At 40.8% G+C, this 62130-nt stretch overlaps 1 protein-coding gene across 1 annotated transcript; it reads right to left on the reverse strand.

The window, feature by feature from the left end:
- Positions 1-2188: 2188 nt before the first annotated feature.
- Positions 2189-46072, reverse strand: TRANK1 (tetratricopeptide repeat and ankyrin repeat containing 1; the record flags this gene model as incomplete). The annotated part of the gene is made up of 23 exons (XM_080339698.1): positions 2189-2298; positions 3296-3397; positions 5024-8082; positions 9831-9976; positions 10864-10996; positions 13117-13220; positions 17449-17537; positions 18691-18847; positions 19525-19665; positions 20997-21134; positions 21612-21811; positions 22406-25285; positions 26830-27006; positions 27867-28118; positions 28485-28643; positions 31272-31439; positions 33582-33713; positions 34294-34432; positions 38876-38959; positions 41436-41554; positions 42581-42731; positions 44093-44216; positions 45939-46072. The coding sequence occupies 23 exons, from the start codon at positions 46070-46072 to the stop codon at positions 2189-2191; spliced, it is 8898 nt and encodes a 2965-aa protein (XP_080195824.1).
- Positions 46073-62130: the final 16058 nt, after the last annotated feature.

Genomic DNA, 62130 nt, shown 5'->3' on the forward strand with positions numbered 1-62130 from the left:
CAAGGCACCTGTCATGGCTCTTAAGCCCTTTGAGTCAAAGGCATTAGCTGGTGCCAGAACACTGGAGCTTCCACCAGTGGTGAGAAAGATTTTAAAATAAACAAATAAAAAACGCAAGGGTATATCTGGACAACCCTTTTTTTGCTAATTAAACACTCAAATAGGATTAATGCACACAGATCATTATTATCTGAAGAGACCGCCATGGAAAAGAAAGGTTTATGTTTATCTACGTGTGTTATCACAAGGGAAAAAAACCTTTAAGCACTGATATTGGACTGGAGATCAAACTAGATTTCCCATCTCTATTTGAACATTACTGAAATCTTAGCCTAATATAGTCCTGAAACCATGAACCGTGAAATTTGAACTGCCATTAATTTTGGCTAGCAGTCATTCTTTCACATGCTATTGAAATAAGTTCCATCTGGGAGTGCTGATTCAGAGTCAGATAATGATTAGCGTTGTACTGAACCACACCAAGGATGACAGGTTCCTGCACCAAGGAAATGTACCCGAGACGAAGTTCTTTATGCAATGTAACTTCTGTTCTTAATTCTCCTTTGGTTGGCATTTTGCAATAATTTTGTTAAAGCTCCATTTTTCCCATAAAAAGAAAGTATGATCACTAGATCTTTGAACTGTGGCCAGCAAGGATTTTAAAACTGTAATTGTCCTTAAAAAGCTTAGGTAGCATTTACTGCCACAAACGTAAATACTCAAGCTGAGAAAGTAATCAGGAAAATTTCTTGGAGTAATTTCAAATGCAAAACACACACCATTATAGAAGAAAAGGCAAGGAAGTTACATTAATGATCCAACTTTCTTAATTCTTGATTTCTATACAGTGCAAGCAACTAGCATTACATTTCATCAGTGTATGTTTTTAAACTATCTACTAGACGCTTGCTTAAGCAACAAGGCTTCTTTAAAACGAAGCACTTGGTAAAGAGTCTTCTGGCAGACAACGGCAATTACAATGCAATAGATAACTATTACTGCTGCCCACGCTGCTCCATTCTACAGTGACATTTCATTTTTACCCATGTAAAATGTCCCACTCCACGACACTGAGCATAATAACAAGTTATTAAGCTTTTGGCAAAAGGTAATTATTGGAACAATTTGTTATGTATACAAAGTGGCTGCCTTTTCAAGACAAAAATATTTTAACAACTAAATAATAGTCTAATTAATTATGTTTAACATTCAAATGCATTAATTTAAAATGTTTCCAAAGGAGACTACAGTATGTTGGAGACATTGAAATCACGGAAGTAAAACAGAATCAGTATGAACTGATACTCTGGACCCAACCTGTAAATCTCATTCATGCAGTCAAGCCACATACGGCATTCAGAACGCATTCAAAAAATAAGACAAGATCAAGTGATTTTCATTATCTTACAGAATTTATAAAAACATTATTATACATTACAAAAAGCCTTTTGTCAATTAAAATTACAAAACACTTAAAATGTGTAATACTCTTTTAAAGAAAGATTATATCTATTTCAATATGTACAGGTAACAGTTTATATCAAAACCTGATCAAATAGAAGACATACAATATATAACTTTCATATCTAATTAGAAGTATTCACACTGTCAAAAATATGAATGTGTTTAGAAATTACTGTTCTTGTATATAAAAATAGAAAAGAGAGATATTGCAAGTACCTCACCCAAAGACTCAACATTTTCCAAACATAGGAAGACTCAGAACACAGCAGATTTACAATGGTAACCTAAAAACACCGATTAAAACCTCTTTAAATCAGAGAAACTATCCTTCTATTATTCTGAGTATTCCAACTCAGAAGAATGATGATGTAATTTAACAGGGAAGAAGACAAATTAGAAGACTGAGTAGAAAAATACCCCTAATAGGAGGCAGAAACATTATTTTTTCCTACTTGTTTTTTTCTTTGGCTTTTTGTTACTTTCAAGCTACCACATAGATTTGAAAGGAAATTCATCTTGTCACAGGTTTTAACAACTACATCACCAGCACATAGGTAATTATTCTGACACAAGTGATTAAAAACTGAACAGCATAATTTGCTTTTTCTCTTCAGACTCTTCTCATTTCTGACCCCATCCCTCTCTTCTTCTTTTTAACATTTTTTAAAATTCTAAAATTACATTGTTGAGGATAGAATAGCCATCTGCATATTTTTTCTAATTATCATTTCCCGCATCTTCCTTTTTTTCTTGAGAGTTTTTTATTGACGAGTTCTTCAAAAGCCATGCTTTCATCTTCCACTTCATTTTCCAAGTCTCTATCATGGACAAAGCCTATATTAAAAACAAGAAATTAATGCAGAATGGAAAACCCCAGGACCTTTTCCTTTTGATAGTATGACAAGCTATGTCATTGTTATTTTATATGCCAGCAATATACCTTCATATAATTACGTTTAAGAAGTACTGGGCTTAATATTATAATGTCCTTCATAGCTCTGCTAGGAACCAGAGACTGCTAAGCCACTTGCTCCACTAGTAATTAATTTTTACACTGAAAATCCATTTCTATTGTTATTGTTTTTGACTTTAAGAAGTATGTCTCTCTTCCTTCAAAGTTCAGTTTCAGCAGACAATATATTTGGTTACTGACTTAAAAGACAGACTACAATATTGCTTGTGAGACACTGAGAGCACTTCCATGTAGTCTTAATAACTAGATCTTTCTTGGAATAGGAAAGTCTAACACAAGGCTTTATCACAATCACATTTTCTAAAATACAGCTACTTTAATGCTTTACTTGTAGCACAATTTGTAAGCCTGATCACTTCATTGCTGCCTTTTAATGCAATTGCTGCAATCCCACCACCTAAGTATGTTCTTAAACCTAAACAGACAAGGAGGAACAATGAAGTCTTAAATTTGTCCTCAGAGGTCTGTGATGCAATAGACTGTATCAGTGTATGTTTCTTTTGGTGCAAAACCAAGTGAAATGTAAGTGAGAACAAAAGAAAACCAACCACGTATAATATTTTTCCACAGAACCCTTAAAAGCAAGCTAAGGATTAGATTTGTTAGGAAGCTGGTTTCCAAGAACTCGGATCCATGCTGCCCATAGATGCACTGCTGCACTAGAGTTAAGGAACAGCACTGCCTTGCTGGTGAAGATGAAGATGGCTCCCTGCCCTACAGAGGTGCCCCCTTCTTGTTGCCTAGAGGGCAAGTGAATATCCTCAACACTGCTGACTTTGAGACTGAAGTGATGCTAAGAGACCATCACAGAACAGTGTCCTCTAGGGGCACAAAAACATCTATAATTTGAAAACATACCTTCTTCTTTTATCCTATGAGAGTCCATTTTCTTCAGCCACTTACGAGCCTCGTCAACAGTGGCAACCAATTTGTTGGCTTGTTTGGTTATTATTTCTTCAGCTGAAATGGAGCACAATTAACATTCTGTAAAAACACTAGCTAAGAAATGGACAGCAGCTAAGAGCCAAGCACAAAATGAAGTTACTCAGAGCTGTGCTCTATGATGATACTGCAAAGCAAGAAGTGTCAGTCACCAGTCATCTCATGTGCAGGCAAATGGGGATGAACATGCCGTATGGGTTACTCCCCATTCCAGTCAACATTTCTAGCACTATCAGAGAGGCTCTCCATCCTTGTGCTGTCCCTTTTAAGGTATACCTGAAACTTCTGAAAACATTCTGGTTTATTTAGGTGAACCTGCTTTAGCAAGTGGGGTGGACTAGACGATCTCCAGAGGTCCCTTCCAACCCCAGCCATTCTGTGATCTATTTTTGGGCATTTGAGTTCCTGGCTTTCATTATCCCTCTGAAATTAAACAAGTCAAAGTAAAACATAGACCCAAGATGTTGCAGTCCTTGCTTAACTGCACCATTAAGGACTGGAAAAATGCTTGTTACAAAGTGAGGGAAAACAAATCTCAAAGGCAAATAATTTCTGTAAATATAGTTTCACTGAGTGGAAGAACAAGATAACATTTATCAAACAATTGTCATAAGAAAATAAACTATTACCTAATTAAGTCTATGACATATATAATATTCATCAGTATCATGGTTCATTGAACAGAAAGCCAACTAAGTAATAAGCAAAACTTTATGGACCTCATCCATATGTAAAAGCTTTCCACAAGGAGTAAATATAAAGCTTACACATGAAGACCACAACCTAACTCTTAGTTAGGTTAAATTTAATGCATTTCACTGATCAGAGCTGATGAACATATCAAATATCACAGTTTTTCATTACTGTCAGACATCACAGGCAAAGTGACAACTTGACAGGGTTGGTGGATTTCTACAACTAAAGCCAATAACAGTGTTTTGATTTAAGATGTCACTTTCCCACATCAAGTACCCCAAACAATTTTGCTCCTAGGCTACTCATACAGCAATTCAATTTTGCTTTCAAAAATCAGCATAGAATAATGTTTTATACATACGAGTTAAAAATAAATCAAATATCAAAATACGTACCTCTTAAGTACCATAATTTAGTGAACTTTATAAAACCAAGGTTGACTTTGAGTGCCTGACACCCTATAGATTTGTAGTTAAGTATTCACTTTTGTTCAGCCCTAGCAAAATTACAAGTTCAGGGATATCCTTAACCAAAGATTCCAAGTGCTCTTAACACTCTGCTCCTGCATATCCAAATTACTACAGCTGGCAGAACTAAGTAAGTAGGAAATAGTAGAAAAATTAGGAAATATTATCTGGTCTAATGTAACAGGCTACCGTAAGATGGTATAAATTCAGAGAACACTGCACATCTGACCATGTAGTTAAAATTCACCACTATTCACTTCACCTGTACTACCTGATGTTTACTTTGTGTTTGGAAGAGGTGAGAATATATTTTTTAATATTTTCAGCTGTCTCAGTTCCTCTTTTCCCCAGCTACCTGAAATACCTGCAAATACCCTTCTATTGACAACATCAAGATTTTCAAATGGAGCTTTGTCAGGTGGAGAAGTTTGGCCACAAATAACTTATTAAATTGTTTGAAGTAAAAGTAGAAAGGTCCTACCTTTAGCCCAGTCTTTTCTCTCATAGATTTCCTCTACTGCATCTGAAATCTTCTTAATATTCTCTTTGATTTTTCTCTGGCATAAGTTGGAACCCTCTTTATATGCTAAGCCATCTTGGGTGTAGGTCTTCTCTGTAACAGCTTCCACGACTTCCAGTCCATCATATATTATTGGATCGATCTTTCTTCTGAAGAAGTCGGCATAGTGTTTGTAGGCAGCATTATTCTTTCTGTGTTCATCTGTGTTTCTGTGCTCTGTGTAAGCCTCACTGGCCACAGAAGTTGCATTCCCTTCTGCATGCAACTTTTCTTCCCCACTGATCTCCATTGGTGTCACAGCTTCAGAAGCGTCTGGCTCCACGTTTTCTGACCGGCTGAAATAGTTCTCAGAGCTCTGGATGAACCTGACTCCACAGAGGTCACACTGTGTTTGGTCAATATCTGCTTTTTTGAAGATGTCTGATAAAAATTCCTCTCCTTCCATTGCAACAGGTTCAGCTTTGGAGCAAGCCTTCCTTTTCCACTTCATGCACAGAGAAACGAAATGGAAGACACGACGCAGCTGGCGTTGAGCAGACGCTTTCTGTTCTTGCTTCTGTTGCTTGCTGAGTGCAATGACTTCCAGGGGATCCTTCTGGTCTTCTAAGCAATGAACCCCTTCAAGTTCCTTTTCTAGCTCATCAGCATATTCTGTCTTATCCAAAGAGGTCACAAACCTGTCAAGGTTTATGGTTTCATACAGGATGCCCCGTATGGGTGGGTGCCCCTGAGTGTACGCAGAGTCCCACTTCCATCGGCAGTCCACCAAGTACTCTGCATCTCGCTCTTTCAGAAGCTCTTGCAGGCCTACAGCAATTTCTCTTACATGTGTAGCATTACTCACTTGTTCCACAACCCTTAGCAATCTTTCAGGCACTTTAGAGGGAGAGTCTTTTCTCATTGCGTTCAGCATTTCCTTGATTTCAGGAAAGTAGCGACATAAGTGGGATCTATATTTAGAATCCTGCACCTGGTCGGCGTTCAGTAACATCACTAAGCACAGCACTACAGTCCGCTCAGCCTCCCCTGAAGTTATGCAGTCAGGATCCTGGAAAGCATCCAGAAGGACATTGAACATTCCATTAACTCCACATAAAACTTTTGCTAGATAACAGAGATGAAACATGAAATTCTGCACAGCCACATATGGGTCCTTTGGTCTGTACTCCTGTATGATAGAAAATGTGTCTCGAAGTTCTTTGTTATGGTCCTTGCTTCTGAACAAAAACTCCCAGTAATGAAGAAGAGCAATGTAACTCTTTGGAAAGCAGAGAGTAAGGTTCTTGGACAGACGCATCAGGACAGCACAGCAAAGAATATACTGGAATTCCAACAACATCACCGTGTTTCCTATGCTTGGAATCAGGTACCTTGTGCATTTCTTGACCAGGACATTCATAAAACGGAAAAAAAACCTTTTACAGTTTTCCGGGTTCTTATGAACATAGAATTGCTCAAGTGAATTTTCTAGAAGTCGAAAGAAGCACAAGTGTGTTTTCCCTGCATTTTCATCATTTTTGTCAGGTAGCAACATACCATGTCTGCCCTCTATTCCTTTGGCCTTTCCTCCTCGGCCTTTACTCTTTACTAGAACAAAGTTAAGTTCTTTGCTATAATCATCCTCTTCCTTAGAAAGAAGTTTCTCAAGCTCTTCAGGATATCCTGAAGATAAGATGAAAACCTGCATGACACTTAGCCACAAGTCAGTTGATTCTCTTCTGGCTACAGCATCTTCCTTTTTAAACTTAAATGTGATGTACTCCTTCAACAGCGTTCTACAGGGTTTGGAAATAATGTTACTAAATTCCAGTGTTTCTTCGCACGCCTTTGGGTTCTCAGACAGGATTCTCAAATGAAAATGATTAGGAAAAAACATTTGTAGGAGGGCTTTACATGATGCATATTTATCAGCAGTCAAAATGTCATCAAAGCTTTTGCACTGATTCAGTAGCTCTTTAGGGAGAGTGCGTGTAGCTTCCAACAGCAGTCCATTTATTGCCACCAGATGCATTTTACACTGAAATATCGTCTTTGCTTCACGACGCAACAAGGGCCTATGGTAATTCTCACAGGTTTTATCTTCACAGTTCAAGCCAGCAATGAACTTCATACAAATATCAGGGTAATGCTTGTTCAGTAACTCATGGGTGATAGAGCACAATCTGCTTAACAAGTGCTGAGTCAAAGCTGATTTTACCTCCTCTGTGCTTACTGAGAAATCACCTTTTGTCTTCTTCTCTTTTAGACTTGGCTTGTCTGATAAAAACTTGAGAATGGGTTCAGCTTCATTTTGAGACACCTGGCAACTGTCACCTGTTGGGACAATCCCAAAATAGGCAAAGCATGACTTCACCATATCTTTCTCCACATTGGTGGCTGCTTTCTTCAAACCCCTAACTAGGCTCAGAAGAGCCATTAAGCCGCGTGGTGCCATGAAGAGGATGTTGTGGCTAGCAGTGCTGCAACGACACAATGCAAAGAGAGCTTCCACTGCACCAGCAGAATGATTCAGAGATAGGAACTGATAGTACGCGTTGCGCAGCCTGTCGAAGTCTCGCTTCAGAGCTCCCTGCAAGAACACAGCCTCAGCAATGCCAGACTTGTGCCCAGTTTGTTCACAAAGTTCCAGGGCTTCTCTTAGGATAACCTCCATGTCTGCCAGGGCTGGTTCCGAACAGCAAGTCACAGCGGCACGTGCTGCAGCAAGCAAACACGACGCACGAAACTCTTTTATAGCTGTGAGGTTGGCTGCTTCCAGAGCAAACCCATGTTGTTTCATTAACTTGGCCGCTTCTTCCTCTCGACCTTCCCTTTTCAATAAGTCTGCTGTTTGGCGCAAGCATCCACGAGACTTCAGAAACTCAAGCTGATCGTCTATATCGAGTTTCGAGAGGACTCGCATCATCTCCTCAGTTCTGTTCATACTCAGGTACTTTGCAGCTGCTTCCAAATACAACTGATTCGCGGTACATGAGAGTTTGGAAACCGTTTGTCCTTTTGTATTTAACATCTCTTCATATCTGAAATAATAGATGCACCAACTTACTACCACAGGTGAGCAATCTAGACAAAAAAATACTGCGTTTTTCAAAAGCCTCCAAAAAATTAAACAAATAGCTGCCTCCAGAAGCCCTTCCTTCAAAAAGACCAACTATTTCAAGTGATTTGTCTATCATGTGAAAAAACAATCACATCATCTTAAAAGATCTACGGAAAGAGTTTAGTTACAACATAAGGCAAGATCATTAGAACTTCTGATACAAACAAGGCACAAGGTTTACAGCATTAGTGAATCTTTCTCCATGCTGTCAAATCACTCTACAAATTATTTAATCACATTTTGCCAGTGATAATCTTTATTTATTAAAGTAAGCCTCAATGTGGAATCGTTGTTTACATGAACAGAAGCCAGAATGAAATAAATCAGAATTTCAATGAATTATCAACAGGCTGAGATAAATAATATTATGTAAAAATTTCCATAAACCAATCAGTTTAGAGAACTCTATCATTTCTCTTGTATGTACCAACACATACTTGGCTGCTTAATAAGTGCCTGAGCAAAGTACCTTGTTGCATCTCTCAAAACATGCACTTTAAACCACTCAATTATTAATTACTATTTTAATAATTTCTTATCAGCCAATATCTAAGCCAGTCTTGTAAAAGTATTTTCTCCTGCATGCTGAGAATAGATTTTTTTTTTTCCTGATGGGTGAGTAAATTATCATAGCCTTTCATTATCATCTTTTTCATGATAAACGTGGGAGTACAGATTTTTGTACCTAGGCTGATGAATTTGCATGAATGATTTGGGGAGGCTGATTTTAAAAAATCATTAGTTGGTAAGGTGACTTTAATGCTTGAACTTTTTCATCAGACTACCTCTACATATTAAACAAGCTTTAGTCCTTAAAAAAAGTTGCCATTTTTAAAGGTACCTCACAAAGGATTTCAGTGAGGCTATGTGACTGTAGGCCTTGCTAGAATTCTAATTGTTATATGTATTTCTTTAAAAGCCATCAATTGATTTAGGTACAAAGAAAGGTATGGCAAATAAATGAACTGGGTATGCAAGAATGTGCTGAGGATGCCACAGGGATGGTGCCAGATGCAAAGTTCTGTCAAAATGATACTAATAAAATCAGTTTATCATGCACAGTGCAAGGCAGCGCTTAACTGCCCCAGCCAGGACAGGGGAGATGGAAAAGTTCATCTTGGGGACTGGGACCAAGAATCTGTTAAGAGAGGCAGCACAAGCTGGTCATTCAAATCACTATTCTTTACTCTAAGTTAGAAATTTCGGGAGACAAATAATTAATTTGCTACAACAACTGCTGCGTTATATACCACACATCTAATGGTTATACAGTTATAGAACTCAGTGACTAAGTGGTTAAGTCCATCACTATTTCATGCTTTAAAAAAGAAGTATTTAATACTTCTATTAAATGTTTTTGTCATATTTACCATCAGAATCTAGTTCAGAGGACTGGCTGAAGGAGAACCTACATGACAGGTAATAAAGACTGGAAAAAATTCTGAGGAAAATGAAGCTAGCCACTGCTCCAGCTGTGAATGTGGTAGGATAGCTTCCACCATGTTATCATTACCCAAGTGAGAATTTTGACAAAGTTAATTTAACTTCATATAAAACAAAGTCAAGAAGCAAAACTCTAGTGAAAATTTTATGGTGAACTAGCTGTATTATATTGAATTTGGAAATGGAAAAGATAATTATACTTCAGTACCATCTTGGAAGACATACCTTTCAACTGCCTTTGCTGCTTCTTCATAGAGTTCTTCCTGACAGTACATTTTAATTGCCAGATCAAACTCCTCAATTTGTTCATAACATTCAGATGCTTCTTTATAGCACTGGCTTTTCTGATAGTAAACTGCAGCGTCTTTCATCTGCAATGCAGAAGTCAGTAATGAAACTGAAGTGCTCCAAACAGTCAAATCTACATGGATAGAATAAATTTAGTAATTCCATCAAGTGTCTCATAGAGAAGAACACTTTAGTAAAATGTAATCAAAATATCTGAATGTAATCAAATACATACTAATGCCACCATCATTAAAACCGAACATATTATTTAAAAAACTTCAAAATATTTGTGTTTGAAAAACTACAATGTAAAATTAAAGGTATTATAATGGATTTCCAATGCACTTTTTATTTGCCCAGTTCTGCCTGCTATGAAAAAACACCACACAGACTACTGTTGACTTGCAAATTTCTCAGAGTCGACAGGATTAAATTAAAACAGTTATGGATGCAGAATGGGAAGTTGTAACTTAAACTTAGAATATTTGGGAACAATTACTTTACATTCTTCTAGTGGAAATGCACTGCAAATAAAAAATGTTAAACATCCTCATATGCTTAGAAAATTGTTAGTACATTACTTAATCCTTGCAAGTGTCAAGGTTCCATTTAAATGCCTGTAATCAGTGAAGTTTCAGTATCAGAGTATTGAATGAAGTAACAGCTTAATTTTCATTAAATGAGTCATTAATTAATTTTTGACTGCAAAGCAAAAATGACTGATGGTGACATTTGAGGAAAGACAACGAAATAAACCTAGACTGCATAACTGCATCATTATCCCCTTCATCCTCTTCTGGCTACTCTGTGACAAATGCTTCCTCTTAAATGGCCCAGCTTAAAGGGCTGGTTTAGTTCAGCTAGTACAATTTCAGAGAAAAATACTATTACCTTATGACTAATATGAGGGGAAAAATAGCTGTAGGAAAAGGAAAGTGACAAGGAGAGGACAGTTTAGAGGATTTAATACCTTTCCTAACTTTTTACACAATTCTGCACAAAGCCGGAGCTCCTTTGATTGAAACAGACATTTTAGTGACAGTATTGGTTCTCCACATTCCAAGTAAGTTTTAGCCAATGTCATATATTCCATCTGTTTTTCCCTGTAGAAAGTAGGAGAAAATAACAAACGACACCCAAATTAAGTTTAGGATCACATGATCTGTCACTGAATCCAACCAATGCTGACATCCTGTGTTTTTCTTCATAAATAGCCTTATGAGGTATTACCTTACAATTAGTCATATTTTGGGCTGACACTGTTCTGTCCAAAGTCTGTTCCAGAACCTCACTGCCATGGCAGTAAAAAGTTGGGTTTTTTTTAATTTAAATTCTTAAACTAAATACACTAGTGTAGTTTTGTGCTCCTTCTCTCTTCTAGCTTAACTTGCTCCTTCCTTTCTGGTATTTAGCCCAAATGCCATTAAAGACAACAATCCAATTTGTTCTCAGCCTTTGTTCTGTACAAATAAACAAGTCCAGCCTTTCTGACATCATCACAGCATGCCTATCTTCCTCCTAGACCTAGTCTGAATTCATCATTCCTGAGCCAGGAGAATCAGAACCATACAGAGAATTTCATATTATAGACCACACAGGAATCTTACTTATGCTTTGTACACCAGCATTAATAACTCTACTAAAAAAATCTGCCACTTTCACAGTTTCATTATTACATATGTTCTGTCAACTTAACGTATCTTAATATATCCAATTTCTTCTCAAATTTTATCCAGTTGACAAGCAGTCCAGCTTACAGCCAACTGAAAAAAAAAGATTTTTCAGTCCCATCAGCTACTTCTCTATGATCACAAAATTTTATGAGTAACCTTATACTTCTAGCCAGAGCCACTAATATAAAAAAGGTACTTAAAAAAGGTAAAATCTTGATTAAATCCTTTCATTTCTCCAGACCTTCCCCCTTCTCCCTTCAGTGTTAGCTTCCTCTGCTCTAGTCATTCCTTACCCACTCTGGTATCTCTGCTAGTTTTCAGCCTCCCCAGAATGAACAGGAATTAATTCACTTAGTTCTAAAGTCCTCCCCGTGACATTTTATCTTGTTTTATTTGAGACAAGTCCCAAACAATTTTCCAGCCTCTTCAGGAAACTCCAAACTTTCTCCCCTGAGCTATTTTGCCCAGCTGACAGCATGAAGTAAATGAGTCATCTCAAAATCTGTCCCTTTAAAACTTCCCTTCAGTTCAGACCCAATTCTGCTTATTTAGTTTAGATTGATTCTAATACTAATTTCACCTCAGAGCACACTTTTTGTTAGTGGCTTTTCTCCCCAACCGTACAGCACCATTTCTTCTTCTTTGTTAAGTGAATATGCAGTGGGGTTAACTGAAGTTGAGCACTGCTGATGCTGCACCTTGAATACTGTGTTCAGTTTTGAGCCCCTCATCAGAAGAAGGACATTGAGGTGCTGGAGACAGTGCAGAGGAGGAGACAAAGCTAGTGAGGATTCTGGAGCACAAGTCTGATCAGGAGCGGTTGAGGCAACTGGGGCTGTTTAGTCTGGAGAAAAGGAGGCTGAGGGGAGACCTTATCACTGTCTACAACTACTTGAAAGGAGGTTGTAGCATGGAGGGTGTTGGTCTTGTCTCCAAGTAGCAAGTGATAGGATGAGAGGAAATGTCCTCAAGTTGTGCAAGGGGAGATTTACATTGGATACTATCAAAAAATTATTCACGGAAAGGGTTGTCAGGCATTGGAACAGGCTGCCCAGGGGGGTGGTGGTGTTACTACCCCTGCAGGTATTTAAAAGACATGTAGACGAGGTTCTTAGGGACATGGTTTAGTGCTAGAGTTAGGTTAGGTTATGGTTGGAGTCGATGATCCCGAGGGTCTCTTCCTGCTGAAATGATTCTATGATTCTATATGCTCTTCTATCTATAAGAATATAAAGCCTCTTGAGGTAACACACATACTGTTGCTTTTCTCTCACATAACCAGTAAACCCTTTCAAAGGCCATGTGTTTTGACAGCCCATGGTGTATAACTGCTTTCACTACTCCCCAAAGGGAGCAGTGCCCCAGATCCTGCTGGAGCTGTGCCAGACTTCCCAATTTCTTAAATCTTTTGCCACCCCCAGATGTATCACCCATGTGGTTCTCTGATGTCTCCAGTCCGGTTCCACAACTGTGGTGGGAAACTCTCCCTACACACACACATGAGGTCTGGTGCTGCAGAATGACATTTGCTCCTTTGCATTTACACTTACCTGGGACTGCTTTTCTTTGAGTGCACCTTGAGAACAGCATCGTGTGCCAGGGCCAGTTTTGACTTCTCAGCTGCTCCTCCCTTTTGGTAACATTTGGCTGCCACCTGAAGTGAAATCACACACAGCATTCACAAATGTGCACACAGCCCATGGCTTATCACATAAAAGCAATACTTAATTTTACAGTCACTGTAATGGAAAACAGAAAGACTGGCAGGGTGCCTGGAAGAAGGAAAAGGTAAAACATTACAGTGTTTTTTTTAGGACAAAATGAATAGCTATGAAGTCAGTCCACATGTGTCTAGCACAATTAGAATTTTAATTACAATGTTTTTACATGGAAGTAGTGAAAGTAAAATTCCTGCTACACGGATGGAACAAATAGCACATGCAATTTGAATGATGGCCTAAACCATTAATTGATAAGTCACCAGGCATCTACCACATAAATTCTATTAATGAGGAAAACCAATGTGTGCAAAGTTAAAACCTAAATGCATGGAATATTTATTCATGCATTTACCATAACAGGCCCTTTCTGTGATAAGCTAAAGAGAAACAACAGGAGTCACTATGTTCCTAGCAAGGTTTGCTTCATTGTCACCCCACTTATTCTGCAACACCATTATTATTTCTTTATTCTATCTACTAATGTAGTGTTTGCTTGTGTTCGGAAATTGCACATTAGTAGCCATTCTTAGAACTGCCAAATTCACCAGACAATTTCTTCTTAATGTAGCAATGATAAGCAAAGATCAGGGTTATAAAGAAAGAAGAAGAACAGATAATACAGCTAATACATTCCAGATTTCAAGATAAAATTCTTTCAGCTGTGTGGTTTTTATCTAAATACTTTTCTGTCTATTTAGAAAATTGCCTATTTTTTTTTCAAGGGAAGATAAAGACTGTACGTATAGTGGCAACTAATTATTTTGATTTTTGCGTTGTTCTAAATATCTATTTACCCTATAAAAATTATATGTTGCTGGCAACAAAAAAATGGAAGCTTTCCTTCTTCATCATCAAAAAGGTATCCCAAAATTTTATTCATAGAATATCTCAAGTTGGAAGGGACTTATAAGGATCATCATGTTCAAATCCCTGCTTCTCACAGGACTACCTAAAACTAAAGCATTTGACTAGGTGCTCCTTGAACTATCAGGCTTGGTGCTGTGACCACTGCCCTGGGGAGCCTGTTCAGTGACCGACGACCCTTTCAGTGAAAAACCTTTTCCTAATATTGAATTTGAACTTCCTCTGACACAGTTTAATTTCATTTGCTCATGTCCTATTGCTGGTCACCCCTTCCGCTCTCCTCCTTGAGGAAGCTGTAGACTGCCATGAGGTCAACCCTCAGCCTTCTCCAAGCTCAACAAGCCAAGTGACCTCAGCTGCTCCTCATAAGTCATGCCTTTGAGACCTTTCACCATGGTGGTCACCCTCCTCTGGACCCTCTCTAATAGTCTGATGTCCTTACACTGAGGCACCCAAAAGTGCACACAGTGTTCCAGGTGAGGTTCCACCAGTGCAGTGTAGAGTTGGGCAACCACCTCCCTCAAACAGCTGGCAATGCTGTGCTTGATGCACCCCAGCGCATGGTCGGCCCTTTTTGCTGCCAGGGCACACTAGTGGCTCATGTCCAAATTGCTATCAACCCAGACCCCCAGATCTCTTTCCACTGCGCTGCTCTCCAGCCTCTTGTGCCCCAATTTGTACCTATAATCAAGATTACTCTGCCCTAGGTGCAGAATCTGGTACTTGCTTTGGTTACATTTCATATGGTTAGTGATTGCCCAGATCTCTAGTCCATCCAGGTCTCTCTGTAAGTCTGCTCTACCCTCGACGGACTCCACAGCTTCTCCTAGTTGAGTATTGTTGGCAAACTCATTTAATGTACACTCAATTCCTGCGTCCAGATCATTTATAAAAACATTAAAGAGCAGTGGCCCTGAAACTGAGCCCTGAGTGGGGAACCCCACTGGTGACTGGCCTCATATAACCCCATTCACTATAACTCTTGAGCCTGACCCCTCAGCTAACTGCTCACCCAACGTACTGTGGACATGTTTAGTTGTGTGCTGGACATTTTGTCTGGAAGGATACTGTGGAGACATTATCAAAAGCTTTGCTAAAGTCCAAAACCACCACATCTACTGACTTCCTTTGATCAACTATATGGGTGATCTTGTCATAAAAGGAAATTAAGTTTGTTAGGCAGGACTCTCCCCTTGTGAATCCATGCTGGCTGTGACCAATGACTGCACTGACTCTCAGGTGATTTTCAGTAACTCCCAGAATAACCTTCTCCACAATTTTATCAGGCACTAAAGTGAGACTGACAGGTCTGTAATTACCAGGATCTTCCTTCTTACCCTTCTTGAAAATTGGGACATTTGCCAGCTTCCAGTCAACTGGGACCTCTACAGACTCCCAACACCACTGAAAAACAATGGAGAAGTCCTGCAATAAAATCGGCCAGCTCTTTCAGTACACTGGAATGAATCACATCGGGCCCCATAGACTTAGGCACATCCAGCTAGAGCAGGAAGTGTTAAACAAGTTCAAAGTTGGCTGGGAGTGTGTCATCCCCCCAGTCACAGTCTTCCAACACAGGGCTCTGGGGTTCCAGGGCCCATAATCAGTGTTAAAGACAGAGGTGAAGAAGACATTAAAGGTCTCTGCTTTGTCTATGTCCCAATTTGTGAGATGACTGACCTCATCAACTAATGGACTGATGTTATCTCTGATCCTCCTTTCATTGTTAAAAAAATCCCTTTTTGTTGTCCTTCACAGTGCTGGCAAGCTTGAATTCTAATCGAGCTTTGGCTGCACGAATTTTCTCCCTACAATGGCAAATGGCGTCTCTGTTGTTGTCCTCTGTTGCCTGTCCTTGCTTCCAATGTTCATACACTTTCTTTTTCTGCCCAGGTTCTAGAACAAGACCACTGGGTCAGCCAAGCCAGCTTTCTGCCCCATTTGCTTGACTTCTAATGCTTTGGAATTGCCTGCTCCTACACTCTGAAGAGATGGCTCTTAAAAAGTGACCAGTATTCATGGACCCCAAGACCTTCAAAGATTTCCAGGGGACTTGACTAACTGGCTTCTTCAGAAGCCCAAAGTCTGCTCTCCCCATACCCAGGGTTAAAGTTTTGCTGGCAGTCTTTCTCCTACCCTGTTTCGTCCAAAATAAGACCTATCCCAAAAATAAGCCCTAGCATGATTTTTCAGGATTTTTGAGGATGCTTGAAATACAAGCCTTACTCCAAAAATAAGCCCTAGTTACAGTTCTTTAAAAAGTCAATTTAAATAGTGTCCAGGCAGCAATACATGTAAAAGACTAAGCATCTTTTGGAGCAAAAAATAGTATAAGACTCTGTCTTATTTTCAGGGAAACAGGGTATCACCAACAATCTGAAACAACTACTACATGGTCACTGTGACCAAGACAGCCAGCAATCACCACTTTGCCCATGAGTCCCTCTCTGTTTACAAACAACAAATCTAGATGGGTATCTGCACCAAGAAGTTATTTTCAATATGCTCCAGAAATTTCCTGGACTTTTTTATCTGTTCTATGATATTCCCAGTTTATGTCTGGGAAGTTAAAATCACCCATAAGGACAAGGGCAGTTGATCTAGAGATTTCCCATAATTCCCTGTAGAATAATTGGTGGTGTTGTCCTGGCTGGGTTTTGCTTCCATCCCATTACCTGTCATCCCATATCTGGACTGCATTAACAATCAATTTAGGAAATAAAAGACTGTAAAATCTCCATGTTCTTTAAATAGTAGGGGAACAAAATCATCATTTTGCTACTTTTTCTGCAGTTTTCTTAGTGCTCCCTTGGTTCTCACATGCTGCTCCCTAATGTGTATTTTGTATCCATCCCTAATTACTATCAAAAAACAACATTAAAAGGCTCTGAGATCATCACCCAAATCAATATACTTCCAAGAAATGTTTTCATTTTCCTACAGTAATGTGTAATCATCAAGCACGTGGTTTCGATTCACAAATTATGGTCAATTCCAGTTGTTGCTAATAATAATTTTTTTGAATAATCTTTCATTTGTGTGCATTAAAATGTTTTTCCCTCATTGGACTGCAAATTTATGAGTAGGGAATTGAAGATTACAGACCAAAGGCTTGCTCTCCCTGCTTACTTCTTGCAAGCTGTTTACAAGTAGTCTGTAGACACCTACACAACTACAAACCACAAAGTAAGATAAACTGCTACAGAGCAACTGAAGATTTACAGATAATTATGCAAAGAAAAAGTAATAGTTCAGAATAGACAAGAATCCTTATTTCAGATAAACAGATGTTCCTACCTCCCAGAACTGATGTTTAGCATAGTAGTCTCCCTGTGCAATCCATTCTTCTGGAGTTGAAGTTTTAGCAAACATGCTGTCATCTAACTCTAGAAGGTTGGGGTAATCATTTTATGTTAGAAACCATTTATCAAGTACCAAAAACTAAGCATTAACATCTCATAATGTTCCTAACTCTTTATGATTTGAGTTCACACCAGTAATGGTAACTATGAGTTAATACATTTTATCCCTCTCAATCAGCACTGAAAATCAACAAGCTTGGTTTGTTTTTGAAAGACCTTTAAAAATCATGCTTGTTTTTTAGACAAACCTTTGAGGAAATAAACTGTTTTTATAGAAACTGTATTCTTTCATTTGATAAAATGTTTTTATCTGGGATGGCTTTCTGTCAACTGCCTTCATTACTGTGCAGGTGTGACAGATGCACTCCTCCTGTTTGAACTAACTAAACTTTGGTCCGAGCAGAAGCTCATCAAGGAGGCCTAACCCAAGTAAATCCTACTGTGTGAGGCTACCAGTGAGAACACAGCACCAAAACAAAAAAAAAAACAGTTTGGCTGGAGACTGGTCTGATAAGCAGCTGAAACTCTAGACACACAGCAGAAAATGTGACTACAAATCAAGCACTCCACGCTATAAATATCTGCAGCCATCAGGGTCCATTGAGTAATCCCTCCCACAGCGGCTGGCTGAGGAGCCGTGATCTCCCCTTGAGTTGGGACATTTCTCAGGGTTAACCCTTGAGGCTGAGAAATTGCCCTTACCTGACACCAGGTATCAACGGGACGGTGACATTTTTTGCATGCATGTAACATGGGAGATATGTCTAGTAAGCCTATGTGATAATCCGCATATCCCATACTAATTTTAAGTGTAGTAAATAGCATTGACTGCCAATCCGTCATTTAGGTATGTAAAATACATACCTAAATCTACTTGTTAGAATTCAATTAACTACTAGATCAGATCTGAGTGATCTCTGACTCTTCTGCAGCACCAGGAAAACTTATACTAATGAATTAATAATGAAGTTATGTATTAACATATACAACTGGCCTTTGGAGGCAAAAGAAATAAGACCCAATGAAATCAGTGGAAATTTGCAAGGGCAGTTATCAAGGCATACTGTTAGAGGGAACAAGAAATTTAACCAGCTTTATTACACAGCCTAAAAGCAAGAAAGCGTAAGTAGGCTGTCCTGTCTGAAAGTCTTTTAAGAAAGTTTTAGGATAACTTTACCTTTCTTTTCATCTGCTTTGACAACCTGAACAAATTCTCTTTTAATGAAATACTTAAAAGCTGGGGCCCGTTTATCGCTGTCTTCATCAAAGATCCAAAGGTTTACTCTGGCTCTTGTAATGGCAGTATACAATTGCTTTAGTTCTCCATTTAGCATCTGAAGCAGAAGCCAAAAACAAAAAGCAACACATCAAAATAAAATAAAACGCCAGATGAGCTAGATTGTTAGAAAGATACGTACTTTGCAACTATAAGAAAACAGTGTACATATGCAGAATTAAAAATAAATAAGAAACTACCTTTAAGTAAGCAAATCTAAATATTAAATATGTGATTTTCAATTACATAAGCCGTTATACAGCTAATTCGCATGCAACTACTGCTACAGCAAATCTAGCAGCTCCAGGTGTGATGGTCTATTTTCCTTCTAATCACTTGCACATACAATTATTCATTTTTTACAATACAATCCTGAAAATATCTGACTCACTGGATTCTAAAAAGTTTCCTTAATTTTAAGGCAGTGACACTGATCTGAAACCAGACTGAAGTAACAAATATCACCACGCTGATTTGCTTTAACCACAGCTGTTCTGCAAATACACATAAAAGTCTATTACACATAGTTTTTGTTCTCTTATCAAATTACATTTGCAAAAAACTTCTTATGTTTCAAAATCAAGATTATATTAATACAAATGTGAACAACCAAAAAGATAAAGTAAGCTAAATAAACACGGAACTAAAGTATCAAAGGATTTCTTCAAGTAATTTCCCTACTCCTAAGACTTAAGAATTTAGTTTATCCTATTCCCAATGCCAAGAAAAACTCACCTTGTACATTTCTACACTAAAAGGAGTTCTTTTCTGCACACCAGTAGCATCCTCTAAAGGCACTTCGACTAGCAATTTTCTTCCTACTTCCACATCTGAATCAGGAGTATAAGAAGAAATTATCTTCCATTCTTTACTAGCCTAAAAAGTCATGAGAATGAGGTTTACTTGTAAGGAGCAACCACTACTATCCACATATGCAAAAGATAAGGTTCTACATTGTGACTGACCAATGCACCCCCCCAGCTGAAGAATGCTCAGAAAAGACGAGTGGAGATAAACAACAACAATCTCAGAGAAGAATTTACAGAATAACCATCAATTTTCACCAAGAAAGCTGAAGTCCATCTCGGCACTAGTTGGATTAGAGGGTAATCTTTGAGATACATGTCTGTAGCAGGTGGCCATCAAGTCAAATAAACAACTTTCTCTAAAATACCTAGTACAGAGCAATGTCCTCCTGAGCCATCGAGACCAACATGAGGGAAAGTAAATATATGGTACAGCAAAAAGTGAGCAACGAGCAAAACAAACCTGGAAGAGTACAACTGGCTTGAGCCAGCTTCAGACTATGTATTACTTCCTGGGGACACCCAGCACCATGATGGTGGAGCATACAGGGACTGCTAATAGAAATCACATTTGTATTGTGATTCTGCTGTATATGGCCACTGTTATATTATGCTTGTCTTGTGATTTCAGGATACTGCTGTATCACTGTGCCAAGGCTAAATCATATGCAACACCTAATGCATCAAATAAGTAAATTTGATATTAAACTCAAAAACCTCCTTGGGTGGACTATACGTTTTCAGCTAAAAATCACATGAGAAATTGTTTTGAGGGCTAGAGGCAGAGGGTATCTGCAACAGAGACATTCACTCTGAATATTTAACTGCAGAACAGCTCAGTCATGGGCATTCCTCAGTCTCTGCAGGCATGTTCACTAGGGATGCTGCCTCGCTGGGGGAAGTAGGAGAGTTCACTGATGTTCAGCAACAACAGAGAAGCTGCTGTGGTCAATATCTCTTTGCAAGGAGCCTTGAGGACAACAGCCTTCCCAGGTCTGGAGTTACAGGAAACCCTGGAAAGACAAGGTCTCTCATTCTGTTTCATTTTGTTTGGGGCTGAGACATGACTTTAAGTCCATGAGCTAGCACACCAAAAGAACTGGCAAGATGTAAGCTAGCAGAGTAGTCTCAGTACGCAGCAGAAATGTGCATGTGCACCTGCTTGCACTATTGTGTGAACCCCAAAAGCTCTCCCTTAAATTGCAACAGCCAGTCTGAAGGAAAACGCAGCACAAGGGGAAGACAGTCTCAATTCATAAAGCTATTAGCCCTGTCTTCTACTGTGATGAAACCACCCATTTCCAGAGGAAACAGAGAATCCTTCCCCAGCTGGAAACCAATTAGACCACATGTCAAATCAAGACAAGGAAAAAATGCAGGAAATGGATAAGAATTAAATACCTCCGAGTCTGTGAAAAAGTTGTAAAGGAGTACATCATCAAATTCCAAGCCCTTTGCTTCATAAACTGTCAGTACAAGTGCTAGACTGAGTTCCTCAGGTATCTTCTCCTTTGCAGTTTCATTTGCCACTAATACCACCTGTCACAAAATACATTAATAAAAATAACATATATATTAGCAAGCGGGAAAAAATGGTAATAGCTGCATAGAGAAGGCATACAAACATGTCACAAAAATGTCAGAGCCTTCTCAAAACCAGGTAACATTTAACACAGACATACCAGTACACTCTGCAAAAAAGGTCACAAAGCTGTCACTAGAAGACTGACAAATGCGTGGTATGTGCAGACAGTTGCAGATCTGGTGTAAGAAATTTTGGACTTAGAAAGGGATGGGACAGGCAACACCTGATGCAAAAAAGAACAGAAAGAGCCAGACATGTACTAAGAAGAACCAGAAACCAACTCAATAAAGATTTCTAAGTTTAAAAAGCGTAATTTATCAGAGAGATAGAAGGGCTTCAAAAAGAAGGTTGTGGGCAGTCCGTATAAAATGTTGATTTAGCAACAGAGCTGAAAGAATCTGGAAAAAGCTGTATAAGTAAGAAAAGCAAACCTGATGTGCTCCAAATTCAATGGGTTGCGTTTTCCTTTTGTTGCCCCTCAGCAGAATTGCTAGGTCACTAACACTGCAGGACTCCAAGACCGTAGGTTTTGGCCCATCAAAGAGACCACAGTCCTTAGGAAGACGATCAAAAGATTCTGGGAAGTAATGCTGAAGCAAATCAACCACTCCAGATGCTAAACGGAGAATACCTGTAATAAGCAGAATACAGATTTTAAATTTCAGTCTGTCTCGTACTCTCTCACAAACGTACTCTTCAAGGATTTTTTTTAGAATTTTGAAATTAAGAAATAACATGGCAAAAAACACCAGTCAGAGAAGAAAAGCTGTAAGGCCCACTTCATATTTCTGCCATTTTGAATGCACCTTATTCTTGGGCGTAATAAAGATCAGAACAGATGTTACAAAGACTTAGCAGCACCCTCACAAAATGAAGGTCCTAAATGAGAAACAAGTAAGAAAAGCAAAAGTAGTGCACCAATGCTGCAAAGTCTAGGAATTTGGGGATGAGACAACAGAAATGGTTATGATTAATCATATTTGTTAAGTTTTCCTTCAAATAAATACAGTCAAAACATGCAGTAAGCATGAGTGTTCAAAAAAAGTTAGTTCTTGGTTTTCCAGTTCAGGTGTCAAAACACAGAATTTGCATGTCAGAAAAAGGTGACCATCTGATCTCTTAAAAAAACAGGCTGCTTAAAGATGCTTTGCATTCACCAGTAGAAAACTTCAATCATTAGTGACATCTGCACAGGTTCAGATCATAAATAAATTTGTTACTCTACCTGAATGGGACCTGTAGTTCTGGTACAACTGATATATCCTTTTTGGCTTTCGAATACGCTGCTTCTTGCTCATGGAATTCTTGCTTGCATAATGAAACAGTGACCTCAAATCACTAAAACGAAAAGCAACTCCTTTCATTATGCTCTGGGCCGTGTCACCAGTTAGAAACATGGTATTAGGGTCATTGACACATTTCATTAGCAGTGCTAGCTCAGCTTGGGTGAAATCCTGTATCTCATCACCATAAAACTCATGGATGGACCATGGCAGCACCCTGAGCTTTGAGAGTCTTTGAGATAAATTATATAGCAAATCTTCTTCATCAAAGTAACCTCTCTGCGATCGTATCTGCTGATAAAGACAAAAGAGATGATAAATTTCACTTCTGTCTTCTGTGAAGTTTGGTGCTCTCTTTCGGCCTAGCTTTTTGTACTGCTCCTCAGTAAGTTTACCCCCAGAGCAACTGAGTGCCTCAAAAGAGCCTTTCAGAAATGACTTTATTTCTTTCCAAACCAGTGCTGGATTGTACAAGCTTTTACCTTTTATCATTTTTGGCCATATTTCATTTGCAAATACATCGTAAGTCACAAAAGTCCGAGGATCACTTTCCCTAGAGTACCCATCTGCAGCTCTTTCATCATCATCGTGTTCTGCTTCAACATTACCTTCTTCATCTTCATCTTGCCAATTTGGTACCACCAAGTCTTCCTGAGGACTCCAACCCACAATGACTCTTTTAAGGCTTCCATCTTCATTTCTTGGAAAAAATGGATCAGGCATGGATGCATCCAGTAAAAGCAACAACTGCTTGGAGGTGACAAAGAGTGGAAAATTTTCATCTTTAATGTCCTGTAGCTTGTGAACATTTGGCTCCAGGGGCTTGAAGTGACTGGTTACCTTGGAAGACTTGCTAAGTTCAATAAAATTCTTCTGAACTTCTTGGCACAGGACAGGATTTTTTGTCACAAAGATCTGGTGCAGGTGCTCCAGCCTGTTGGATGCTTCTGCACCACACATTTGGACTTCTTCATGGTCATCACACGAATTCATTTCTGCACCACCTGTGCTTGCAGGAACCTTTTCATCCTCACTGTCCTCGTCTTGCTCATCGCTCACTTGCTCCTCACTGGAATCATCACTGTCTTGATTCAGTTCACTCTCTTCCTTCTGTAACTGAGCTTCTTCAACGCCACTGTACTGCCTTTGCTGCCATGTTTGCCTCTCCAGCAGAGGACCATTTGCCAAGGTGGATTTTTCCCAGTATGAATAGAATTTCTTCCAAAGCCTATACAAGCAGCAAGTCGTCTTCCCCGTCCCACTTCGTCCAATTAAAATGATTGGTTCCATGGGCTTTGGATTGAGGTCAATTACTGCATACTCCAACTCCCCAACTCGGAAGGGGTATTCAACAGAAGAATGTACATCGTTTATAATGTTAAGTGCCATGTTAGTACTGAAGCTGTGAAATTTCATTATGTTGTATTCCAATTCTGCTGCACTAGCTGGAGGGAAATACTCAGGTATGGTATGTTCTTTTGATTTTTCTGCCTCTAGGTCTTCAATGTAACAACGTGGAACACGCTTCTGTGTTGTCACGTTGTGGTTCTGATGTCCTTCATTTATGCCCTTGAGCTTTTTCCTCAAGATGCAGGATAAACCACGATTGTAGGAAATACATATATTATCTAAGACACGGTTCAGCTTGCAGTGGTCGAGAACAATGGCCCAAATTCTGATTATTTCTGTGTAAACTCTACCTGATTTTTCTGGAAGACTTTCTGTCTGTTCTGCCTCCATAATCTTTTCTGCACTCTCGCTGCAACGAGGAGAAAAGTCGATGGCAAGTTCCCACAGCATTCTTGCACCTTTGCCCAACTTCGCTTCATAAAGCTGGATATCAGCTTTCAAATGTTTCAGCGGCTTCTGAAGACCCCTAGTCCATTCCCCATTGCCAAGCTGCTTAATTGTCTTTATAGTTTTAGTTTTCAGATAATGAGGCACCGCTTTGCTGCCCAACGTCTTCAGCATTTCAGGAGTGCACTCTATTTCCCAGGTCATGTTATCGAACTCCTGCACATATGCCTCAATATCCAGAATCGTCCCCTCTTCTTCCTCTGGTTCTTTCTTCTCTCCACTAGGCAGGTCCATACTAAATTCCCCTGCTCCCTTCTTTTTCTCCCAGTCATCCCCTTTTCCTTCAGGATAAGCTATGCTTCCAGAAGGTTGTGAGGACTCACTTCTTTCCTCCTCCAAATTAGTCTGGGCTGAAGATGGCTTTTGTACCAGAGGATGATCCTTTCTCAGGGTGTCACCCAGTTTCAATTGCTGAATTAAAGCTGTGATTGCCTGCACTAAACTTTCCCGCAGCGTTAACGGGCTATTTATTCTTTCTGTTTCCTGCTTTACCAATTGATCTTTCTTTGTCTTTACAGAACATGGGGCTTTTAAAACATTATGCAATGTGTTGCCAGATGGTGCCTTTAATGAGGATCCAGATGAAGAACGCCCTGTGCTCTTTGGCTGTGAAATCTCAGAGGCTGGAACGGGCTTAGATGTTTTAACTGACTGCCCTGCTATATCCTGCCGGTGCTTCTTCTTCTCCAATGTGGCATTATTCCAAGCAAGTAGCAGTGGGTCATTTTTTTTAATTCTATACCTCACATCTCTTCCCAATTTGTTTTTTATATTAAAGTTAACATCAAATTTTGCCAATGACTCCATTATTCTCTTAGCCTGTTTTGAAAATCCTCTCTGAAAAATAACATGCATCACTGTATTTCCATTCTCATCTTGTATGTTTGGATTAAGAAATGGAAAATCAGAAGGTCTTGAAGCAAAGAGATCAAGTAGATAGTTCAGGATGTTAAAACCAGTGTTATCTGAAAGAAAGAACACAAAAAATAATCACTTGCTTTACAAGGCTGCTTTGTAGGTCAACAATTTTTAATACCATTTTTTTTTCTTGCAGCTATTAAATTAAAATCAACTTGCTTTCAAAATAAAAAAAAAAATCTACATTTCATGCTTGTAAAATATGCTTACTTGAAATGGCTCAAAAGTGAGCTTTTCTAATATCCAGGAAAAAACAATGCAATGGCAGCAAAGCTTTAAAAATCCCTAGTGCTGCAATTGTTCCTGCAGCACCAGTCAGTTTCATTCCTTTTTTAACCTCCAGGTGCAGACACATTTGTTCACCTTCCAACATCAGCCCCGGCTGCTACCCAGTGTGGGCTGGTGACTCGGGTCATGTGCACACGCAGCAGCTCTGGGTACCGCTCTGGGGTCATTTGCTTCATTTTAATATGCCATCCAGAAGTAATCTGCTGCAGATAACTTTGGTTTACTAAAGTAACCTGTGGCAAATACAAATTATTTCCAGATATCTGAGGTCCCTAGAACAATTTCCTACAAAAGAAGATTAGCACAATACCTCCCCAGGAAAAAAAAAAACAAAACAGAACAAAATATATATATACACTTTATGGCTTTCTGGATTTAATCCAGATAATAGATGTGATTTAAACTAGATAATATATGTGCAACTTTTCTTTCCTAACTGTAAAACAGTGACACACCAAAATCATTGTGAAGAAATTCCACCTCAAAAAACTTTACATAGTGAAAAATACTTAGGATATTGTCACTGGACTTCATAATCTTCTGATTTAAGATTTACAACTGGCAGTATTTATGCTTTTAATCTCTCTAAAGCTATTAAACTAAATGTGTGTACTTTAAAAATTAATAAATTCAGGATTTTTAACTATTTTAATTCTTCATCCCATTTTTTTTCTTTAATTTAAAATCAAACCTGGCTTGGGGCTTAATTTGATAGTTTATCTGAATTTCTTAATGTAAGCCCCACAGTCCTTTCACTCACTACTCCTCTGAACTAAACTTTGCTTGATTTACAGCTAAACAGAGAAACAGATTTCAGATGCCACTGCAGGATTTCCTTTAAAGTCTGCTGCCATTGCTCTGCGTTTTCCTTCCTAGATCCTGTTTGCTTCATTCCCACTCAGTACACATTTTACAGGGCTTCAAAGAGGAGCTCCCCTTTCTAAAACAGCTTGATTACACAAGAATATGTTCCTAAAACAGTAACATTACAGCTGCTTGATTCTCCCTGGTCAGCTGAGCTGCCATTAACTCTCCTCACAGTCCCAGCCACTGCAACCAGAAAGCAGAACGCATCAGCTTAACAAAGACTGGTGTGTAGTATCCTCTGACCTGCAAACTTTGGGGTCTGACACACAGTCAAACACCCTGATCTGCTGCTATCACATCATTAACAGCAGCAGAAGGGGCAGTGGGCTGGACAGGTAAGAAACGGGGACGTTTTCAACAGCTGCTGTGAGAACGAGCGGTGCACTTCTGCTAGAGCCCTTTGTGACACCTCAGCCCAGGCAGACACAAGCCTTACCTCTATTATTTAAACAGATGGAAACTGCAGCATGCAAAGGGGTATCTCCTTGTGCAATAGAGACATTTCGAGGATCTGCACCTTTGGTCAGCAGCAAGTATACCAGTTCAAAATACTTCTTTTTGAGGCATATTTTCAGCGGTATTTCCGAGTTGGTTCCAGTCCCATCTGGCAGAGCTGGTGTGAAGGATATGAAAATATCAAGGGTTAAATCCAATAGGTCAAATCTGCAAATTACACAAAATTCTAAACAGATGAAGGTACATGCTGACTGCTGAGCAGGTGACTTTTTTTTTGTCAGCTTTTTACAGGCATCTGTTAAAGAGTTACTGACTAAGAAAATCTTCAGAATCTCCTCTGATCTCCCATTAAGTTGAGCAACCAGTTCTCCTGTTGTGATAGGAAGACAAAAAAGCGAGAACGTGTCTTCTTCAAGTGAGTCAGTCACTGACTGAAACAAGAAGCCTTCTTGCACCTCTGGCACTCACAAGGTTGCAGCAGGACTGTGCATCCATAATTTATAGCTAACATCAAGCTAAAAGGTGAAATGAAAAATGCCAGAGTGATCCTAGGAACAAACCTCAAGCGAAACAAGAAAAACTATGATGTCTACACTAGCTAAAAAAAGAAAGACATCTGCTTATGCCTTTGAAATCACTGAAGCAGTCAATTACTTGTAACAACAGGCTGAACCCTGGCTTACAGTTTCTATGAGGATAATACTGTGGCTGAAGACAGAGAAATTAAAAAAAACAAACTACAAGCAAAGAAGTAACAATAATCTTCGGCCTTTTATCTTTTACCAACCCTGACAGCCCAATTTCATTTGAAAAACATCTTCCATCCCACACAGCCTTACTAGCTTCCCCGTGTCACACACAGCGGATGCAGCCAATCGACTACACTCCAACAAGCTCCTGCAGTTAGACACAGCCACAAAAAAATATATGTTGGTATTTCTGAAACAATGTTGCTCCAAACATGCCAAATAAAATGTCTGATCTGTGATAACACATCAATATTGCACAGTTTTTCACCTCCTCGTTCAATCAAGCATCTTATGAGGTGCACTTGCTCATCCGATTTGTCACACTGCTGGATAATGTTGCCAATGTCAACATCAGTAAGACTGCAGTTTTTGAAGAGTCCTCCACCAGATGGCTCTTCCCCATTGGCTTTCCCTGTTAGCAGCAGCAAAACTTTAGGCCACATCTGCTTCTCCAGTAATTGTTTTATGAAGCTGTTAGCACAGTCATGGGAGATGTTGCAAATCATCCCTTCAGGAATTTCTGCAAGACAGCCAAGACAACACAACTCACTCAAATCACATAATAAAATCAATCTCATTGTAAACTGATTTCAGTATAATGAACTCCATTAAGCTGAAAGTACACTTGCATCTTTTTGTCCTGATGCTGACAGCCAAATACGTTTGAACATTTTGATTCATCATACTGAAATTTTGTGCATATTCTGGTAGTTCTAAGTGCAAAATACAACAGTAAAAATAAGTAAAAGTGCACTGTTTGAGTAATATCAGTTGCAGAAGCAGGGAAGGGGAGGAAGGGCAAGAGACCAAAAACTGTATGTTAGCATCAAACACATTTTTCATAGCAATTGAGTTTTGTGAAGGGGAGAATGGGAACTCGCTGTACCTTTCACAGAAGACAGCTGTTTCACAAATTGCTTCACTGCATCTTCCTTCAAAACATTTTTATGATGTGCTCCATTTTCAAGCTTGTAGAACTGGACAAACTGTTCAATAACATCCAAGAAAGAATCTGTATCAGCTATGGCTCTGCTTTCATTGCCCCCTGCAAAACATTACAGAAATTGAAAAATCCAGTTCCTTGCTGTCGTGTTTTCAGGGCTCTGAGAAATGTGTTGTGGCAGGTTAAAATCAGATGGCTGAAACTCTTACTGTCAAAAACAGTCCTGTGATGGACTTCATATCCCAAAGGGTATTTGACACACTCATCAAATATACTCCTTACCATAATACACTGGGTTGAAAATGGTAATAGTTCACAGGCTGACCTGCTGATCTGCATGCAGGCAGAACACTGCTGCTTTGCAGTGATACCACTGTTCAGAATTTTTTAAGTAGATGACTAAAACCAGTTATGTTTTCAGCTTAATCAGGTGTCCTGAGCTTGTGTGATTCCTCAGTGTCATTTAGGAAATACAGCCATAAAATAATTTGTCCTCTTAAAAAACAAAACAAGACACACACATACACCAAAATCACAGCTACAAGTTTAAGAGATATGCAGGTAACAGGCAACGGCAGATTTTAGATTATGTCCTAATAAATGCCCTTAAATGACAACTGAAAGACTTGGCCTGATTTTCCAAAAGGCTCTGAGGAGTACATCAAAGACCAAACAAAACTGTAGCTTTATGCCTTAGGACAAAGGGACAGACAACATTGGTTATCTTTCTAGCAGCCAGGATTAACCTCAGACTGTCACCTGTAAAGCCATGTCTTAGTCTCCAGCCTCTCATTTTGCATTAAGCCTAGAAAACTCTTGGGGGCTGTGCACTGGCAAAAGAAATATTGACTACAAAAGACAGAATGAGCTACCTGGAACAGCAACCAAAGCAATTACCCCCACAGGGGAATTGGTGTTAACCTTCTAAATGAGAACCACTGGGCTAAGACCTTCTCCAGCACAGAGCAGGAGATCTCTACAGTAAAGAAAGGGGAACTGTGGGAATGTGCTTGCCAGGAGCCATAAGATGGAAGTACAATGAAACTTGTTGCTTTCCAGCAAACTTCTATGCAATACAGACATGAAACTCGCTTTTTGCCAAGTTTGATTTGCCTATGCAGTCTTTTTCTCCATCTGTACTTTGAGATTTGCATGACACAAGCAAGTCCTGGTTTGAAAAGGTTATGCTTTGGGCTAATACAGTAATAATGCTAATACAGATGTTACCTTAAAGTTCTGGTTGGTTAGTGCCACAGAAAACAAGCAGATCAGGCACCAAACCATCTCAGACTGTACTGAAGAAAAGTTTTCAAGATGAACAATGTCCATGCTTTGGACTTGATTTTAAACAGCAGTCTAAACTACAGCTCGAAAGGATAAGCTGCAGGATCTACCTCCTCAGTTTCTGAACCTCAGAGTCTTACAGGAACATCCTGCCGGACCGGCCAGTCCCTCAGTTCTCATGTGGATACTCCAAAGAGCTTATCCAAGTGGCCTCCTACAACTGGATCCTCCCCTCAAAATGTCTGTGGCCCACCAGTCTTTTTCAGAGCTGGGATGTAAACAGCAACCAAGAAAGTGCATCCCACAGGGGGTCCTGAGTGTAGACAGCTCCCCACCTCCTGCCCCAGCTCTTATCTCTCTGACCTCGCTGCAGGAGAGGTGGCTCAGGCTTGCTCCATTCATCAGGGCAGATAAGAAACTATATAAGGGGTAGTCAGTCTCGATACTGTCACGCTAGGGGAGAACTGTACAATTTGTGTGTTTTCCCATTCTCATTTATTGGAGTGGAAGAGGAAATCGCCATTATTTGGGCAATCACACTTGACACATTAGTTTCCAGAATGGAAACTTATAAAAAAAACCCCAGACAAGTCAGAATCCTTTTCAGCATTAACAGGCTATTATAAAAAAAGCAGACTGGAATTTCACATTAGCACTGGGACAATTAAGATTTGTGTCTTTCTGTAAGACAACAGGTCCTTTGCAAACTGTCTGGAGATATTGTTAATAATTTTTAAAATGCACTTTGAAGTTTCCTCATACTTCCAGAGTGCAACTCCATTTTAGCTCCCCTTCTCTGCTTATTAAAAGCTCTTGTAGTTTTAGTCTGATAGTCTGCTCAGCTACTCTTTTCCCAAACGTGCAGAGGTTAAAATTTTCCAAGTCATACAGGAGTTTTAGCTGCATATCACTGACAAAGATCAAAGGCTAGAACTTTGTGAATAAAGATCTCTCACTAAAATGTTATTTTGCTTTTAAAAGCGTCAGCAACTTCTCGCTCACATTTTCATCATTTCAGAGCTTCTTTTTTGTCAATATTTTCTGTTATTAAAAGCATTTTAAATATGTCACTAACGCTTTAACAAAATGTTTCATTTTCCAAACACTAAAGTGAAGGTAAAAGGTTAAAACTGAAAAAGCATCAAAAAGAAGCAGTTTCTATGATGGGGAAACATCATGTCAAGTGTGAGGAAAATAAACAGAGGCTTATGGTAACTTAAAGCAACTTCTAGTTACTTATTAGATGATATACTAAGACCATCAGTTGGACAGCATGCACCTTCAGGCAAGTAAAAGATGTTCATCATTGACTGATAGGAGATCGGGGTGACAACTCATAGGAAGAGTTACATAAAAAACACATACTACTACCGACTACAAATAAAACAATTTTGTATCTAAAGGATATCATTTCAAAACAGGAAGAGCACACAGTCCATGTAGTACCTGTCCGTTTCTCAGTGGCAGTACGTTTCTCAATGTGATTGTTGACTGCTTTTACAGCATCAAAGTTTTTGTTCTTTTTCAAGATATCTATGACGTATCTTGACCGTGCATCTGGAACAGTGGGGTCAACCCCAAAATTCAGGAGCATGATCACATCTTCTGTTTGGCCTAAAACATTACATGAAAAAAACATGAGAGGAAGAATAATTCTTATTGTTCAGGTATTTTTTTTGCCTTTTTCCATTTCTTTTGTTTGTATTGTTAACTTCCTAGCACAATTTCTAGCATAATTTTAATTGAAAAAATAAATCTAATTTTTTTCAGTGTCATAAGAATGACATATTGTCAAGTATTTTTCCCCAAAAGAAACCCCTTCAAAAAAAATGAAAACTCTGTGTTTATTATTAATAATTGGGAAATGCAAGCACAGAAACACAGTGATTGAATGCCTCATGAGCATCTCACTAGCCAAAGGAATTATATGGAATTCACTTCCTCCCTTATGTCTCAACCCTGTTCTCCAGGCTCTAAGAAAACTGCTCTGTAAATAAAGAAAAATTCAAAACAAGGGATTTTGCCACTGTTTGGAAGGTGACTCAATAAATCAGAATATTTCACATATTTAGGCATGAATATACACAGCTAGGCATTGAGTTTCATTCCAGTGAACATAAACCACGTGATTTTCTTGGTAATAAGCCTTATAACAAAGATGTCTAGTTTGACTAATGGTAGGTACCATTACTTTTACCAGAAACTACTATTCTCTACAGCATTTCACAAGTATTACAGATAACAGATAAACACCATAAATATAGTGGTGATTTAAAGCCTTGACACAGTATCTAATACTCTGGAAGATGACATGCTCCCTTCATAGTATGTCACACTGCACTACCAGGGGAAACTCTGCAGCCCTGCAAGCACCTGCCTGTGCTCCTCTTGCCTCAAAGAGGCATATTTGCTATAAGCCACGTTCTCAGAACAGCCAGGAGAGTGCAGGAGCACCAGATCACCAAGTCATGGAGAAGAAGACTGAGCGATAGTGAGCAAATAAGTGTTGGACCATGACACTTCCCCAGGCACACCACCACAGCACACGGCCTCTGCTACTGCATGTGCCAAAGGCAAAATCTAGATGAGGGAAAAATGATGCAGACTAACACAAAGGCCTTGCTTTGTTTCTCTAAGACTTACCATTCACGCTATTTTAGGGACTGGTTTTGTTAACAGATGGGTGCAAGGATTTATTTCTACATATGTTTACAAGTATATTCTAAATATAAATATAATAAATATACTATACTAAAATATACTATACTATAATACATTGTATATATAATATATATTATATATATTACATATTTCATATATATATATATATAAAAATATATATATAATGTATAATACAGGGTGTTTCAGAAAGATGGACCCAATTTCAAACCAGTGGGATTTCAAACTGGGTCCATCTTTTTGAAATACCCTGTATATATATAATATATAAATATAAAGAAATAAACTTTAATAAATTAATACATATTAAAATATCTATTCAGTATATAATATACATGTACTATATAAATACAAAAATAAACTTTAATAAATATATATATATGGACTATTCTGGAAAATACAGGAGTCATTTAGCAACAGATGGAACTGCTGTAAAAGACAGGTTATACCTTTCCAGAAAATGAAATTATTTAGATATACGTTGTGTATATCTATATCTACGTTGTGACCCACCAGAATGTCATTGCATTTAATGACCTGGAAGTCTGGTGTTATCTTGGCATTGATGTTTATTTCCTGTTGCCACCTAGTGGGCAGAGTAAAAAATACAAGAAGAAACTCCAGGCTAAATTAACATAAATCCCACAGAAAACATGAAGGAAAGCATTTCATTTTCCTCCTCTTACAAGGCACACTTCTACTTAGGTTTTAAATCTTCATCTATTTCAAAGAACAGGATAGGTCTCCAGGTCATCTAATATGATTTTAAGGGCACAACAAACTTTAAAAGGTAACTTCTATGATTCTAGAAACTGCAGCATAGATGTGGGAAAATCATAACCAGTCAAACCAAAGAGCAAAGAAAATGGGCACAATTGGAGTTTTAAAAGGGAGTTGTTGAAATGTTTAAATACTAGTTACCATTACAAAGGCTACATTCAGATAAAAGGACTTTCTTATTTTCTTCCTTAGCATGGAACAGGAAACACTGGGGTCTGAATTTTTCTTCCATTATTCATTTCTCCATATGAAAACAAACCACCACACATACACACACACAAAAATAATTGTATTTACTGCGTTTCTGGGAATATCCGCTGGAAGATGCCACAATATGCAGGAGGGTGCATCCCTCTCTGTCTTGCTGGTTGATCCTCTCCTTCAAGTCTGGCCTCTGAGTCAGTAACCACCTGAAGAGATGGTTCTTTCCTGAAATGATAAAAGAACCCCACTTGTTATACATAGTAAACAAAGATACAGCAGAAACAGATCCTGGAGTGGCAAGATGCATCTGTATGAGACCTTTTCTTGAAAATGGGTAGTAGGAGAGAGAATAAAAATGTGAAAGAAACTGCAGTAAGAGCCAGCTGCATTGTGGGAGACAGGATGCTACACTCTCGCTGACTCGCAGCAAGTGCAAATCTAAGGTTGACTCACGACTCTTTAGTACATACAGAAACTGTTGCTCCACACTGGGGTGCGAGGAAGAAATACTGTATTTTTGTCAAAGCTGAAACATTCAGGTTATGAAAGACCCACATCAATCACACTTTTGCTTCAAGCCATGGAAGAGGACAAACACATTAGGCTTGTACCACTATCAGGCAGAGATGATCAGATAGACTGTTTACAGCATTTCCACAATAGTGCCTTATTGACACATGCAAGGTTATACCTAGATGATATGATCTCATTAGTCTAAAAAAATAATAAACAATTAAAAAGCTGTAGCTGTCAGTTCTCTGATGAAGGCCACTGTTGCTTTATTTTAGCTGCAGATGTCACTCACTTGCTTTGATACACAGTCTGATAACAGCATGAAGTAGATACACTCCAATGGTTTCAACTTTCGCCCCCATGGAAATTAGCCACTTGACTAACTCCGCTACTTCTTGCATCTTCTCACCGTGACCATACAACTCAGAAGTCTGATAACAAAGAGAATAACACATTATTTTACATACACAAGGCATTTCTTTTTTAATTCTATTTCCATGGTTTTTACAACAAGAAGCAGTGGAACAATAACAATCAATCCATATTCCACTGTAAAATGAAACATCTATTACACCTTAAACAATTCAAGTAGAAAGTCAAAACAAATACTCCCAAGAGACGTTTATCTTAAATGAATCTTGTCCTGCTCTGAAGAACACTGAACTTGAAGTCTCTTTTATAATAATTTCTATATTTCTTCTCTGTAATTGACTGAAACTTTCTTCCTTATACTCATCTACGTAAGTGTTACTGTATCCCAACGCAAATATTGCTGTAACCAGATACTGTGCTTTTAAGCTTGGATGAGGCAGCTTACACAGGCAGTTACTCCAAAGCAAGAAAAGGCTGGAGAAATACTTGAAACTGGGAAAAGAGAGTTAGAGACTGAGGGAAGGAGATTTAAGGAACCCAGGTAACCAGTCCTTCTACAGCTCAGGAACCCCATGGACAGAGAACAGGGCAAAGCCCTACTCTCATCCAGCTCAGGAAGCATCTAGCATCAATAAGAGAACAATGATAATATGACTGCTCATGCAAAGACAAGGTGTTAAGCCTAGGGAGACAGCTTTTTGGGCAGAAAAATTCCTAGAAGGTGATCTGATAAAAGTCTAGAATTTTCAAGGAAGTTTAGAGACCAAGATTGAAAGCACACAGCCTGAGCAGAAGGTAGCTGAACTGAAAAAGGATTTTCCAGCAAGGACTTAATGAACAAGAATCACAGTCTATAAGGGCTACAGCAATATGGGGAACTCTGGGGGTGGGCAGAGGAAGCTCAGATGGAAATTGAGACAATATGCCAGAAGGATCAGGACATGAGGGGGTGCTCGGAAACAGCGTTCAGACATAATTTCTCCATTTGTGCCAGTCATATTTTTAAATAGCAGTCTTCACACATGCTTTCAACATCCACAAATGAATCTTTTTTTCTAACACCTCATGCCAAATTTTGACTGGCAAGAATTAGTGTTTGTGCACAGTTACAAAATCAAAATAGAACAAATTACAGGCAGTATGTAATGGCAGCAGGGGAACTTCAAGTTGTCAGAAAGCCACGTTTTCTAATTTTTGCAGAAGAGTAGCAGTGCTTAGAGATTCTTCATCTTGACTTTTTCAGTCTTTCACATGTTCAACAACCCACTAGAATAGCCAAGAATGGTAGGGCCAATTCAGCAACAAAGGGCGTACTATTTTGCAAAGGCAATCCACTTTTACCCTTCTCTATCAATGAGGCATTTTGATTAACTTGCCTAGGAAGGAGGACTTTTTGCTAAGACACCTTACATGTGTCCTCTGCTGCACTGCCATGCTTTAGTGTCAGTGTGAGGAGCACATTCACAGCCCTTGCAGGACTGCTATGGTGCTGTGCCTCAGGCCGGGATACTACAAAGAGCTGCAAACCACAGCAGCTGCAAGGGGCACCTTTGCTTGGGAGCTGCTTTAATCCCAGGCACTGATGCCTTGTCCCCAACACAGCTATGCTGCTCTAGCACTAGAGCAGCTGCTGCCTGGCCATGGACATGGGTGATCCAGGATCAAACCCTGAGCCACCCTCCCTTCCTGAAAAAAACTGAGTAAACACACAACAGATGACAGTGGGTAGCATATAGTCCCATACTGGCTACTCTGCTGGGACTAAGACAGCATGCCTGCCAAATGATGGCTAATCAAGGCATGCTTGTATATGCTCATCCACTAATGAGCATGGCCAGCAGGTCAAGGGAGGTGATTCTGCCCCTCTGCTCTGCTGAGACCCCACCTGGAGTCTTGCATCCAGCTCTGGAGCCTCCAGCACAGGTTGGAGGGGGGCCAGAGGAGGCCACAAAAATGATCAGAGGGCTGGAACAGCTCTGCTGTGAGGACAGGCTGAGAGAGTTGGGGTTGTTCAGCCTGGAGAAGAGAAGGTTCTGGGGAGACCTTATTACTGTCTTTGAGTACTTAAAAAGGGCCTGTAAGAAAAATGGGCACAGACTTTTTAGCAGGGCCTGTTGCAATAAGACAAGGGATAATGGTTTTGAATTAAAGGAGGGGAGATTCAAGATAGATATGAGGAAAAAATTTTTCACAATGAGGGTGGTGAAACACTGGCACAGGTTTCCCAGGGAGGTGGTAGATGCCCTATCCCTGGAAACATTCAAGGCCAGGCTGGATGGGACTCTGAGCAACCTGATCTAGTTGAAGATGTCCCTGCTCATTGCAGAGGGGTTGGACTAGAAGAGCTTTGAAGGTCCCTTCCAACTCAAACTACTCTGTGATTCTAATTATCCTATTGTTATAAACAAGCCTATGAAAAGATGTCAATCTATTTCTTTTGCCTTTCCCTTCTTCTTCAGAATTACTCCTGCTCACTCCATCAGGCACCGAACTCAGATACATTTATGGAAAAAGCCCTAAGTTGAAATTATTATGACAAAGCTACCACAAGCACTGCAACAGTCAAATAGCAAATTTTGGTAGATTCCATCAACATGCTCTAAACTGTTAATTTGCCAGCCAGAAAAAAAAAAAAAAAAAACAACAAGTAAATGTACTGTGTAGCCTACAGTTAACACCCTCTGAAGAGAGAGGAGAACCATGGCACTGTTAGAAATCTAGTACACTTCAGCGTAAAGTCTAACGGAATTTCACAACGAATGGGTAACCATATCTTGTATCAGGAATAATGTGGCCAGCAGGACTAGAGAAGGGATTGTGCTACTGTACTCATGTACTGGTGAGGCCGCACTTTGAATACTATGTTCAGTTTTGGTGACGGAAAGAGTGCAGAGGAGGGCAATGAAGCTGATGAGGGGCCTGGAGCACAAGTCTGATGAGGAGTAGTTGAGGGAACTCGGGCTGTTTAGCCTGGAGAAAAGGAGGCTGAGGAGAGACCTTACTGCTGTCTACAACTACCTGAAAGGAGGCTGTAGCATGGAGGGTGTTGGTCTCTTCTCCCAAGTAGCAAGTAATAGGATGACAGGAAACGGCCTCAAGTTGTGCCAGGGGAGGTTTAGATTGGATATTAGGAAAAAAATTCTTCATGGAAAGGGTTGTCAGGCATTGGAACAGGCTGCCCAGGGAAGTGGTGGAGTCACCATCCCTGGAGGTGTTTAAAAGGCATATAGATGAGGTTCTTAGGGACATGGTTTAGTGCTAGAGTTAGGTTAGATTATGGTTGGACTCAGTGATCCTGAGGGTCTCTTCCAGCTGAAATGATCCTATGATTCTATATATTTTAAAAATAAGTTATATACAGCAGAACTATAACTTCTACACACAAAGAAATGGAAGAATAAAACAAAAAAAAAATGCAAAGAGAAGAATTTTTTAATGGTCCGTAAGAAAGGCTTTACATAAGTACAGTTGAAACAGGTTGGACATCTGCTGTGTGATAACATACATGCATTGTGAGATGCCTCTAGAAAACTGGTATGTCACTGCTATGGACACTGGCTGCTCCTGAGTGGCAGAACTGATGAACTCCCAGCAGCTCCTGGCTCACCGCTGGCCTCCAGCTACAACTTGGGCCCCCCTGGCTCCCAAGGGGCCAGAAGCAATGGCTGTGCACACCCTTCATGCATCCAAAGTGTTTTGGTGGGATATCCATGCACAAAAGCAGGAGCGAGCAGCAGCAAGCCCGACAAGGCCACCTAGCTCACACAAAGTTGTGGGCAGAGACTAATGCGGCAGAACACGAGGAATTACAAGCTAAAGAAAAGAGCAAGTTTCAGAAGAGCAACATAAAGATCAAATTCTGCGATCTGCAAATGACATAATCTCAGTAAAATGTATTAGGAATTGTTGTTACTCAGTTACGCTTCCATCCTGACAAAATCCTCAAAGTCATGTAGAATGTGTCAAAGCCTCTAGGGAGAAAGTTTAGCAGTTGTTGCCCAGGTATAAAGCAATCTACCAAAAATCTGGGGTGTTGACGGAAGGGAAAATTCCAACCCTGCACCCAGCTCAACTCCCTGTAATCATACTCAGTTCAGAGACAGGCTAGCAAAGTATAAAAATACCCTATCTCACATATATCATATGTTCTCCTTGTTGGAAAACATATCCAACTTAACTGATGTCAGGCATTTTTCAGCATTAAATTGTCAGGTTAGAAGTGTCACATGAATAGCTTGCTGTAATAGAGAGAAAGATGTCTTCTTTTGACCAAATTAAAGGAAATATTAAGTTACATATAGAAATTATGCAAATTAAAGATTTTTTAATTTTCAGGTGAAAAGGGACAAAATAGATGATTTTACATTATCATACAAAGCTCATATATTATTTTCCATTTTATTTTTCTTATATCTGTTTTAGACTTGCCCACAAGACAGAAAATCTCTCACTAAAGTGAACAGGAAGAAAAGAAAGACAAAATTTAAAGGATGCTACTTTACCTCAAAGAGATTCTTCAGGGATAACTGGTTGACTCTAAGATTGGTGGGCAACTCCTTCTTCTCGGATAACAACAACAGACAAGACTGAAAAAAACCCAAACAAACAACAAGAAAATTAGTGATCTTAAAAGCATACTTAGAGACTTTGTTTTTCATTGCCTCACAAGATCTTGTAGGAAAGCAAATGAGAGCTAACAACATTTCAGATCTTTTTTTAAGATCATAGAAGATCACTGTATCTCCTTTTTCATTTTTCAACTGAATTGATGTAATACACAGTAGACTGTGGGAACCTGTGGCCAATGAAAGTTTCCTCAGAAAGCAAACAAATCAACCAGCCAAACATGTAGAAAGATCAGGCCCTAAAAGTCCCTCCAATACACCTTTGCAGTGACCTTTTGCTTTAGGAATGAACCTTTACATTAATGGAGATGAGACTCCCCAGCTACACCAACATCCTGAGCAGAATGCAAGAACTGCATACTGTATCTTCTTCTGTTTTCCCAGTATCCCTAAAAACTTTTACTTGCTCCTTGAAAACGCACCTAGCTTCACCAGTGGACAAGGGAAGAACTGTGGATGTCATGTACCTGGACTTCTGTAAGGCCTTCAATACAGTCATCCACAACATTCTTAACTCTAAATAGGAAAGCTATGAGTTTGATGGATGGACTGTTGGATGGGTAAGGAATTGGCTGGATGGCTGTACCCAAAGAGTTACAGTCAATGGCTCAGTGTCCATATGGAAACCAGTAACGAGTAGTGCCCCACAAGGGTCTGTACTGGGACCAGAACTATCTAATATCTTCATCAGTGACACAGGTCGTGGGATTGCATCGTACATTCAATTACTCAGCAAGTCTGAAGATGGCACCAAGCTGAGTGATGCAGTTGATACACTTGAGGGACGGGATGCCATCCAGAAGGACCCTGACAGGCTCAAGAAGCAGGCCCATGTGAATGTCCTTGAGTTCAACAAGACCAAGTGCAAGGTTGCCCTGCACCTGGGTTAGGGCAATCCCCAGTATTAATACAGACTGGAAAATGAAAGGATTGAGATTAGTCCTGTGGAGGAGGCCCTGGGGGTACTGGTGGCTGAAAAATTGGACATGAGATGGCAACATGAGCTTCTAGCTCAGAAGGCCAATTGTATCCTGGGCTACATCAAATGAGACATGACCAGCAGGTTAAGGGAGGTGATGCTGCCCCCCTACAGGAAACACATGGACCTGTTGGAGACGGTCCAGAGGAAGCCACAAAAGTGATCAGAGGGCTGGAACACCTCTGCTATGAAGACAGGCTGAGAGAGTTGGGGTTGTTCAGCCTGAAGAAGAGAAGGTTTTGAGGAGACTTTATTGCAGCCTTTCAATATATAAAGAGGGCTTATAAGAAAGACTTTTTAACAAGGCCTGTCATGACAGGGCAAAGTGCAATGGTTTTAGCCTGAAAGAGGATAGGTTTAAACTGGACATAAGGAAGAATTTTTTTATTATATGGGTGGTGAAACACTGTAACAGGTTCCCCAGAGAAAGTGTGGATGACCCATCATTGAAAGTGTTCACGGCCAGGTTAGACTGAGCTTTAAGCAACCTATTTTAGCGGAATATGTCCCTGTCTGCTGCAGGGGGTGTTGGATGGGCAATGTGAGGCTGCAGTCAGTCTATAGCAGTCCCTCTCTGTCCCTCCCTCCTCCTTATGCTTCTCCCCTGCTCCAGTGTGGGTCCTCCATGGTCTGAGGTTCGTCTCAGGAGCCTGCTCCTGCATGGTCTCTCCACAGGTCACAAGGGAACCCCTGTCCTTGAGCACCTCCTCCCCCTCCATCCTCTCCTTCTGCCACACTGGTGCTCACAGGGCTGTTTCTCTCACTTTTTTTTCCCTTTGTTCTGCTAGGCAGGATTTTGCCCGTTTTAAAACACCCTCTCCCAGAGGCAAAACCACCACAGCTGAGGGGCTCAGCCATGTCCTGCGGTGGGGCCATTGGAACTCAGAGAGCCCCTGCAGCCCCTCCTGCCAGCACCTCACCACCAACAGCCAATACAGGTGTAACCCTGACAATGATCTTTTTTTTTTTTTTTTTTTTACAGTCACTATAAAAAAGATGATTAAAATAACTTCAGGTGATTCACCTTCTGATTTTTCTAAGCGATCTGGGTTTTTTTTAACAATCACATATGTCCACTGAGATGGCCCTTTATCTGTGGGTCTTTCACGGACAGTTTCAAAAATCCAGCTTATCATACAGAAGGAAAAGTAAAAGGGACCACAAATAAACACATCTTTTCTCCCGCGGGTTCCTTTCGAGAATAATGACTCTAGATGGCACTGTAATTATAGCAGAGACAACAGCAAGAGACAAGCAGGATTTCAGGTTCACTGTATCCCTTTGAGAAATGAATTTCAGAAATTATTTATCACTTAAAGTATTTTTCAAGTCTTAAAAACAAAGACATTTGAACTAGCAAACAATAAATATTCCTGTTTTGAATTTTAAAGGTAACATGAGCTCACCCCAATGAGGTAAGACATGAGCACCCAGTAGGTAATGCAGCAACAGACTTACCCGCCATTTCCCTTTCTGGGCCAACCTTTCTATCACCCCTTGCCAAACCAGGGCATCAAACCTTGCTCTGAAAATATAATCATATGCAGGGGGAAAAGTTGGTGGGAAGACTTGTACATCTGCAAGAATAAGCAATTAAGAAAACTGTTTAGTATACACAGCACTTAAAAGTTGGGGTCTCCAACTAAAGTACATCATTGTACAGTGACAATTTTAGCCTGATTAATACCTAGAAGAACACCAAATAGGGGCTCAAATATCCCTAGCCACCAAGCTGATATGGCACATTGTTATCAGCTGCCAGTCTTCACTAAACAAGGGGAATAAATAAATTTAATCCCTGCACTCAAGGAACACCTCTAACCCTCAAGACATTGTGAACCTCATGGTGGTTCTTCCACCTGCGGGTGAGCCCAGCTACAGATGCTGCTAAAGCTAATCAAGGTCCTTAACACAGGGCTATAAGTTCAAGTAAATGCAGTAGGGGCACAACTCGAAATCTCCTGGCACACCTGCAGGCCCTACCAGACAAAGCCTGTCAACTGGACAAAAATACAAGTAGAGGAGAAGAGGGCAGGGAGACAAAGGGTGGACATTGCATAAAAAAAACCCCCCGTATGATGCCACACAAACGTCGAATTCCCTCTTTTCATTGCTGCCCATTGCTAGGTGAGGAAAAGTCCCCCACACTGGAATACACCGCCCTGTGAACTCAAGTTTAAGCTGAGTATCTTCTTCTAATTTTCAAATCTACCTAGCTAAAAGAAAAGCAGAGTGGTTTGGACAGAAAACACTAAAGACTTAGGGGTCTGTCGCTACAAACCTCAACCCTTGCCTCTCTGACTCTGAATTTCAACCTTTTCTAACTATTCCACAATTGATGTGTTCTTGTGACACAACACACTCCCCCGCACAGTGTTTTGGGATTGTTGGCATCTGCTATATATAAACTGGACCAAGTTCACCATATCCTTTTGATTAGGCCACTCAACTTATTCATAATCCTCAAACAGACCTGGGGCACTAAGGATCAAATGAATGATCTCACAGAGGATGCCCTAATGAGGATGATGTTATTGTTGTAGTGATGTTGCCATCACTACTGAAAGGCCGTTAGAAAAATTAAGCTCTTAATTTGAGTTTACCGTTGACACTTATGAAGATTCCTGCTACAAAATCAGCAACTTGAGTTCGATCTGCAGAAGCATTCAGGAGAATCAAACCTCTATGAAACATAGAAATTGCCTCATACGTGTCTGGTAACATGATCAGTGACTGGCCAGCTCTATAATAAGCCTGAGAAAAAAAGGAAAACAAAAAAAGACCATTGTTGGGAAAATATTCAGAGATCTTTACTACAAAATAAAATGTTATCTTTTTTCCTAAATTCTCTAATTACGCTATAAAAATGACACGTAGCACTATTTTTACAGTTTCTTAAACATAGATCCAAAAAAGTGCAATAAACACCCTTGAAATTTACAATATGCTACTGATGTCATAAAAGATACTATGAGTGACAGATCCCAGAATACAAAACTTGCAAAATAACTACAGGATGAAAGACATACTTTTAGGAAGAATATTTTGACCTCCTCTGAACAGGTTTTGTTTTGTTGTTTGATTTTTTTTTTCGTCACAAGGTCCTGAATATAAGTGTATGTCCCCAGGTCATTGCATTTTGCAGAATTTACCAAAATGCATATATTCATCAGCCAATGGCACCTGAATATGTTTATATTAACCACACAACTAGGTTATACCAGCTCAGAGTCACAGTGGAGTCAATTTGTTTAAACCAGGTATTTGGCATACTGCAATACAGTGCAAGTTAAATTGATATTTGCTTGCAATTTTACCATATCTAAATCAAATATCTTCTACTAAAGTCTCTGGGAGTCTGTAGCGGTTAGTCCTGAAGACTATTTATTGTACATAAAAGCCAACCCAAGTCTATGATTCCATATTATAAATACTGTACAATCTCTATTTATTCCCAGCAGATGAGTATTTGAGTCAATGTGTATTTAATCAGTGTGTACTTAATCACAAGTGCACGTGTAGTGTATTGTTCTGTCCACTCGCAATACAACATGACCTAGAGCACCACGTACCGCTCCCAGGAACTGTGGTCTCACTAACATGTAAAGAATATTAGGGCACACAGTCCAAGGGAGCCTTCAAAGCTAAGTGCCCATCCCAGACCTGGCTGCTGTCAGTGACTGATGGATCTGTACCATAAGCCAGGCTCTGCAAGACCACAGGTGAACACAGAGCTGACAAACCTCACCACTGATGGGATCTGTGCAGCGTTCCGCGGCCCCAGCAGAAATCTGGCCGGTGCTGTGTCATCCCAGGGTCGCCAGCATCACAAGGGCACATAAGATTTTATTACTTGCTACCACCTTGTCTGGGATATTAATGAAATAGTTATCTTTCTTGAAAGCATTGGTGGCTCTCTTACTGGGACCCAGAAAGAACCAGCATCTCCTGGTGAAAAAGAGCGCTGCTTCATTTCATCAGAAGTACTGTTACAGTAGTAATTCTGATACGCATGTACAGCCTCAGACACCGATCCTGGAGTTTTAGGCTATGTTTGCTTATCACACCTCAAAAACAAAATACAATAAAAACCAGATATTTAAACATCTGCCTACCTTAATATACTCTGGATCCCAGCGTAAGCTCTGGTAGGCAGAAAACACTGCTTCATTCCATTTACCAAGATTGTACAAGGCAGTTGATTTGTTGCAGTGTAACACAGCTATGTCCCTGGCACACCTAAAAAAAAAAAGTCTTTAGCATAACCATTATAGCTGTTTACTCGCTTGAAAAAAGATGCATTGTACTTTATAGTTAGCAACAAGAAAAAGGTCTACATACCATGCACCTAACAAAATCATAGGTAAAAATGGAGTTGTAGAAAACAAAGATCATTTGAACAGCAGCTATAAAATCTCTTAGTGACATCCTAAGTGATACCTTAGTGACATCCTGGTTTTTTCTGAAGCAAAAAGCCAACTCACTGGAATAACACAGTATCAGGATTTAGAAAGAGTTGAGACCAGTGGGGTCAAAATCATTTTCACCGGTGGCCACATCAGCCTGGTGGTTGCCTTCAGAGAGCCGAATGTAATTTTAGAACTGTATAAATGTAACTATTCCTATACAGTTTGACTCCACTGGTTTAGACCATCTTAACACACCCAGATATGTCTCAGTGAAAGCCAGTGGCCAAGAATGGGAGAAAACAGACACGCAAATGGAAGCTGCTAGATGGAAAGAATGCTAAACACATTTTGGTCACCAAAAAAAACCTAAACACATTTTACTGTATCACCAGTTGATGAAGTCAACAGAATTATCCACATCTATACCAGGTAAGAAATAAAGAAATATATTTTAGAGAACAAGAATTTACTAAAGTATGTAAATCATCTGCTGGATCAAACAGATTTGCTGGAAAGAGTTACAAATTACAGGACTACAGTTCAGGGGAACTGAGAAGCCTGGAAAACTTGTCTTGCCTGTGGTCAAATAAATAGTACGTGCTACAGAGCTGCATTCTTCATCTTATTCCTATCTACAAATATACACTCAAGAAAGTTGCTTGAACTACACTGAACACGTGCAGGGCACGCTCTTGCACACAGGCAAATCCTGACAAGGCAGCCTACAGCAAGGGGACAGGAGATGCTCAGGAGCAGATCCCTGTGGTACAACAAAGCCTCACTGCCTGCGAGGGGCAGGTGCTAGTTGCAACCTGCTCAGCTCTGTCCAGTGTGTATATATATATATATATACATATATATATATATATGCATACACACACATCCTTCCTGTATATGCTCTAGATTTACTTTACTACTTAGTCTAAATGGGTAGTAGTCGAAATAAATGAATGGCTGGTGTTAAATTACATTAATAGCAGTGTTAATACATGGTAATGAATATTTAATTGTTAACATAATACTCAACTATTTAATTCCTAATAACATTAGCAACTGGTGTTAACTGATGAAAACAAGCACTTAACATTTGGAAATAAATACTCAAAGAATTCTTCTGCTAAAAAATTATCTGAGAGTACTAAGAAAGCTCAAATAACAAGAACAAAGTAACTTGCATGAATCACTTTAATTGGATGACCCATGCAGCAACAGGCCACAGACATGGCAGAATCTCAGCATGTCAGCTAAGAAACAGAAGTAATTTAGCAGAAACCAACATGGTTTATGGAAAATTAATTTGTGTTTTAATTACACTAATTTATAATTGATACTTATATAAAAATATTCAGATTACATTCACTAACTAATCTCCCACATTTGTGGCAGGAAGAGCAATTCCTCTTTAATTATAAAACTAGTACACTGAAGAGTGTGACAAAAGATACAAGAAAATCAGGTATCAGGGCAAGAAATACAGTTCTGAGTTAACTGTAATACTGCAAAAGTTTCAGACTGTCTTATAGTTTAAATCTTGTAATTCAAGAATACTTACGGGACCCATTGTATTAAACAACCAAGCGTATTTAAAGCTTGATCATACTTCCTGATAGCCAAAGCGTAATTTCCATTTTTAAAATCCTGGTTTCCAGCTTGTCTCATATGTTGTGCATATTCCATGGCATCCATGCTAATTAAGAGAAAAAAAATTAATCAAACAGAAGCATTGATTTATGAGACACTTCTGTCCCTAAAATTCACTTACATTTTCACCTTAGTTTTTGCATATTTGAAAAGAAGGACAAAAGAGCATATATTTTTTGTTAGCTGCAGTTGGAATAGTAAAATATAACTCAGGTGACAGCCTCCTCTTTGCTGTCGACGCCTCAACTTCCCACCTATTTTTTAATCAACTTCAACTAACCAGATCTATCACTGATATGCACTTTTTCAGTTCTTCTCCTCAAGTCTTAAACTATATTTTTAAAATTAAGATTCCAAATTATTTAAATGCGTGCACACACACTAAATGCAGGAGGAAATACCCAAGAGAACAGAGTTTGTATGTTTAAGAAATACATGAAGCTAAACATCTCAATCGATTAAACACAAAACTGATTTACTTGCTTTTTATTTATCTTCATGCCTTTTGTTCAGCCTCTCTGGATATACATTCAACAAACCAAGGGATACAAAACCACATTGAAACTGGATTACTGCATGAAAACACTGTAATGTAAGTATTTTAATAGTACATAAGGACCTCAAATCAGATATAAAACAGTTATTAAAATGAATATTGCAAGCACCTGAAGAAAACAAAAGCTGAAACAGGCGTTAACTGCAAATGACTGAAAACATATGTAATCATTAGAATTGCAAAATCAGGTTCATTACATAAAACTTATCACATGATCAAGCAGCTAGATAAGGGCAACAAACAAAAGAGGAAAAACAGCTACGTGTATGTTGAGAAACAACATAAAGTCACAGAGAAGAGAAAAATCCAATGCTAAAGTCTTGCGCAGAACTGTCTTCACAGATGTGTTGTCCCAAAGATGGATTCTCCACCCAATCCACACACAGAGTCGAGATATTAATTTAATTACAATTCTGCTCAGAAAGGGGTGCTAGCTGGTAATCCGCTAAACTAGCACACCTCAGTTTCCAAGACTTAGGTTATTTATACATTGGTCTGTACTGAACTCCTCCTCTCTACTACATATGTATTTCTACCTATTATATATGTTAATTGGCTAAGAGTCTTCTCACCTTCATTTAAAGATACAGCGTCTTAAAAATTCATTGTTCACGTTCAGTGGGTCGGGGTCTTTGGGTAGTGGGCGACTTCCAGAGTAGAGATGTGGTTTTCTTATTATAATTAGTTAGTTCCCTTTCAGGACACCAATTTGTGGAACTTTGCTGACACACCAAGTTAATTTAGATAAGGACACTGACATCCAAGGATATATAACTCTTGTTTTAAATCCTTTTAACATTCTACTCATCATAGATACCCTATTACTCATTATCTTCAGTACATTACTTGTTAGAGTAAATAATGTCACCATAACTTCTAACAATTAGTAACCAGATGGGTTTTATGACTAAAAGCCAGCTCCATTACCTGCAAAAAACCTACACAAAACTCACAAATCTCAGTACTATTAAATAAGATTCATTCACCAAAAAGGAATGCACAGATTCACTTATTATCACGCATTAGGAGGCCTGGAACAAAACCAGTTAACAGTATGTAACTTCACAACCTGCCAACATAATCTGCAGGGTCTCTTCCCAACAGAGCAAACTAGATATTTTTAAGTATATGAACCTATGGACAAACAAAGAAATACTACCGGTGTATTTTCTCTATAGTACTTCTCATGATGACCCTGAAACACTGAGAATCAGTACTGTAGTCTGAACACAGAGGTATGAAGAGGCACGCTGTGGATGGCACTGCTCACTGCAAGTGTTAAAAGATAGTTCTAACTCATGATTTCATAATTCTTTCAGTTTTCAACGTTTTAGTATCAGAAGGTTACATAACTTATTTTCACCAAGAATTATACCCAAACAGTTCAATGACAAAGGATCTTCTTCATGCAGCAATACACATGAACCTGTGGTTTTCTAAATCATGGTTGAATTTCAAGCATTCGTTGGTTTTTGGTTTGTTTGTTTGTTTGTTTTAAGAAGGCTATCCTTCTGCTTAGGGTGAAATTTTTACCCAGAATTATACTTATCTTTTCATTTTAAACTACTTGAAGTATAATTACAAATAAAAAGTATTTATTTATACAACAAAAATCCCTCAATTGCAATACACATTTTAAAAGGACTTTCAAACGTGCCCTGTGCTGAGAAGTTTTGGAACTGAGCTTCCTGTAGATGAAGAGCCAGCATCCCCTTCCCACTCCAGGCAGCAGGACTTCCAGCAGAACACAAATTCCCATCCTCTTCCAGCACTGGAGTTTCCCAGCCAAAGCACCAAACTGTAGGTAATTTCAATAACTGGGATATCTGCTGCAGGCTTCGGCAACTACACCAAAGTTTGCAGACCCAAGAAATATGCAGACATGCAAATCTGCCATCTAAGTTAATGATCCAAAAGAATCACTGCGCTGACTAGCACAGCATGTCTTGCTATTGCCTAACATCTTCCTGAAGCATAAACAATTTTAACTCAAAACCAGTGGATTAACTCAAGTCCTATTATATTACACCTGCTGAACGCGGCAACCATTACATAAAAATGTCGGCTATTACTGTCATGGTTGCCAGCTGAGGTTAAACTAAGAGCCACACAGTTGCTCACTCATCGCCCTCCCCCAGCAGTAGGATGGGGGAGAGAATAAAAAACAGAACAGAACAAAACCACTCATGGGTCAAGATAAAGACAGTTTAATAAGACAGTAAAGGAAGGGAGACTAATAGTAATAATAATAAAATAATATACAAAACAAGCAGTGCACAAAGCAACTGCTCATCACCCACTGACCAATGCCCAGCCCATCTCCGAGCAGCAACGACCACCCACTGGACAACTCTTCAAATTCATATACTAAGCATGACATCATATGGTATGGAATATCCCTTGGGCCAGTCCAGGTCAGTTGTCTCAATTCAGTCCCCTCCCAGCTTCTTGTTTATCACCAGCCTCCCTGCTAAAATGTCCTTGATTTGGTGTCCTGGTTTTGGCTGGGATAGAGTAAATTTTCTCCCTAGTAGCTGGAATAGTGCTGTGTTTTGGTTATAGAATGAGAATAATGTCGATAATACACTGACGTTTCGGTCATTACTAAAGTAGGCAAGATCTTTTGAGCTTCTCATGCCATGCCAGGTGCACAAGATGCTGGGAGGGGGCACAGCCAGGACAGTTGACCCAAAGAGGCCGAAGAGATGTTCCATACCATATGATGTCATACTCAGTAAAAAAGCTGGTGTAAGAACGAGAGTGGGATGTTCAGAGTGATGGCATTTGTCTTCTCATGTTATGGTGACATGTGACAGAGCCCACCTTTCCTGGGGATAGCTGAGCACCTGCCTGCCCCCAGGAAGTAGTGAATGAATCCCTTGTTTTGCTTTGCATGTGTGTGTGGCTTTTGCTTTAATTATTAAAATGTCTTTATCTCAACCCTTGAATTCTCTTGCTTCTCTGATTCCCTCGTCCATCCCACCAGGGGGCGTTGAGCAGGCAGCTGTGTGGTGCTTAGTTGCCAGCTGGGGTTAAACCACAACCAACCAAAACACCAGCATATTATTGCTGGGATTGAGCACAGGCAGTACACAGGAGCAACTACAAAACCATGGAGGAAATGCAAAGAGTAAATTTATTTTCATTACCTTGCAAACCAAAGGATCCCTGACACAGCACTCCAGCAGAGGCACGCAAGCAGAGATGCAGGTACTGAGGAGCTTAGTCCATGTTAGAGGATCACCGACCCTGATGCTTTTCACCTGTATTTCAAGGACTCATGCAGCTGCAGTTTTTCCATCATGCTTTGATCTTCCTCACAGCAGAGCAGGAACCTCAAGCATGTTCGATAAAGTGCCTTTGAGTCCACCACAGGCCTATGTTACCTAAACACAGAGGTTCCACTTGTGAAGCACACAAGACTAAAGAACAATTACTATGATATAAATGTTTTTCTGCACCCCAGGTGCAAGTAATTTGACCGTCCTCCTCCCAATTTTCCCTTATATTCCCAAAATTATCGACCTTCTGCTTGAACTAAATCCAAAACACCACTATACCAGCTACTAGGAAAAAAAAAAATTAACTCTATCCCAGCCAAAATCAGGACAGGTGCTGGGTTAACCAGTACAGGTAAAGGTCACAACTGCATCTGAGTATAAATAATGAAAGATTTTGTCTTGGTGAGTGCTGTGGGTTAACCCCAATGGTCAGCTAAGTACTTGCTTTCCTCCCCCCTCTACCCAGTGGGATGGGGAAAAAGGAAAGGAAAAGTAAAAGGAAGATAAAAATTGTTTACTAAGCAAAAGAGAAGTGGAAGAAGAGAGAAAGGAAACAAAACAAGCAATGCAAAGGCAATCATTCATCACCTCCCACGGGAAGACCAATGCCCGGCCAGGTCCCGAGCGAAAGATGGCCAATCTCCCTTAGCCACCTCCCCTTCTTTTCTATTGCTGAGCATGATGCTACATGGCATGGACTCTGCCTTCAGTCAGTTTGGGCCATCTGCCCAGTTGTGGCCCCTCACAATCTCTTGCAGGCCCCTCCGTCTATCCACTGGGGGGGAGGTAAACTGAAAAACAGAGTAAGCCCCAACACTGTGCAAACATTGCTCAGCAACACCTAACACATTAGCGTTATTAGCGTTGTTTTGGTTACTAATCTAAACCACAGCACCATACGAGCTACTATGAAGAAAATTAACTCCACCTCAGACAAAAACAATAAAGTGGGGATTTCTCCTAAACTACGGAGTCCATGAAACACATAAATGTGCAGGGACACTCTAAGGTCTGGAAGACCCTTCCCAGCACACTGTTGAGTCCTTGTCCTTCAAAGGAAAGAAAACAAACAAACAAAACCCACAACAATGACAACAACAACAACAACACAACACACAACCAACAAAACCAGATATGATGGTCTACTCTGTTCACTTTTTTTGGACTGAGGCCACCAGCACAACCATTACAGCAAAATGAAGCATATTAATTTCTACCCAAAGAATTAGAATCATAGAATCAGTTCACTTGGAAGAGATCCTCAGGATCACCAAGTCCAACTATAACCTAACTCTAGCACTAAACCACATCCTTAAGAACCTCGTCTAAAAGCCTTTTAAACACCTGCAGGGATGGTGACTCCACCACTTCCCTGGGCAGCCTGTTCCAATGCCTGACAACCCTTTCCGTGAAGAATTTTTTCCCTAACATCCAATCTAAACCTCCCCTGGCACAACTTGAGGCCATTTCCTCCCATTCTATCACTTGCTACTTGGGAGAAGAGACCAACACCCTCCATGCTACAGCCTCCTTTCAGGTAGTTGTAGAGAGTGATAAGGTCTCCCTTCAGCCTGCTTTTCTGCAGGCTAAACAGCCCCAGTTCCCTCAGCTGTTTCTGATCAGACTTGTGCTCCAGGCCCCTCACCAGCTTCGTCACCCTCCTCTGCACTCTCTCCAGCACCTCAATGTCCTTCTTCTGATGAGGGGCCTGAAACTGAACACAGGATTCAAGGTGGGGCCTCATCAGTGCTGAGTACAGTGGCACAATCACTTCTCTAGTCCTGCTGGCCACACTATTCCTGATACAAGCCAGGATGCTGTTGGCCTTTTTGGCCACCTGGGCACACTGCTGGCTCATGTTCAGCTGGCTTTCAATCAGCACCCCCAGATCCCTCCCTGCCAGGCAGCTTTCTAACCATTCTTCCCCAAGTCTGTAGCGCTGCCTGGGGTTGTTTTGACCCGAGTGCAGGACCCGGCACTTGGCCTCGTTAAACCTCATACAATTGGCCTCAGCCAATTGATCCAGCCAGTCAAGATCCCTCTGTATTAAATCAAAATATTATACGGTTAAGTCACAAACAATCAGTTCCAACCCGTACTGTTGCCAGTGGGCAAAATTCCCATTTACTTCACACTTTGCCAACTCCTGTCTTATTGTAATGGTCAGTGTCTTACTGAACTGCTTCAGTCAGACTGTCCTGAGAAGCAGAGCAGCTTTTGGGGTTTAAAAGGCTAAGTTTTGATTCCTTCCACTTCAGCAGATGAGCCTGAAAACACGAACAGAGACTGCCCAGAAAACCCATTTGTCATTCTTGAAAACTGCTGTGTTCCTTATACCAGCTATCTGCCTCAAGAGGACAGCTCGTGCTTTCTGAACATCTGAACCTGGAAATACATGCTTTTAATTATTCTTGATACCAAAAGTTAAACTTTGAGATTCCATCCCTATGGCATTACTTGGTAGTATAATAATGTTTTTATTCTTGAGGCACAGTAGCTTTCCATAATGTAAGCAACACATGGAGTATAGCAATCTAGGAACTCTGAATGTGAATTTAAAATGTGGAGAAAAAGGAGAATCCTCCTATTTCCAAGTATTCTGACTGCTAAAGACTGTGCATTCCTCATTCCTATTAAGCAGAGGAATAAACAAACTTTCTTCCTTCTTAACCTAACAGGCAGACATTACCAACTGGGCACAGGTAAGGAGAAAAAAAGCCCAACAATGCATCTAAAATGTGGTTGAGTGACAACTAAATATATTTCAGCAGCATTCAAATAACTCATGTTTTCTTATCAATCTCCAGGCTCTCATTAGCTTTTGCCCAACAATCACACACTGGCTCAGAGAGCATGGTGCCACCGAGAACATACTGTCGTGTTACCCAAACCTGGTACATCAGAGGGACCCCTCCAGCCACATGCCCACCACTGGTACCATCCATCCAGGTAGTCCAGCAGTCAACCAGCAAAAGGACACTGCAAATAAATCTTCCAAATAACGTGTTCCATATGTCCTGGTATAGATACGTGTGAATGTCAGGGCAGGACCAAGAAGAAAAGAGGAAAAATATAGGATGAGAAAGCTCTAGCAGGCCATAACCTGAAGAGGCAATGCTCTGTCTGTTAGCCAGTTTTATTTGCTTTATTAACAAAACCAGCCTCCTTTGAATGCATATAAGCATAACCCTGATGGTGAAAAGCAGAAAATATGTATTTATTTCAAGAGCTGTCATGGCTTAACACCAGCCAGCAACTAGGACCACATAGCTGCTCACTCACACCCCACCCCCAAATGGGATGGGGGTGAGAACTGAAAGGGAAAGAATAGAGTCATGGGTTGAGAGACAAACAGTTGAATAAGACACCAAAGGAAGAGATAATAATAATAACAGATATAAAATAAGTGATGCACAATGCAATTGCTTACCACCCAGCGATACCAAACCCATCCCTGAGCAATGATTTGTGAACACTGATGCCATACTGCTGATCCTGGAAATGCAGAGACCTGAACAGCAGTATGCACTCAAACACCACCACACCAAACTGCTGGTCCTGGAAGAACAGTGCCCTGGTCTCAAAGAACAAATCCCAGAAAGACAGCAAGCCAGAAGAGCCAGCTCTGGCTATATACAGAGCATGACACCCATGGTAGGGAATATCTCATTAGCCAGCCTGGATATCAATCCAGGTACTGTCCTGTCTGTACCCCCTCCCAGCTTCTATATGCACCTGCAGCTGGAAAGTTGAAAAAGCCTTTGGTCCCTTGGCAATAGCCAAAACACGAGCAAGTCCTCACATTATTTTTTCATACCAACACCAAAACACAGCCTAGCTACTGGAAAGGAAAATATTAATTCTGTCTCAGGCAAAGTCATGGGAAGTTCAATGTGTTATCACATTATTCTCATACTAAATCCAAAACAAAAGACTGTGCTAGTTACTGAAAAGATTGTAACTAATATTAAGAAAATTCATCCCTGCAAAACCAGAACAATTACTCATAACTAAGCCCAGCCGTCTGACAACTGCATCTAGCCACACACCAAACTCACACAGCTCACACTGTTTAGCAAGCTCAGTTCCTCTTCAGATGCATGACCAGCAAACAAGACCACAAAAACAGGACTCAAACCTGGCCAGAAGTACTGGGCCAACCCTGCCAACTCACCCAAGCAAAACCTCAGGACAAGGACACTACTAAAATGCTACAATTAAATCCTCTTGAGCAGAGACTTGTGGTTGACATGCACACAGTAAAGGTTCTAGACCAGGAAGCAACATGGCAAGGAAACAGAAATCAAAAGCACGTCACCAAGAAAAAGGCAAATCTTTCCACGAAATGAGACGGGTGCACAGATCCCTGGACACCAGTTCTCTACCTGTGTTATACCATGAGCACACCCTGTGAAACCAGAATTTTACATCCATGAATAAGGCAACTGGAACCTGACTGACTGGCTCCTACAGACCACTTGGGATGTCCTGAGTCTGTCTATAAGGTATCTTCACACCACTGAAATTACACCACATTTTCAGAAGCCCTCTAGAAAAATTACAAAGAAAAATAACACTACTGAAAGACAAGAGATCACAGTGCTCTCTGTTTACAGGCAAGACCTCAACACATTGCTGATTAATTTGGTGACAAATGCCACAGACTGTTAGGGACTGGAAGCGACCTCAAAAGATCATCCAGTCCAATCCCCCTGCCAGAGCAGGAACACCTATATGAGATTACACAGGAACGTGTCCAGGCAGATTTTGAACGTCTCCAGAGTAGGAGACTCCACAACCCCCCTGGGCAGCCTGTTCCAGTGCTCTGTCACCCTCACTGAGAAGAAGTTTCTTCTCAAATTTAAGTGGAACCTCCTGTGTTCCAGTTTGAACCCATTACCCCTTGTCTTATCATTAGTTGTCACCGAGAAGAGCCTGGCTCCATTCTCATGACACTCACCCTTTATATATTTGTAAATATGAATGAGGTCACCCCTCAGTCTCCTCTTCTCCAAGCTAAAGAGACCCAGCTCCCTCAGCCTTTCCTCATAAGGGAGATGCTCCACTCCCTTCATCATCTTTGTTGCCCTGCGCTGGACTCTCTCCAGCAGTTCCCTGTCCTTCTGGAACTGAGGGGCCCAGAACTGGACACAATAATCCACACCAGGCCTCACACAAGGCCACGACATATCATCCTGGATTTAAGGTGGCATCTCAGAACATCTTTCCTCCTTTTCTCGCAAGCTGAACTCACACCAAATACATGTGTACTACCTTTCCATAGAGTCATGGAACACCCGCCTGGAAGGGAACACAAGGATCACCTGGTTATTCTTTTGTTGAAGACTGCTTCACAGCTTGCAGCAGTGACAGGTTTGGCCTAGTTCACCAGCACACCTTGTTTTGCTAAGTGAAATGAAACAGGCTTTTTCAGTTTCAAATTATTCTCCCCTCTTTATAACCTACCAATAACAAGCTATACCTAAGAGAACATACGGTTGACGCACGTATGGAGTTGCATTTTAAAGAACTCTCTGTATACATACATATACTTAGGATTTACAGTAAATGAGGAAAGGACTTGCATCATCTCCCATTTTACATACAGCAAAAATAATGTAAAAACATGTTCAACATGCCATCTAAACTGTGTCACTACTGTCTTGAAAAACAAAACAAAAAAAAAACAACTCACAAAATAGTGGAAAAAGTTAACCCTGCTTCCTATTCTCTAAAACAACAACAACCTTGAAATTCCTGGTCTAGCTCAGCCATACAAGACCCAACTCAGTCCAAGAGGGACGTGTTTACCCTGCTGCAGTTGTTTGCTCAGCCTAGCAATGTTCCTGTCATCAAACAGAGATGAGCGGCTAAGAAAGCAATGGCAACAAACAGCCTCATATTTCCTTGGTACAAATTAGCTCAAGATGATATCGCATCTGAAACGGGAAAAACAAAACAACAAGGTTTTCAAGCTTGTGCACAGTTCACAGCCAACACTTGACAAGTTTAACTGCACGATGGCAAAAACACTGGTAGAAAACACTCCCTTTTGCACGTTTTCATGAGAAAACAAAGCCTCTTCCCATTTGCAATAAGCCCATTCTATCAACTTGAAGTTCATTTTCTGTAAATTGGCAAAAAAATAGTAAGAATGATGAGAGATCTCTGCTTTTTTTTCCTTCTGAAGTGCACACTGTGCTCAAACTCCTTTTCAAACAAAAAGTCTGTTTTGTTAAGTGACCACTCCATGACCTTGTAAAACAGTTTTGCTTTTCAGGGAAAGGATCCAAAACCACTGAAGACAATGCTTAGCTCCAGGCTGTGCCAAAGGAGTTTTCTTTCTTCTTTTCAAGCACGGATCCATCACCCCATCTCCCCCAGCTCCTCCGCGCAAGCCGTACCAGGCCGGCACACACTCCCCGACGCCTGGCAGGGGCAGGAATGAGCTCTTCCCTTCTTCTCCTCCAACCACCCCCCACATTCCCTGGCAGGTTTCCCAACCAGCCCGGCCACACTCCCTCCCCGACACCCCGCACGCTAAATCCCGCACCCGCGAAGCGCGACCCCTTTCCCCGCACACACACACACAACTTCCTGATCTGTGGGAACCACCCGCTTAAGTACACGGGAAGTTCACGCCAGCTCCACCAAGGTGGGAACCCACTACCCCCCGGGGCAACAGCTCCTATTGCTTGTGCAGGCAGAGCCGTGCAGTGCACGACGAACCGCGCAATGCATGCAAGGCAGAACCCTACGGGGCAGGCAGCGCGGGTACCTGCAGTCACGGCGGGTATGCACCCCGACCGTGGCTCCATCAGCCGCAACCCCCAAAAAACGCCGCAGGAAGCGGCCGCAGATGCGGTGGCTTTGCGGTGCCACCAGGCAGGCGCAGGGCCCCCGATGCCCCCGCCGCTCCCCCACGCACATGCCCCGAGCGCGGTGCACCTACCTGCCGGCCACCGCCGTGCACCGAGGTCCCCAGGGCCCGCTCCTGCTGCCGCCCATAAACACGGGCACCCCGCGGCCCGCTCCGCCCCCCGCGTCATCACCGCGGGTGTAGGGGGCGAGCGCGGGGAATCGAAACCGAGACTGCCCCGCCCCCGGGGAGGGGATGGAGACGGGGGGGGTGTCCCCTACCCTCCGCGCCGGGTCCCGGGGCGGGGTAGGGGGGTGGCCGTTGTGTGTTACCGGGCAACCATTTCCTCACAGGACGTTGAGAAACCTGCAAGATGGCTTTATGCCCCCCATGGCCGCAGACAGGAGTGTAAATGCCAATATTTTTTTGAAAAATGACGTAGCAGTGTCTTCAGCATACGTGGAAAAATCAGCGTCCATCCCTCGGTCACTCCTTCATCCCGAGGCGCGTGACTGTCACCCGTGATTTCTCAAGATAACGACTGCTCAGAGGAAGAAGCCACTGGTTTGGTCTTCCGCTGTGTAAGGAAACCCCAGAGAGCAAAGGCGTCTCCTGTTGTGATTGTTTCCTAATTCATAATTTCCCATTGGGAAATGTGGATCAATAAGCCAAAGATCACTACTTGACAAGAGGTGGTCCAATAGTTCACTTTTCTGTGCACCACTTTTTTAATTGGGTTGTTCTGTCATCAAATATCACCGTCTGCACATCTTTCTCATGTAAAAATGAATTTCTGCTAATCGTCTATCTTCTGCACTGAGTTTTCACATAACTTAGCCTGCATTTAGGGACTGGAGAAACAAAGTAATGCTCACCTTAGCATGGGGGTGTTTACCACTTCACTCCACATGAGATGCATCGAAATAACAAGGTGAAGCCACTTTAATTTAAAATAAATAAATAAATAAAAAGGCAGGCAGAAGTACAGCCACAATTGATATTTTGGAGTTGCATCAATACGAGTTGGGAAAACTGCATGCTCCCCATTGTAATATTGTTCAATAAATGACTGAAAGAACTGAAAGTTCATGGGTGGAATTTTGCAGTTCTTAGACAGGCAAAAGTGCTTGTGTTGATCAGCAGAACATAAATGTTGAGAAGAATGAGTGGCTGATGGGGACTAAGGCATCTGGCATTTCATGTAACCTCCAAAATCCTTATCGTTGTTATTTAGGGGTGTTTCACTTCAGTGCAGAGACACCAAACCCACCTCAGTTCTGGTATAGAAAGCAGAAAATGCTGCTTTTTGGCTTGGAGGAGACTGACCTAAACACTGGCACAACAAGCAATGTTTGCAAGCCATGAGTCTGTTTCTCAAACGCGTCATGAGACACAAAACGAAACCTCTGGTTTTTGTTTGTTTAACTCAGCAGTAAAAATGACCCTTGGCAGCTTGTGAGCCTAAGCTGGTGTGCAGCGGGGCATTTCCTTCTCATGAAGGGCAAAATACTTCCCAAAGCTGTATCCCTGTCACACGCACACATTGCCAGTGGATTACTCACTCTACAAATTATTGCATTTCACTATTCTAAGAGAGCAGAGAAGGAACAGAAACTGGAAAGGCTGGACCCACCAGGGGAGGTGCACCGGGGCACTCAGGTAAGCGGTCAGGCATGCTGGCTGATATGAGGGCATCAAACAGAAGGAGGAGCACTGGGAGGATATGCTCATAAAGTCCAGCAAAGTAGCATAAAATTATGCATAAAGGCCTCTCTACCTAGCTCCTAAACCCCTTCTGTCACAACTATAGAGTACAGGCATTATGGTAGATACATTTCCAAGGGAAAACATTTCTTTCGGATAGGAAATTGAGTAACAGATCCAGCCACTGCCGTGTCACCACAGACGTGAACCTGTACATTGGAGCTCATGATGGAGGCGTATCCATTGCATAGAAGGGATAGGCCTTGGCACAAAGCTGATGCTAGAAATCATGCTTTCTAGCTCTTCTCCTTTTTCAATGATGCGACAACCTCACTTGGAGGTGAAGACCACCCTTTATAACACATCCAGGAAAGGCAGTTACAACTCGTGTCACAAGCCCTCAGCCATGCTGAGCTTGAGGGAGCTGCTTCACCAACAATTCTTGCTTTCCAGAGCAGCCAACATCTCCCAGCTCCTAAGAGCACAGCGCTGAGCCTGGATCAGATCCTGCTACATAGAATCACAGAATCACAGAATCATTTCACTCAGAAGAGACCCTCAGGATCATCAAGTCCAACCATAACCTAAATCTAGCGCTAAACCATGTCCCTAAGAACCTCATCTATATGCCTTTTAAACACCTGCAGGGATGGTCACTCTACCACTTCCCTGGGCAGCCTGTTCCAATGCCTGACAACCCTTTCAGTGAAGAATCTTTTCCTAATATCCAATCTAAACCTCCCCTGGCACAACTTGAGGCCATTTCCTCCCATTCTATCACTTGCTACTTGGGAGAAGAGACCAACACCCTCCATGCTACAACTTCCTTTTAGGTAGTTGTAGACAGTGATAAGGTCACCCCTCAGCCTCCTTTTCTCCAGGCTAAACAGCCCCACTTCCCTCAGCTGCTCCTCATCAGACTTGTTGAAAAAGGCTATTAGGAAGGCGCTGGAGAGAGACTCGAACTCTCGTGGGTTACTCTGACCAGTATTTATTGTAGAAGATTCGCAGGAACAGCAGGGTTGGATCACCTCCTCAGAGAGTGACAATCATACAGCCATACAGCTAGTCATTATATAGGGTTCTAACAGGTATTATGCAACTAAGCAAAATTTATCACTGTCTATCACTGTCAATGTCTTCAGGTTCCTTCCATCTCAGTGGTCTGCAGGTTTCACTTCTTTCTTCATGTTCCACTTGGCAAGTACCGAACGAAAAGTCCTTGGGTTGCAGGGCTAGCTTTGAAGTTCTACCTGTCTCATTTGTTATCCATAGTTCATCAGTCTAGTACAGAAATCAGCAAACCTAAGAATAGCATTTATCAATGTCTAAGGGTACAAAGCAAGCATAAGGTAACCAGGCTCGTGGTTCTGGGCAAGGGCTATACAGGGGACAAGCTGAGACTTGCAGCCTTAGCAGCACAGCTTATAACACTGATACAGGCCAAAAATCCAAATTTCCTATTTTCCTACAACACTTGTGCTCCAGGCCCCTCACCAGCTTTGTTGCCCTTCTCTGAACTCTCTCTAATACTTCAATGTCTTTCTTATGATGAGAGGCACAAAACTGAACACAGGGTTCAAGGCAAGAGACTTGCATCTGGTGGGATGCAGATTCAACTCCCAACTGAAGGCGTTGCCTCTATTGTAGTGGCAACATGCACCCAACGCTGACAGAACCTCAACTGGTAAATCGACAAACTACATCATACTTCAGGGCCCTGGGGACCTGAATCAGCCTTAAGGGCACTGAACAACCTCATCTGGGTCACCCCCAAGCTCCTGCCTGTGGACCTGGTGATCACGGGGCTGTGTTTGACTCCAGTTCCCCTCACTGGGCCCGATCCTGATCCCCACCTGTAAGCTGACATCCCAGCCTGGCCTCAGCTCATCCCCATCCCCATGGAGCTGCCCAATGCCCAGGGCAGGGGGCTGTTCCCAGCTGCCCCCAGTCTGCCCAGTTCCCTCACTGGGGGCAGTGGGATGGAACCTGGGTGGGGAAGACCCTGCCCAGCTGGTCCCTCAGGGATCCCCATGTCTCTCCGTCCCTTGGGGACCTGTTGGCCCTTGCTGCTCCCTGACACCATACACAGAAATACATGTTTTTCCTGGTATAACAGCCCTGCACTAGAGAGTTAGTCAACAAAAATACAACAGCCATAAATGATGCCTCCAGCTATTATTAGAGTAATGAGGGCAAATGTTTGTGGTTGTAGGTGTGGTAGGTGTGGTTTTGTGGAGATAGCCAACCTGCAGCTTCTATCAGGCTGCTTATTTCAGGATGTTTGCTTACTTTAGAAGCATACCTCCAAACTGACGTAGTAATGTTAGTGATGAACTTGTGTTTACCCTAACTTATTTCTGAGTTCATGAAACCTGTCCCAGAGAAAGCAGGTACTTCACAATAATAACTTTAAAAGAACGTTAAATTGAATCATAAGCGCATAATAAGTAAAGGATAGTGCAACACAAATAATGGCAAATACATGTCTATTTTATAATTTTGCTTCTAGTTGCCTTAATGGTGAAAAAAAAAAGCCTTCACATCTCTCTTGTCTAATGTATCTTGCTTATTATCCTTTCCTGTTACTCCTTTTCCTTAAAGCCTGACTGCTTAACCTTGCCTGTGTCAGCATCATATGTGCTAGTATACTTGTAAACCATCTGACTGTCTATGAAGGCATCTTATAGCCCTCCAAGAAAAGATCTGTATCATTGTAGAAGCAGTTGTTGGCAATCCACACACAATCATTGGTGCTCTTTGCAAAACAAGGGGTTTTGTTGCTCCTGTGCTTGCCACCAGTGCAGCCCACAGACATTTTCCAGTGTTATTCTTTATACACTTAAAACAGTTGTGTCCTGAGCTGGGACTGGAGTCCTGTGACAGCAAGAACTGTATAACTTCTTATGAAAGAAATACAATCTTTTACACCATGAGGCCCACTCTCCTTTTATGTTTGCTAAACAATGTGGAATAACCCAGCCCGTTCAAGACTGTTTACATGAAGTGTAATCACTCCTCTAAGAGCAGTTCAAATAGTCTTACGAGAGGCAGAAGCAAAAACAAGTGAGTGATGAAGAATAGGTAGGAAGAGCAATAGGTGTGACCAGTGTAAAGAAACATTCTCCTGCACCTGTCATCTCAGTCTGTTTGTTTTGGAGATAAAATAGCTGAACAAGAGGAAGTAGGAGCAGAGGAGAGAAAAGAGAAAGGTGGAGAACAGAGCAGATGAAGGTTGGAGGAAAGGCACGCCCTGGGGCTCACTGGTACGGGCTGGAACTAGTGAGTCTCCCCAGCAGCAATGCCTGAAGGAATCTGCAGAAAGGGCAATCAACAGCCAGCAGCAACAGAACAAACAAAAACACAGGGCTTGTCATCAGAGATGAGTCATCCTGGGAGAAATGTGTAATAATAATAAAACAAAGATGCATACTTTTGTAATCTTTTGTTTTGAAGTAAATCCACACATTTACCCCAGTTCTACTTCAGGTAATTTCAAGCCAACAACTTCAGATCCACACCACTGTGCTTCCAAGCCATCTAATGGGGTGCAGCCACCCCTGGATGGTGTGGTATGGGAATGATATAAGCCCCAAGATAGCTAAGACCACATAAAGCCAATCACAAAAATAACAGTAGCAAAGAGCCACTACCTGCTTTGGAGTTTGAAGGTGAAGCCTGCATCAGCAAAGAATACATCCAT

This window comes from Nesoenas mayeri (assembly GCF_963082525.1).
Source record: "Nesoenas mayeri genome assembly, chromosome: 2".
Lineage (NCBI taxonomy): Eukaryota > Metazoa > Chordata > Aves > Columbiformes > Columbidae > Nesoenas > Nesoenas mayeri.